Source organism: Ochlerotatus camptorhynchus, unplaced genomic scaffold, assembly GCF_037179485.1.
Source record: "Ochlerotatus camptorhynchus isolate MF236.1 unplaced genomic scaffold, CSIRO-AGI_Acam_v1.1 ptg000659l, whole genome shotgun sequence".
In the NCBI taxonomy this organism is placed as follows: domain Eukaryota; kingdom Metazoa; phylum Arthropoda; class Insecta; order Diptera; family Culicidae; genus Ochlerotatus; species Ochlerotatus camptorhynchus.
Genome location: NW_027041138.1, coordinates 303,016 through 369,927, shown reverse-complemented (window position 1 = coordinate 369,927; position 66,912 = coordinate 303,016). Strand labels below are relative to the sequence as shown.

The following is a 66,912-nucleotide window of genomic DNA, read 5'->3' as shown; positions in this document are numbered from 1 at the left end:
GGTCCCGAAATAACGTGCTCAACTTTTTGGCTCAGCTCTGGTACTCTCTTCGGTCCCCAGCTAATCGATTCACCCCTCGAAACATAGGAAAATCCAATAACCCCTCATTTTATCTGTCAAACTTTCATAGCGAATCAAAACAAACATTGTGTAGTAGTAGAATTTCGACTAGAATGGGGTACGTTAATCGATTTGCTTGGGACCAATAGGCTAGTCAAGTAGTGAGCCAATTTAAAATCGTTAGTTTCCACCGGTTGGTATTACTGTTGTGAAAGCAAAGTCGAGATCTATCTTTGAACCACTTTCATCAAACACTTTTTGAAAAACCCTGAATATTTTATATAATATGTCTATAGAGTAGCCCGATAATCTCCATGATGTGATCCTTGAGGTACTTGTTGAATACGTTTACTGTTGCCAGTTGGAGTATATGAGGTACCCGATTGGGACGCTGATGTCCACCGTGTCGAAGTTCTTGTCCTTGACGGAGGCTCGTAACGATACACAGAATGCACCCGGGAAGTTGTCCTTGGAGACGACACCCAACGTTTTTTTCCATCCTTGATTGCGTCCAGCAGCTTTTCAAAATTGACCTTGTCTTTATCGTTCTTATCCCGAACCAACAGCTTCACCTCACCGTCCTTCTCGATCTGCTTCAAGCAGTGGCGTCCCGTAACCTCATATTTACCCGTGCACCAACTTTCAAAACCAGATTTAGTGTCATATTCATACTCGAATCGGCTGAAAATACACTTAATCTTCTAGTTTACTCGATATCTATCTATTGCAAGCAATATTTTGATAATTTTTTATGTTTTGAGAGTTGGTGCACAGGTAGATATAGGTTAAGGAAACGCCACTGGCTTCAAGAAGTCGATCTTCATTTTGGGTCGTAATCGTATCGGTTAGCTCGTATTCCAGTTGGCGTAGAGACGTTTTATTTGTCGGTAGAAAGAATCCTTATCGAGCACGATATTCGACATTTTCGGGGCCGTTCAATTATCGCATCCAACGGTTTTCGATGCAGAGACACTTCTGGTTGCTCTCCGGCGGTTTTCCTTTGTTGTGTCCTGGTGGACGGTGGAGACCGCTCACGGTCCATCTCACCAGTATTCCTCCTTGGTTGACGCTAGACCGATGTTATCCTTGCGATTGCAAACCAAAACATTCAAGCTGTCAGAAATACCGGGTTGCCAAATATACCAGAATATTCGTATTTTACAAAAAATCGCAGGTTGTTCCATGACCGGCACAAGGTCTGGAACAACAAACAGCTTGCTGGTGTTAGAACTAGAAATAAAAATGTTGTAAACATTTACGAAAAATGAGCTTCGTTACGACGATATCGTTCTTAACTTAAAGCTCGCCCCGTAACGTGGGTAGATCACCTTTTGGTGGTATGTTACGGGATGTAAGATCTACCACCGATTCCTAGTCCTGACTACTTCAAACTTTCAGTAATCAAAGGAACACATCTTAGTCCTTTTTACTTTTTATGCCTTGTTGATAGTGACAAGAATCGGCTTTGTCCACCGAGGATGATCTTGAAACAAGGAAAAAATTAGTTAGTCTTCATCTATGTGAATTCTAATCTTCTATTCGTTGTTTCTAGTTTGAAGTGGTTAAGTCTAGGGTTCTGATGCATAGTCATTATCGGTGTCATTGCTTAATTGTGTTGCTAAGGAATCCAGTTTTGACTGACAACAGGGCGTGAACCGAATAATTCTTCATTTCTCAATAGTGATGGAGTAATACGAAATGCACCAAACTTAGGCACGGGATATACCAAATATATAAAATTACTGGTTGCAGTGGTTATATGTCCCGAACATGTCCACGCCTGCCCGATATCATGCGATCGACTCTCCAGAAATGAGAGAGCGAGATATATTTTATAGAAAATCGCCAGTCGGATCGGATGATATCGGGTAGGTGCGGATTAAGCTTAATTCAAAAACAGCTAGTTGAAGAGGTGAGCCTCCTTTAAACCACCGCCGGTTGTCAAGGTGATCCATTCATCATGGCGTCCGCTGTGAGGAAGTTTTTTTTTTGCATGACATCAGAAGAAAAAAATCCACCTTTTACCGCTGACGATGCCGCTCGTACCTTGAGCGATTCACTCATCACGACGTTCGATGCGAAAATGAGCGGAGGCGTGTAGTAAAATAGTAAAATTTACATTTATTTTCTGGTTTTTTATGTTTCAACATTTGGTTTAACATTTCAATTGGTTAGCCTTTGGCTCTTCATCTTTGTTCTAGTTAATTGGTTATTCTAATGTGATGATTGCGTGTAGCGCTAATTTACATGGTACCCTTTTCTGGGATTGCTTTCGTTTGAATTAAAAAAAAAATTATAACCTACCTACTTGAGCACAGGAACCTACCTAACTACTTAAACTAGGTTGCCAAATCACGAATGATCTGGTATTTTGATCGCAGACAGGCGACTCTGAACCTTTCCAGCGTGGAAGTCTTTCGCTCCTCGAGTGTTTGAAGACCGGCCAGGTGGTGAATCTCAGAATTACGAATTCGCAGTGGACTGTTAGGGATCATTCTGAGGATCTTGTTTTGGATCCCCTTAAGCTTTAGGTGGTGGCACTTAGCACAACTCTCCCAGATTGGCATACCATACTCAATAGCCGGCAGAATGATCTGCTTGTGGACAGCAAGCTTGTTTTTGAGGGACAGGGTGGACTTCCTGTTTATCAGAGGGTAGAGCGACCTGATGTTACACTTGGTGGATGTCTTTTCCACATGGGATCGGAATAGCAATTTGCTATCGAGTTTGAGACCAAGGTAAACTACTTCACTCGACCATTCAATGGGAGTGCTATCAAGATGGACCTTGACGTTAGCAGGTGGAACAAGCCGAGCCGAATTCGAGTGTGGAAACAGAATGGTTTGCGTTTTAGCTGCATTGATACAAATCTTCCAGCTCTTGAAATAGTCGGACAGAACATCCAGGCCTAATTGTAGTTTACTCGCCAAAGCACGGATCACTCGACCCTTATAGATGATGGAGGTGTCATCTGTGAACATTGACAGGATACCACCACCCAGTAGGGGAGGAACGTCTGACGTGAAAATGTTGAATAGGATAGGCCCAAGCAGGCTACCCTGAGGGACCCTTGCATCAACGTTGAACGTCTAAGAGGGGACACTGTTCAAGTAGACCTGGAATTGATCTGCCCGGTAAGTAGTTTTTGATGATCTTCACGAGGTAGATCGGAAAGTTGTATCGATGCAGCTTGTACACTAGACCATCATGCCAGACATTGTCGAACGCCTTCTCGACGTCCAACATTGCCATGGCAGATGTATTGGAAACGGACTTATTTCGCTTGATGATTTTAGTAGCCCGTGCGAGTTGGTGGATGGTAGAGTGGCCTTTCCTCAACCCGAATTGCTCTTTGAAAAAGATGTTATTGTCATTTGAAAACACCAGCACACGGCTGAGTATTAACTTTTCGAATAGCTTCGAGATGGAGGACAAGAGGCTGATGGGGTGATAGCTTTTGGCACTGGTAGGATCTTTGCCAGGCTTGTGTATTGGAATCACTTTGGCTAACTTCCAGCATGCAGGGAAGTAGCCAAGCTTCAAACATTTGTTGAAGATAAGATAAGATGGTTGAAGAAGTCAATACTCAAGTTTTTCAATCCGAGGCCTTCATGTTTTAGTGCTTCTAATAATAGCTGCTATCAACTCATCAGCCAATATTATACTATCACGCGGGTGTCAGTGACTCTAAACATTGTCTCCAGTACGCCAGGCCCATGGGGGCTCACCATAGTTTGGCCAAGATTATGTGAAATCACAAAATGTTGGCCAAGAGCATTGGCCTTTTCAACTGGGGTTATGAGTAGGAATGGGTCCAAGTTCTGGTCAACAGAGGAAAGCGGAGGGTTAGGTCTCGACGGAGACCGACTTAAACTTTACAAGTTCAAGCAGAATGATGAGCAACCAAGTGGTACTCGATTATGATGACTGGGCTAGGGAAAACGTTCCCGTGATAAAATTATAACGTTTTATTTGTACATTTATCAAAAGTTTTTGTTATGGAAAAATGGAAAATTATTCATTTCAGAACATACGTAGAGCTATTTCCTAACGATTGGTATATTTGAATTTTAATTTCTACTATAAATGACAAAGTAATAAGCGTTCAATACCTAACACCTTTTCGTGACGGTAGCAATTTTACATTTTTGACTTACCTGTACCTGTACCTTCTCGTAAGACGTATTGATGCTTTGTTCTATATAAAAATTAAATATGAATGATTTAATTTTAATTCAAGATTCCATAGTAATGAGTTTATAAAATATCGCTAAACTCGATTTTTTGCTCAAAAATTTACCAACTTGTTATGCATCAGATAAAATTCAAAACGAACTTTCATATTCTAGAGGAAATCAGGTAAAATAAACTTGATCGCTATCACACAAGCCAATCATCCCATTTTCCCTAGTGTATCTTAAATATTTCCCACTCATCCAAATGGATCTGTCTGTTTGCTACTTCTGTCATCAAACTATGAGTCAAAAAAAAATCCTCAAATTCCCATATACGGCCATGGCGATTCCAAGAGAAAGTCAATTAAGAGAACCGAGATTTTGTATTTGATATCTTTTCAATAACTTTATAAAACAAATGGAACTTGATTCTTAATGCGGAAAGCTTTGCAGTGGTAGTATAAAGCAATATGCACGGCTATTTTATAATAAGATGTTGTTATTTTTATTTAATATCATGTTTTGTGTGTAACCGTAATACTCCAAATAACGGGCGGTTCATCAATCCAGACATTTAATTTTTAATTAAGTATTCCGAGTACTCTTCAACATAATAAACATGTGTGATGAACGATTTAATGTTAAAATTGATGTGCTATTTTGAACATGGTAGATATTGATAATCAACTTTTAAATGTGTCCGAATTTCGATGCTTGCTTTGCGGTACTTGAGACGCTGAGATGACATGGACATTGCCGAAAGGATTTCAAGATTTAAAAATACGTTTTACAGTGTACCCCTTTCATGAATCAACATCTAGTTGACATCGACTCACTGAAAACTGTTTTTATACACACTTACTCAGTCTGTTTAATACTTGATGTCAACATCTCGGATCGAACTCATTGAACTTCCTTGAGACATTCCATCCTCAAGGACAAGGTCAGAAGAGCATTTTAATTATTCAAATGCTTGTTCCTCGAAATTCAATGCAGTTAAAAACCTAGGGGTAAACATAGAACGCACATTGTCTTCCTGACATCACCGTGGAACAAACTCATTAATCAAAATAATCCCTTTATTGTACCTCTGCACCCGTTCCAAAATGATGTAACGCTAAACAAACCGAATTTCCATACAATTTTTCCTACCCTCAGTCACCATTTTCGCCACCATATCGCATTATGATTGGCTTCAATTTGCCCCGCCTTTTTAATAACAGCGCGATAGGACGAAAAACATGATAATAAACAACCGCACGCTGCTGGCAGTACAGTCCTTTATCCAATTTTCCTCGGATGATGCTACGACGGAGGCGCACAACAATGTTGGCACCCTTCTCTCCGAACCATTGAATCGCAGCAACAGATCCTTGATTTAACCACACAAAAATTATCATAATCTCAATACATGCTGAGGCGGAGAGAGAAGGAGAGGTGTGACAAGCTGAGATAGAAAGAGCATACGCGATCATCATCATCACACCATCCTTGCAACATAATAACAATAGGAGCGCAAGCGCTAAATATAATTACGTTACCGAAGATTGTCGTGGATAAGTGGGAGGAAATATAATTCAATTAAATATGTGCAGTGGCACACTTGTTTCCTAGCTCTGTCTAGAATTCCCTCGGACTGAAGAAGAGTGGTTGTTGTTGTTGTTGTTGGATGATTACTTTTTAGATTTGTTTTGCTGTAGGATTTTAATTAATTGTTTTTTAACTTGGGAAAAGGAGACAATAGCAAAAATTTACCACCCCAATCCAAGCTAGAAGGCGGATAATAACGTGAAAATGAGCTACCGCACTCTCCGGGCTCATTCGATTCGCTCCCTCTCTTGAAAATACTGCAGACCGCCGCGTGCTGTACAGGGAACAGGATATTCAAACAGGGAGGCAATGTAGATTTGCATCAATTTTAAGGGATGTTTATGATAAAAATCTGCAGTCCTATTGTAGGCCTGGAGCAGGTCGGTTGTGCAATTCGAAGGGAAATAAAGCAAGTGCTCATAGTATAAATTGCTCATTGGTAGTGAAATTGAAAAGCTTGGAGATTGATTCCAACACGATGGCTGGACCGTTTCTGTCGCCACTGCCGGGTGACTTGCTAACGGAATACATGTTCGGTCGCAGACGTCAACGAAGGAATAGAACTACTTTCACGCCACAGCAACTGCAAGAGCTGGAGACTCTGTTCCAGAAGACGCACTATCCGGATGTATTTCTTCGAGAGGAGGTTGCCCTCAGGATTAGCCTCAGTGAAGCACGGGTGCAGGTGACGTGATGTGTTCTTTTTGTTTCTGGTTGATGTTCGTTGTTATTGGAATAAAATATGACTTTAAATATTGAATAATTCAATGAACTGTGATATAATTTAAGGCATGCAGAATTGTTTGAAAATGTATTGAAGTGTGTATTCAAAAGTCATGTGCTTTTCAACGTTAATGTACTCCGCTTAAGGTGAATATTTGCAGAGTCCTTTTTGCATGACACTTCGAAATTGCATATGTCAAAATAGCAAGGTCAAGGTGTTTGTGAATACACGTAGCAGACACTAAAATCAATTGTTTGCTGCGGAGAAGACGTTGTGGGTAAAGACATGCAACGTCGGCAAGCATGAGAGCTCTCAATTATCAAGTGTGGGATTTTTAACGGAACATTCCATGTAGAGCAGCCCGAACTGGAAAACGAACCCGCTGCTCTAAAATGGTGATCCTATAGTTATGGTTTCATTGTGGATATTAGTACGAGATTAATTAGGTCCCAATCTTAAGTCCGGAATCTCAAAATTTTCCTAAAATTGTGATCTCGAAAAGTCCGGCACCATGGTCATCGAATCTGATATCATTCTATGATTATTAAAAATCCAAGTGCTCTCCAAAAATCCGAGAGCTTAATTAGATTTAAAATTGACAGTTCAGAAGAGTTTACTTTAATACGGGATCATTAAAAAATATCCAAGGAGATGTCAACAAACTATGAGCAAATTTTATGATGGATTTTACGCACACTGAAAAAATTCTAAATTTTAACCATCGCGTAATATTTTCCCTCGTTTAACCTTCCTAATGTATTAGGAAAAATTTACACATTGTTTCGGCCAAAAATGACTGCCATGTGCTAGAAAGGTTAATTTTAAGCTATAGTCGGCATGAACAACGAAATTGTTTACACCCGTGTATGCAACATTGCTAGGTTTATGCGATATTTCAATTTAATTTATATTAAATAGCGAGTAAATTTACGCTAAATCTAGCGTTATACATCGCAGAAATTTACATTGAAATTACAAACTGTACAGGAGCCACCCCCTGCGTGGACAGTTATCCATACAAAATTAAATTTAACAATAAAACAATAATGTAAGCACTGTGAACATTCAACAAATCTCTCACTCTAAAATTATGTGGTTTTTAAACCGCATCCCGCATTTTTTTTTCTTTTTCAATTACAGAGTCTTGATGATTTTTCTTAGTTCGACGTCTTGAGATCTCGAAATAAAAATGTCTGACCCAAAATTTCAATTACTTTCCAATCCTCAGATATTGATGATGATGACAGTGGTCTACCAGCGGCGCTGGTGGTGTAGTGGAAAGCGTGATTACCTCTCACCCCACTAGGCCTGGGTTCAATCCCAGTCGGCTCCGCCGGGATGTTCTGAGGCATACCATCTCTGATCACGCCTTCCATCGGAAGGGAAGTAAAGCCTTTGGTGCCCGGTTCATGAGTTGATGGGTCGATAGATATGATCCAGGTGTGGGAGCTGCCTCCTTGGCGTCGGTAGCATTGGTGCTCTAGACGGAAAACAAGATCGACGGAAAACAAATCAAAGGAAACAAATAGTGGTTTACCACTCATTGTAGTACAGAAACTAGTCCGATAGCTGTGGGCTCTCCTCACTGTTGAACTTGATTAAACATAATAATCTCTGATTGTCATTAGCAAATCGCTGAATGAAGGGCCAACATCGAAGGGACGGATTGATAGACAATTCGCCTATTCATTTCCTTGGGACAGTTAAGAATCTCCTTCCAACAACTTGATCAGCCAATTGGTCAGAAAACGAGCCATCTAACAGGAAGATGCCCCAATGAATGGGGAGAAGAGCCTGCCCTTTATCTACGAAATGTTAGCAACAGGGAGTTGAAATCTTCACTCTCCCCATCCAAATCGCTTCAATTGATGGTCCCTCCTCATCCCGAATTTTCGATATATAGTAATATGCAGTGTTGGAAAAATATCAAATAATCGCTCTTCCGTTCACTATCAACCATCAAGCTGTCAAAGGCTTGAAAAGTCTATCTTCCATTTAATTCCACTTAATTTGGTATCCATGACGGATACGTATTTCGACTACAATTTGCAGTTTTCATCAGTGTCATTCCCACTAAAGAACTTATCAAAATCTAACCCCCTTAAGTACTCCTCTCCTAGGTTAAAAAAGTCAAGATCACAGGTATATAAATGAAACTACAAAGTGTTGAATCGGAACCTACCTAGCTAATAAAAACCAAAGATTTAAGCAAAGTAAAGGAGAAAAAGTTGGAGGGTGGTGTACCGCATTGTTGACGTAGGACTACGAAATTTTTGTTCGATTTTCTAGTTTGTTGTTTCGGATATTATTTTGTAATCAAGTGAATTTCATAACTCAACTTTTTTGAAGTGTTTATTCGCGTTTATACATATCACTTGCGCAGGAAATCAGTTTGGCACGGCATTTGTGACCAGCATACCTTCCGGTGGCATAAAACAGGTAAAAATTTGCCCAAATCTGCCAATAAATTTGTTTGTTTTGCATTTGCTTATAGCAAAATAGTGGACTTTTCGAGAACATTAACGCCAAAGAACTCACCAACACACTTTTTGTCACATGCCTCATGCATGTGATTTGGTTTACAGCACACTTCTTCCGATATTTTGATCACCTTATAGAAAAGGCGATGACAGTTGAATATCGGGAATTGGAATTCAAATTATTCTTAAAAATATATTTATATATTTGTTTACTGGTTCAAATTACAGCTGGGAAGATAAAATCATTATTGCAAATTGAAATTGTTGTAATGTTTTATCGAATAATTTACCACTTCAATGAGGACCGCTACTGTTCTCTGTTTTATCAAATTAAATAAAAAATATTCATTCTTTAGGACAAGAAAGAGATGTGGAGAAAAATGTTTATCTTTAACAATGTATGTTAATTGATATGTAGTATTGGCAAAAAATACAATTTTAGAGAGAAATAAATGTATCATATAATTTAATTCTTTTTAGACGAACTTTTCTTGAAACAATAAACATAGAAAATATATAAGATTCTATCAAATGTTTCTTCTCTAAACTGAGGGTTGACATAAAAATCACATAAAGATAATGCAAAATGCAAAGCAATGTTAGGATAAATTTTATCGTTCAATTTTCTAAATTGCACTGTGGGAGTCCCAATTAGTAGTTGGCGACGCATTATCTTTGACCGCTTTCTTGTTGGCTCGACACATTTGAACGTTTTCAGCAGCGGTCCGCGTCTGGTTCGCAGGTTTTCCTGCCTCCTGGTCTCTCACGCGCTTCCGATAATTGCGGAGATATTTAGCTGCCATGTATTGAGACATTTTGAAGATTTGCACAGAATTTCTCAATAAACACTTGTCTTGCTTCGAATATTGACTCTATCCAACGCGGAGTGTAAACACTGAAGCATTTACTGTACCAGTTGGAATTTAAAGAGAATGCTACAATGCATAATCACGATGCTCTTTGAATATGATGTCTGTGTTTGGGAAACAATCACAAACTGAAATTTTGATTGCCTTTCATTTTGAACACACCGGTAAAGTACACAGACTCCTCCCATCATGAGTAGTTTGCTATCAAGTTGCAACACTGGCTCCTCTCCTTTTGTACTCTCTGTACTCTGTATTATTCAACGGTTCGGACGATTTCGAAGATGTCGCGTAGTAGGAGAATGCATACGATGAGGGTTTCTCAGTTTATTAAAGTGAAACGGAATAAATTTAACCCACCAATAAGACTACAAATGCTTGGCACGACCAGTCATCGATGCTTGATGTTTGTCGTTGAACGGGTGAATCTAAACTAAGCCAAAAGCGTAGTTAGCAACCTGTTATATAGACAACCAGCTCTGCCGGTACCATATTTTCTCGCTTCCCATTGGCTACATACAGTCATGATGTCCTGATGTCCGTGATGCCGTCACCTATACTGAACACGCCAAGCGCAAAACCGTCACATGGATGTCGTCTACACTCTGAAGCGACAGGGACGCACTCTGTACGGTTTCGGAGGTTAAAACTTATCACCAACGTAACAAAACGGCCCTTTTCAGGGCCACCAAGTTCATTTTAGAAAAGTGTAACGAGGTAACTCTAAGACCACTGGGTCCCGAAGAAAATCATTATTATTTTTGGCTCACTCAGTACCAGAACAACGGTCCCAAGCAGTCCCAAGCTATTTCACTCACCCCTGCATGTTCTGCATGAATCCACACACCCCTGATGTTATCTGTCAAACTTTCATAGCGAATCAAAACAAACATAGTGTAGTAATAGAATTTCAACTAGAATAGGGTACGTTAATCGTTTGCTTGGGACCAATAGGCTACTAAAGTGGTGAGCCAATTTTAAATCGTTAGTTTCGTATTGATTGTTGAGTGTACTTTGTATGTTTGTACAAGGTATAAGCGTAATTACCTCGGTTCAATCCCAGTCGGCCCCGCCGGGATGTTCTGAGACATAACATCTCTGATCACGCCTTCCTTCGCATTGGTCCCCGTTTCTTGAGTTGTGATGGGTTGATAGGTAGGGTTCAGGTGTGGATGGCATTTGTGCTCAGTACGGAAAACAAGATCGACGGAAAACAAATCCAAGGAAAAAAACGGAGAGCATTTTGTGTGGTCGTTGGGAGCGTGTGGTTCTGAATTGGCAGCAAAATCTACCGCAATTGCATCCACCCTATTCGCAGACTTGTTTCAGCTAGGAACCATTCTCTGATGACTGTGTTGGGGAAGCAGCATATGCATTAACGTAATTGGTGGATTTGTTAGTTATTTCGAAACTTTTGGACAATTCTTGAAAATTTCCAATTTTTCAATAGTTTCAACTAGAACATTAACAGTCAAAAGCATTGTTATCGATGCGTAGAAATATTTCTGATCGATTGGTGATAAATTTTTTGAAATTGGTCCAGGGGAATCTAAGATATTAACGTTCAAAATCTTTCATAATTTCATTTTTTGGTTTTCATAAAATGTACCTCATCTTCCCGAAAGACGTAGTCCTACGTCAAAAATCTATACAACTCTCTAATAAGGAAAATCCCAAAGGCTTGGTAGCCATCTTAATGAAGTAATGAAATTGGGTTGTTAGCGGAATGCTTGAATAAAACAGCAAAAAAGGGTTATCTTCCATTTAATTCCACTTAATTAATGTGCAGTCTTCATCAGTGTCATTCCCACTAAAGAACTAGCCCCCTTATCGTAGGTAAAAAAAAGTCAAGATCACAGGTATAAAAATGAAACTTCAATGTGTTGAATCGGAACCTACCTAACTAATAACATAGCCAAAGATTTAAGTAAAGTAAAGGAGAAAAAATCTATACAACTCTCTAATAAGGAAAATCCCAAAGGCTTGGTAGCCATCATAATGAAGTAATGAAATTGGGTTGTTTCAGCAAAACATTTTACTGAAATGGGTTCAGCATAATAATATTTTACAAGAATTCAGAATTAGTATTTTTGGCATTGTCGACATCCAGCAAACAGATGAATGTCAGAGTAACACGCTGAGGACGACAGAGGATTTCTGCCTCTCAATGCTGCATCAGAACAGGAACTCGCTGTAGTGGAGTCCATACTGTCTGCTGGATTGAAGCAAATCAACGATCTGGTGAACACGAATGGTATGCTTCTTGACCTGGTCCTCGTCAGTGACTCCGATTGCATCGAGCTGTTTGAACCACCCTCTGCAATTATGAAAGTTGATTGTCACCGCAAGCCGTTGGTTCTAAAAGTTGACTCCCGTTCGGGAGATCATCCGAGAGATCATACTTAACCAACCCACCATTGCTGCCGCCGTCTCCGTATTCTACGACAACATCTATAAAGTAATCCAAGATACTGTTCCGGTGAAGACACGAAAATCTTGTTTGCAATTCCAACAACCTTGGTGGAATCCACAATTGCGTAATCTGCGTAACCGTCTGCGTAAAGCTCGAAAACGTTACTTTCGTTCCCGGACCGCACCAAACAAGTATACGGTGCAGCTAGTAGAAGCTGAGTATAATAGTTTGCAGGAAGCTCGCTTTCGTGAGTACGTCGACAACCTCCAGAGGGGTTTCAAGGAAAATCCATCGTCGTTTTGGTCTTTTATCAACTCTCGGAAAAGATCAGCTGGTATTCCCGTGGACGTCACCTACGGTAGTAGAAGCTCCACCACCGACACCGCTTCTGCTGACCTTTCCGCTGACTTTTTTCAAAGTGTTTTCGAACCCGATCAAACTCCTCCACCGCAGCAATACATTGATCAGCTACCAAGATACGACATTCACCTGCAGCAGCTCATCTTCAGTCAAGACGCTATTCTCAAAGCCCCTTTCTCAGTCGATCGATCGAAAGGTCCAGGCCCGGACCGTATTCCACCGTCTTTCGTCAAGAACTGTGCAGCATCGTTGGCCACTCCCGTTATGTCTATTTTCAATCAATCGCTTAAGGATGGCGTTTTTTCGGATGCCTGGAAGGTCGCCTCAATTACACCAATCTTCAAGTCCGGTAACATGCACAAAGTGGAAAATTACCGACCTATCTCGATCCTGAACTGCTTGGCCAAAGTTCTCGATAGTCTTCTGCATGAGAAGTTGTATCCAGCTGTTCAACCCATAATCTCAGAGTTTCAGCATGAAAAAGCATTCGACAGCCTCTAACTTGATGACTTACACGAACACTCTTATAGGTAGCATCGAGAAGCGTCAGCATCTAAGGCTTTTGACAAAGTCCCTCACGACCTAGCCATTATGAAGCTAAGCCGCCTTGGTCTTCCACCGTGGCTCGTTTGTTGGTTGAAATCATACTTATCACCCAGGAAGGCTTTCGTTAAGGTACGTGATTCCAGATCCGAGGTATTCCATATACCAGCGGGGGTTCCACAAGGGAGTCACCTAGGACCTCTCATTTTCGTTCTGTTTATTAACGACGTGTGTGATATGCTAAGTTCCTGTAAGTTGCTATATGCGGATGATCTTAAGCTGTACCGTGTGATCAAATCGATCGTGGATTGTTGCGCACTAGAAGCTGATAGAGCGATTGTCATCCTGGTGTCAGATGAATGGAATGCAAGCCAATGCTGCCAAATGCAAAGTTATTACCCTTACCCGCTCTCACTCTCCGATCATTTTTGATTACTCTATGAATCAATCGCCGCTGGAAAGGGTTAATGCCATTAAGGATCTTGGGCTCATCTTGGACAACAAATTAAGGTTTAACGAGCAGTTGCAAAGGCCAACTCCATACTAGGATTTTTGCGCTGCAATTCTGCACAATTCGACGACGTGTACGCCCTGAAAACGCAGTATTGCTCTATGGTCCGCAGTGTTCTTGGGCTCCATATCATGCTGTTCATGTACTGCGCATCGAGAGAGTCCAGAAATAGTTTATAAAGTTTGCATTACGACGTCTGCCATGGACAAATCCAGATAGCTCACCTCCGTACGAGCATAGATGTGCGCCTATTGGACTGCAAACACTAACAAATCGCCGAGTCTTTCTCCAGAGGATGTTCATATTTGACATGATTAGCAATCATATTGACTGCAGTTGTTTGCTCGGGAACATCAATTTTCACACTCCAGCTCGCCGTCTCCGCAACTATTACTTTCTGTGGACTCCCGGACATCGTACTGCTTACGGTTATAACAATCCTCTCGATAGATGTTGCAGACTGTTTAATGATGTGTGGGATATTTTTGATTTTAATATAAGTAGACCAGATTTTTAGAATAGGATTAAGTCATTTTAAACAGTCTGTATGGCTAACATTTCAAAGATGCTGGTTAAATAAATAAATAAATTTGCTGATAATCAGAAAACCGAACTTCCTGTCTACTTAAATGACAGTCGGGAAAAGCTTGCAAACACTATCTACTTCAAATTTAATTTTTCATTGACGTTTTTTCGGTGCCGTGCTTCCAGATATATTATTAGGTTCCGTGTATACATGGATCCAGCAATGAAAATTTAAGCGATAGACAACTGGGATGCCGAAAAATGGTTTTGTAAGTTGATTTTAGCTAAAAAATTATGTTTTTGCATGCGCTGAAGCATTTTTTTGCAAGCATATAATTGGAGGATAGCAGGAAAGTTGATTTTCTTGCACATGTGAAATTGCCCCACGGATAAAAAAGTACTGTGAAATTTACTAATTGCCAATGAATAAAATTATGATTAGCTGTAAGGTACTTTTAAACGTGTTTTTTTGTGTGATTAAGACTAAAAAAAATAATACAATAATTTGACAGCTGGTTCTGAACTATGAATCTGAAGAATCAGTAGAAATGGATACAAATTAATTTACTGTTATTTCAGTAACATTTCGTTGAAGTTTGCTGGAAAACCAGTTCAAGCTGTCATTTACATTTGTGTTGCTGCTTCAGCAATTCATAACAGATTTACTGAAAAATCAGTAAAAAGTTGGCATTTTGACAGAAGTTCGAATTACTGGAACTTTCAGCAACATTATTTTGCTGGAAGGTTTGCTGATCTTTCGTTAAGCCCAAAATCAGCAAATTTTTGCTGATTTCCAGTGATTTAAATTTGGTGTGTAGTCATCTTGCTAGAGCTAATCACAGACGGACATCGATTGTCATCCATTGACGGCAATCGAATGTGCAGGAAGGCAGCTTCCACATCTGCATACACACTTAGAAAAATTCATGTAAATTTAAGTGTTCTGAGACTGACATATGCATGCGTCAGTTTTGACATAAAATTGAGTGATAATAGACGCGAAATTTAGCTTAATCAAACGTACTTCGAGTACCGAACTTTTCAGTCTCGGGTTACGTCTCACCCATTATGTCAAAGATGGATTCCGTCACGTGCAAAATTAGGTATTTCTTAGTGTGTAGAATAACCGTAGTTAAGTGTTGTTGTATTCGCTGATTTGTCGCAGATCCCGCCTCTCAAACAAACAAAATTCAGGTCGCTCAGAATAGAGTGCTGATCCTTGATCGTCCCTTCGACACAAGAATTTCAGACCTCCACCAAGAGACGAGCGTCTAAAAATTAGATTTGAAAAATTTATGACATCAGACTAGGTTTGTGAAGCAGTGTAACACATCAGAACATGCTTTGATAAGCAATTTGTATATCTGGATCAACAATAGAAAAGGGCCCATCAGCATTTGTAAACAACCCGTTCTAAAGCCCTTTCCTCAGAAAACGAAGGCCGCCCACGCAAACCAACATCATCATTGGATAGGAGAAAGTTTCCGCTATACGATGATGGTGTTGGTGTGCGTGGGTGGCGTTTGGTTTGTGAGGAAAGCGCTTTAGAACTGTTTGTTTACAAATTCTGATGGGCCCTTTTCTATTGTTAATCCAGATATAGTAGGTTAGTTGAAGTGGGGCCTTCCTTAGCCCAGTCGGTAAAGGCACAGCTACAAAGCAAGACCATGCTGGAGGTGACTGGGTTCGATTCCCGGTCCGGTCTAGAAATTTTCCGGGTTGGAAAATTTCTCGGCTTCACTGGGCATAGAAGTAGGATTGGACTTGCCACACAATTATACCAATGCAAAAATGGTACAGGCATCGAAAGCTCTCAATTAATAACTGTGGAAGTGCATCCAGAACACTAGTTGAGAGCACGCAATAAGCTTGTAAATAGCAGTTATTAGAAGTCTCTTTTTTCCAATTTCAAATAAAGCAAGACGGATAACTGTATCAAAATACAAAACATACTGAATGTTATGAATGAATATTTTCGTATAAAAACCATCACGTAACGATTTTCTTACCACAGTGCATTTGTGGAAACAAACTTTGTTCGCAAATTTAGTTAACATGAAAATTGCAAAATTATTTAAAATCCTTCCGATGACCGCATAACATAATGTGTACATGCGGTAAATCATTGCAGATTTATTGGACATTACATAATCAGTTTTACCGAACATTCAAAATGTGTTTTTTGAGTTTGATTTTTTTTTTGTAAGATTTCCCTTTAAGATGATTTTGATAAGAAACGGAAGCTTCGCAATTCTAACGCTGAACACTCATTACAGGTTTGGTTCCAAAACCGCCGTGCAAAGTGGAGAAAGCAAGCTAGACTACAGCTATTGCAGGACGCATGGCGAATGCGCTGCTTGGGCATCAGTTCCCCACAATTAATAGTTGGTAAGTGCTTACTGTCCCGCCGCATCTTCACGTTCACTTGCACGCTGTAATCATTGCAGATCCGCAAAATCCTGCATCAGCCAACAACAATAACCCTCCCGGCAAGAAAGTCGATGGTTCGGGATCTCCTCCCAAGGAACCGGAGTTTACCTTGATGCATCCGGCGTTTCAAGGTCCGAACGGAACATCCAACAGCTCGATTGACACCACAGCCAAACGAAGCGATTCTAGTCATCCACTGTACCCATCTAGTCAAACCATTCCAGCGGGAATACAAAGTTCCCCTCCAACTCGCGACGATCGCCAGATGTACTCTCTGGGCCATGCTGCCGCTGGTGTTTCGAATCACCCCGAAGACTCCAACAGCAGCGATCTATCGGACGGATCGGAAGAGATTGATCTCACTACCAACGGTGGCTGTATTGACTATTCCAATAGCGGAGCAAATAGAAACTAAATTTAATTCATACTGTACATAGATTTTCTGGAAGCCAAAGCACTCATGTGAACTCAAACTAGTCATAGTCTTGGAGACATTCTATTTAAACAGATTTAAATACAAGCTCTCGTTCGTCATTTCTCCAAACTACACAGATGGCTGGATGTGTGGTGTATTTTATTTTTGTTTTACAAATCGTATTCCATCTGCTTTCTCCAGTTAATCGCTCTGATTGGATGAAATACTCCCTCTCCCTCGGCGTTACGCCCCCGCACTGGCCTAATTATTCTGCCCCATTTCAAGGATGAATGTGAAAGCGCGGTTATGATGATAAATCGCACAGTGAATGAATAATTTTTAGGAACGTGGTCAAAATTTGGCGGTACGATTATCGGATTCAGATTTCCTTAGTCAATTGAAGCTGATCAAGTTCGATAGAAGCTCGCATTCAAAACAGCTATTGGTAATAATTACAACTGAGGAATGCCTATTTTGGTCGATCGCATATGGCACATTTGTGCTGACGAGTGATGATGACAACATCGTCAACTACAATAATCGCTTGGAGGGACGCCCGTTGTGATGAATGTGTAAAACTATCGCCGTTTTTTTTTTCGCGTAACCAGCTGGTGCAGTAGAATTTTCTCACCCAGCACGAGTTTGCAAACGATAGCGCGTTTGTGTACTCGGTGGTGGTCGGTTGATTATATTTCAGTCAGTTTAATTCTACGCTACAATGCGGACAGACACTCCGAAAACGCGTTCCCCACTGCTGCTGCTGATGTCAGCCACAATTTTGGTGATTGTCACTAGTTTAGCAAAGCTTACTTACGGTGATAGTGCTTCCTTGTACAAGTATCGATGCGCGAATGGCAAATGTTCCAGACAGCACAAGGATTCGTTAAATTCCAGCGAATCGTATTTGGATAGCCTGAATGAGTGCCGGTTGGTATGTGGCGAGTATAGAGCACTGTGGCCCATTCCAGCCGTTATACTGAACCTGGGACAGGAAACAAGAGAATTCGTTCCCAGTGATATCGAGTTCGACTTCCACGCTAGTCCTGGCGATATTGAAGTGCAAAAGTTTCTGAATGAAACGAGCAAAATTTTTCTGAAAAATTTATACAAAGAATGTGGTAGACACTGCAATCGTACAACCAACACTAGAATATATTTTGCAATTAACGTTGAAACGGGAGAAACCAGTCTGACATGGTCAACGGATGAATCGTACGATCTCTTCGTTGATGATCATGATGGATTGCTTGAAATATCCATAGTGGCGAGAACAATTTTCGGCGCTCGGCACGGAATTGAATCGGTGAGTCAACTTACAGCTGTGAGGAATTATCCCGAAGGGGACTGCTTACTGCTCTTGACCGCGGTAAATGTCAAAGACTACCCGTACTATCCGCATCGGGGTTTCCTGTTGGACACGGCGAGAAATTTCATATCAACCAGAGCTATCAAACGTCAGCTAGATGGAATGGCATCGACCAAGTTGAATGTGTTACATTGGCACATCACAGATTCGCAGAGCTTCCCACTGCAGTTGGTCAATCTGCCACAAGTAACAGAGTTCGGTGCCTACTCCGAGAAGCAGATCTACTCCCAAAAGGATGTGCAGGATATCTTCGAGTATGCAAAGTATCGAGGGATTCGAGTGATTTTGGAATTTGACGCACCCGCCCATGCCGGTAAGGAATGACGGATATTTTTTTTTTATGTTTGTCTATGAAAGTGAAGTGTCGGGTTATAAGATAGTTGATTGGTACGCACTAGCGTGCACAGGAATCTTGTTAAGGAGGGGCAATTTTTTTCTTTCTTTGGTGAATTTAATCTAGGGATGGGGAGTACTCCAAAGTACGTCGTAGATGATGCTGTCCTCCTCCCACTTTTTCCCAACTGTTCAATTTAGCTAATTTTATTTATTTTTTGCTCCGGTGGTGGTTCATCTTCTTCAATGCAAACTGCTTTCAGACAGTCAATGAAAATTGGCAATTTAATCCCATTGACGATGTCGATGATGATCGGTTCGTCAAATGGTTGCGATAGTAGGGCTTTATCCGAAATTATACACTTGCTGCGATGTTGTTGCCTTGGTGGTTGAATTCAGCTGAAGTCACGTCAGATGGTGGTGATAGCATCGACAAACCGAGATGAATGACCAATAAGAATCGCATTTTCCTTTCGCACGCACACTGCGTTGACAAGTACGAGGTTCAAATAGTGCACATGGCAGTGAACAAACAGCATATTGCTCGTGATCAATCCAATCTTGATCAGTGATATTGAGTGCTTGGCACTGATGAAGTCTGCAAGTAGTAGACGAAATACGCGCATCTGTCAAAAAATAAGCAATTATAACGGAATTAAAAGGAAATAAACCAACACACTCAAAGCTGTTCATTGAAATTTTCAGAGATGATTCTTAGACGATTTTTTAGTAAGACAACAATCGATCAAGGTTCAATGGCAAACTAATACCCACTTTTCAATTAGGGAATCCAAAAGCTTTTTTTAGAACTCTATGAGCTCTTTTGAAATTCTTCTCATAAGTCCTCTGGAATTATTTTTAAAACTCTCCTTGACTTTTACTCAGAACATCTTGGAACTGAAATTCCCTTAGAGTTTCAGAAGAATTTCCCCAGTATTATCCAGAAATTTCTCCCGGTATGAGCTAGAAATTATCGGTACTCCCTTGAAATTTTCCTCAAAATCCTTTTGGAATTTCACTCAAAATTTAATTTTCTCGGTATTCTTTTCGGAATTAGCTTGGAACTATAACAGGATTCACTAGAAATTATTTGCAGAATTTTCTTGGAATACTCCCCAGAAATTCTTTAGGGCTGTCCTCAGAATTCAATTTCCTGGAGGATCTTCACGGATTTTTTTAGAACTCTCCTAAGAGCTCTTTTGAAATTCTTCTCAGAAGTCCACTGGAATTATATTTAGAACTCTTTATGTTTTTTTTTTTCTCAGAACACCTTGGAACCGAATGCGCTAGAAAATTTCCTCGGAATTCGATTGAAATTTTGCTTAAAATCCCTTTGGAATTCCACTCAAAATTTGATTTTCTCGGTATTCTTTTCGAAATTATCTTGAAACTATCTGCAGGATGCACTAGAAATTATCCGCATAATTTTCTTTGAATTCTCTCCAGAAATATTTGGAACTGTCCTAGGAATTCAATATCATTGAGGTTCTTCTCGGAATATTTTAGAACTTTTTTTTTTCTCAGAACACCTTTGAACTGAAATAAAGTTGCAGAGGAATTTCCTCTGTATTCTCCAGAATTTTTTTTCCAAAATGAGCTTGAAATTATTCTCAGAATTCCCCAACATCGCTTTGGAATTTCATTCAAAATTTGATTCTCCCGGTATTCTCTTCGAAATTATCTTGGAACTATCTGAAGGATTCACTAGAAACTATTCGCAGAATTTTCGTTTCCAGAAATCATTTCTTTTGGAACTTGTCTTCAGAATTCAATGCCCTTGAGGTTCTTTTCGGAAGTCAAGTTTAAGTTGTACGTCCATTCACCAAAACGTTGTAGTTTTTCTACCAGAAATGTTCAATAAAGCTTGCCCCTCCATTCACCAGAACTGTGCAATTTTTACATCAGGAATCTTCAATTCAGCTAGCGTCTCCATGCAGCAGATTGTTGCAAATCTTGCACCAGAAATTTTCAATATAACTTGCCCCAGAAAATTTTACACCAGAAAATTTCAATTGACCAGAACGATGCAAATTTTCCACCGTTAATGTTCAAGAAAAAATGTTCTCCAATCTTCTGATTGGTGCAGATATCCTTTTTCCATTTTCCACCAGACATGTTCAATATAGCTTGCTTCTCCTATCATCAGAATGTTGCAGGTTTTCCACCAAATAAAGCTTGTCCCTATTTTCAGATTATTCAGCATAAATTTTCAGTAAAGCAGCTTCCCTCCAATCATCAGATTGGTGCAAATTTTACACCAGAAATTATTATTAAAGTTTGTTCCTCTATTGAGCAAAAGGATGCAAATTTGAGACCAAACATTTTCCAAAAAGCTTGCCCATCCGTTCACCAGAACGGTGCAGATTTTCCTCCAGAAGTTTTCAATACAGCTTAATTTAAATAAAACTAGTGCCTTCATTTACCAGACCAGTGCAAGTTTTCCACCAGAAATTTTCTGTTTATTTCATTTATCAGAGCGATACAAATGTTGCACCAGAAATTTTCAATAAAGCATGTTCCTCCATTCACCAGAACGGTGCACCAAAAATTGTCAGAGAAGTTTGTTTCGCCATGCACCTTTGTGGTGCAATTTACAGGCGTTGCCTCTTCATGCAAATTATCCCCCATAAATTTTCAATGAAGCTTGCATTTATCAGAACGATGCAAATTATGCACTAGAAACATGAAAAAACCTTGCTTCTACATTCATCACAGTGTTGCGAACGTTCCTCCAGAAAATTTTCAGTTAAATGTGCACCTACAAATTTTTTGCGTGGTTGAATTTTTCCACCAGAATTATTCATTGATGATATTTTTACACCAGAACTATTAAATAAAAAGCTTTTTCTATGATTTACCACCACGAAGGTTAATTTTTTTAACCTTGAATTTACCCTCTTCTTTTAACTCTCCATGAACCACCTTTAAAAAAAATTTACTCCAGAAAGTTTTTGTATGCGCCACTGGGGTGCAATTTTTTGACCAAAAAATTTCATTGAAGTTTGTCCCTTCATGCACCTTTGTGGTGCAATTTTCAGCCACCATCTCAAAGGAATTGACACAATAAAAGATTTTCAGTGCCCTTATAGTATGAAATCAAGACCAACAATTGAAAAGGCCTCAACTCCATTTTGTAAACAAACCTTGTAAGGGCATTTTGTCGCAAACCAAAGTCCGCCAAGGCAAACCAACAAAATGAACAGGTAGGGGAAATTCTCATCTACCCGATTGTGTTTTAGGTTTGCGAATGTAGATTTCGGTTCGCGAGAAAATGGCCTTACAAGGTTTGTTTACAAAATGGAGTTGTGGCCTTTTCAATTATTGGTCTTGAAATGAAGTTATTTACCTTCAAATCAAGTTATCAAGAAATCAAGTTGTTTTATATCATAATTTGGAAATGTGGAAATAAACATCTTATTTATCAAAGGAGGGGCAATTTCCCCACCTTGCCCTACCCTGTGCCGGTCAGTGTAGGGTACGTGTCCTACATTATTAAGTCACTTGTGCTTAGTTTTGATTTACTACTGTTCAATGGACGCCATGCGCTTATCTAAAACCTATATGTTATTATAAGAGTGTTTGTCATCTCACTTCAGCTTCAAGAAGGCCTTCGTGTTATTTTTACACTCAAGTCAATGATCTTAAAACTGATATAAATTGGAATAGAACTGACATGCAGCGATTAAAAAATTACCCCCACAACTATATCAAATGTTATGCTGAAATTTTAATAATTGGCAGGATTGTTCTGGTAGCAGCTAAATGAAGGCAACATTATGTTGGAGCATATTTCATCCAAAATGTCAAACAGTATTGTGTGTGTGAACTCTCTCTACAATGATCGCATTCATGATCATTGTAGACAGCTTTAGTTCGGGAATTAGAAGGTGATAGCTCTATTGCAGATACAGCATCCCATTTCAGAATGTCTGGAGAGTCACGCCCATTTCGAGGCTACTTTCACTTACAATAAGCCCCGCATGTATGTAATACCTCTATCAATTACATATTCTTTTCAAACCTAGCGCGTATTTAGTTTAATTTTGATGTTTAATTTATAAATAATAAGAGGCTCGGTCTCACCATGTTCTGCTGGTCTGCCGCCATTGATTGCTTCTTTTGGAATCCCTTGTATTTTTTCTCTAACGCTTCGTATTTCATTCCGCACTTCACCGGCAATTTCCTTCCGTAGATCGTCCTTGGTCGGTTCTGACATGATTCCGCCTTTTCCGGGTTTTTCTTGTTTTCCTAGGGAGATAAATCCACACTAATCTCCGTACCTGGTTCGATGTTGACTCCTTCCTCGCTGGTTGGTGTGGTCGATCTCATGTCCACCATCTGTTACTGTATTGCCATGGTCATCTGACATAAGGCTCGCGTCTTAAGTCGCTGGTCCACCGAGCACTCGGAATGAGTCATTGAATCAATGTAGTATGAGATTGTGTTAAATGCAAAGTGCGAAAAGAGAATGAGTGGAAAACGAAAGGGATTAGTTCCAAGAAATGATAGTTTCATCAGATTCCCCAACTAACCATACTAAATGGTTACTTGGCTACTCATATGGCCGACAGAATGGTTTATCTGTTGCGAAGTGACCAGAAGGTCCCGAAGAAACTTGGCTCAGCTCTGGTACTCTCTTCGGTCCCAAGCTAATCGATGCACCCTCTCAAAACATAGGAAAATCCAGGAACCCCTCATTTCATCTGTCAAACTATCATAGCGAATCAAAACAAACATGGTGTAGAACTAGAATTTCGATTAGAATGGAGTACGTTAATCGATTTGCTTGGGACTGATAGGCTAGTCCACACTCATAAAATAAATCACATAACCAGTGGAAAATATCCATGTGACTTTCACATAACTTTCATGTGATCCCATAATTAGAAATTGCGCCACTAAATCATATGAATTTTATGTGTCCAATGAAATCTATATGATTTCTCATATAGAATTTCTAATGCTATGTGATATTCAGGTAAAAATCATTGTTTTTGTTTTTGGAAAAATACTATGCGCGTTCCTAATAGAAACTAAGTGAAAACTTTTTTCAGTGCAGTGTGAGCCAATTTAAAATCGTTAGTTTCCACCTGTTGATAGTAGAAATACTCAGAGGGAGAGATGAGCGGAGAAAACAAAATACAATTCGGCAGCAGAGATTTGTACCTAAATTATCTTGCAACCCTTGCTAGAAGCTAGCATTTCACATGACTATTATTTGTGATTCGATTTACGTGCAAAATAATAATTGATTGCATCGCAAGATTTTGCACAATTCTTAGTTAGTTTCCTGGATCCCTGGGCACTGCGGTATCCCAGGAAACAGCGAAGCCGACAGCCTGGCAGGGTCTGGACCAGCTGGCCCCCGTTACACCGACGAAGTGCCACTACAGGACATAAAGCGATGGATAGTCAGCGAAATGTGGGAAGCCTGGGAAGCTGAGTGGTGCCAATCCCAATCCCTCTTCATCCGAAGAATCAAAGGAACGACGAGCAAGTGGACGGATATGTCAAACCTACGGGCCCAGAAGGAGGTTTCTCGTCTTAGAACAGGCCATACAAGGATCTCACATAGTTTTGGTGGGGCGCAGTTCCACAGAATGTGCTACGTTTGCGGAACCACTGCATCGGTGGAACACATCCTATGCCTGTGTCCGCAATACCAACAACTAAGGGAGCAGTACGCACTTCCCAACAGCATTAGGGACATACTGGGCGACGAACCTTCCACTTTAGCGACAGTTATTTATTTCCTCATGGACGCTGGGTTATACAACAACATTTAGGTCCTTTTAATTTTCTTTTGGCTGACGGTACATCTCTACCGAACGGGGGATTACCCCTCCTACGGTGGAGCTCCGATCTCTTTCAAAACCCTACCTAACTTTGATGTACCAGATTGTTTTTTTTTTCTTCTCGTTGCCTGTATTGTTAGTCTTTTTACTGGAATCTGTTTTAATTGCTTCTATTTGAGTACATGTGAATAGTAGGCCAACTCCGTAACAAAATTTGCTGGCAAAATCCCCCTCTGGGGCCTCCTATTTTATAGAGATGAACTAGCCAACGGCTAAAAATCTCTCTAATAAAGTTAAAAAAAAACAATTCTTAGTGCCATTAATTAACCAACTAAGATCAATTAATCAATAGAGTTAGAATCTTGCTTTTGATTTCAAAAACTAGTTGAATTTGAGAAACACACGAAACATAAAGGTGATTGAAACTCTGTTCGATTGCAATACTCTCAAATTTAATCTAGTAAGAATAAGAAAACCTCGGAAAAATTCTAATTAGAATGTTCGATTGGGTCTGATTTTGACAGTTCATTTGGCTCAAATCATTCCCTCCGCTTATCTCTCCCTCTGAGTATTTCTAGTTGATAGTACTGTTAGCAGCACTTTTTCTAGAGCCTAAAAAATAGTAATCCTTCAAGATATTTAAACTTCCTCGAAAGTCTAGATTTTTTTGAAGTTTTCGGTGCTTCCCTGAACTTATTGGAACTGCCGTAACCTGCATTGAAGTTCTCTAAACGTTCCTGATCTTTTTAGAGGTCCTCTTAATTTTCCTAAAGTTAATTGCACTGCCTTGGCGTTCTTTGATCTATCTTTAACTTCCTTGAAGTTCTCTGGACGCGTCTGAAGTTTTCGTTCCTTATTGACTGAAATTTTCTGAATATTCCATAATTTCACGGTGCTTCTTGGAAGTTTCTAAAATTATTTGATGAATCTGCTCTGAAATTCTCGGAATATTCCTGAAAATAATAAAACTGCCTTAATATCTCTAAACTTTTACGAAGTTGGACTACTCTGAAGATTAACATTACTGTGGTTTTCCCTGAGCTTCTCGGAACTTGGATGTTTTCGTAGTTCTTCTGAAGCTCTTGGTTTTCTTAGCTTCTCTGCAGTTCTCTGGAATTCTTTGAAATTCCCGGAACTTCATGAAGTTTCTTGAATTTGCAGATTTTTTAACTTTCCTGAAAGTCTGGTCTTTCCTGAATTTATTAGGACTGCACATAAAATCTCTGAGCATCCCTGAAGATCTCCAGACGTAGGGTTACCATATCAAATAATCGGAAAGGAGGACTTTTCGCTTCAAAATCATAGAAAAAGGAGGACCAATTATATAGTAAAGGAGGACAAGATAAAAAACACATTTTCTGCTCCACAAACTTTATTGTATCACATTTTTACAGTAAAATTACACATTTTAACAAATCACTTGTTTAATCATACTTTTCCGAGCTTCCAATTGCATCAAGCAATTTGCCATTCTTAATCAATTCGCTATAGAAAGCAGAACATGTTACATGTTTCATGTTGTATTTCACTTGTAAGAGTGATTTAATTGAAGTAATGTTCAACCTGTTTCGTTCTTTCGTCCACTGTGCGTTCATCAAAGAAAAAACCCTTTCAACGTTTGCGTTATGTGCGGGGATGCAAAAATAATACTGGCATATTACTTCTAGTTCTGAGAAAGTGCTACGATCAGGACAAGCTTTAAAAAATTTTGTCCATTGCTCATGGAGCATAAGCTCTGTAAAAAAATCTGAACCGATATCAAAACTGTCTAGAAATGAAGTAAGATTGCAAAACTGATCATATAGTTTAACATCATCAATTTGAATACCGTTTTTGGTGAGATAGTTTATACAGGGAATAAGATCATCGTAATGAATGGATTTGTAATTTCTTACAATCATCCAACGGAACATATTAAATTCTGCAAGTGGTTGAATCCATTTTTCCATATAATTTAAGCAAGCTTCGTAAACCTGTTGAAACTCATTTCCCATTTTCTGCTTCTCTGTTTCAGATACCTTCAGTTCATTGAAAAGCTGTTTAATTTTCAATGGAATAAACTTGTCTTTGATGCGATTGCGCAGTAAACGTAAAATATTTTCAATAATAGAAATAACCTCAAGCACCGAATTTCCCCCTCTTTCGATCGATGCCAAACTTGTTTGGAAAACAGACATTAGAGAGTGCGCGAACCACAAGTAAATTTCAGAGCTTGCATTTTCAAAAAACGATTTAATTAGTTGTGGTGGCTGAGTTTGGGACATAAAGTAGTCTTTGAGAGCTGAATAAAGCTTAAGAATTCTTTCCACTGCTGGAAATAGACTCAACCATCGAGTTTTGCTATGACTCAGTAAAGGTTGGTAATTAAGTTCCACGTAATCGCAAAACTCTTTGAGTGCCTGAGTCCTTACCGTGTAAATCGAAAAAAAGTTAAAAATCTTCAATGTTATAGACTCCACATCCACACTCATAAGGTCAATGCCATGATGAAGACTGTTGTGAACTATGTGTGCAGGGCAACCGACACCAACTAAATTTGGGTTTTGCAAACTTTCCATCAGCAAAGTGAAAACGTTTCGACCAGGATTTCGATTGATGCCACCAAAATTTACATTTGCGTTATCCCCTGTAAATGCAATGCATTTTTCAGCCAGTCCATGGGTCTTTAAGCACGTGATTAAATACTCAGCAATTGTTTTAGAAGTCTCATTTGGTAGGCTGTTTACATCAATCAATTTAGTTTCGATTCCAAGACTCACCCAATTGTAGAACTGAATGATGACAGGAAATATCTTCTCAGCATTGTGGTTGCTTGCATCTGTAGCGACAGAGATGAAACGAATGTCCTTTAATGCCTCCAAAGTTTTCTGCATAGTATAGGGTGCGATGACACGGTTCACGATGGCTTCGGTTTTCGTTCGGGCACATTTAAGATTTTCAGCAATTTTTGAATCGTTGAATAGCTGTCGCAGCAGGCCTGCAGTACAATCCATTGACTTGAACGATTGATGGTGCTGAACTGTGTGGAATGCCAAAGTTCCAGCAACTGCATTTGCTTTTTTTACGGCTGATGATGCAACCTTTTCGAAAAAAGAAGTAACTTTTGATGTCGAGGCAGATGCACCAATCATTTGTTTGTGTTTATCCGATCGAATATGACGTTCTAATGCCACTGCGCCCTTATTGCCAACGTCGACGTGGCAATCGCAAATTATGCATTTCGCGTCATACTCGCCTCGACCTTTAGAAAAGCATGTGAACTTCTCCTGCAATACGTTGGAAAATTTGCACTTTCGCTTCGTGCTCATCGTACTGAAAAAAAAGGACATCGAAGTGAACACTGAAAGTTGTTTATCTTAAGTATGTGTTTTGTTTACCTTTGGTGGCTCTTATTTTTATGATAGTATAACAAAACACAAGATGAAGGTGGTCGGCACAACAGGACCTAGAAAATTAAAAATTTCTTCATTATTTGCATACAGCTTTGCTCTTTCAACATTTGCTTTTTACCTGATAAATATGAAACGAAATATGCAGTTAACGTACGAAAACATTCACTCCGTGGCTGTATGACGTTTTGACTTTGCTTTGAAGGGACGGAAGAAAAAATCGTCGCTGGTGAATCACACAATCGCATCAATGCTTGATGTACTCTTTACTCATACGGTAGAGGATTTGTCTTATCTCTTCACTCCATCGAAGAGGTAAACATGGTAAGGCTAACGAAAGGTGGTGAATATTGGCAAACGTCAAAAAATGCTCATTGTACCCGTTAGTGAAATGCATTTGATGATGTGGCATGAAACCAGTGTTGTCAATTTAACTTTTAAAATTTTGTTTGAAACAGTGATACAAACAAAGCTTCATCGTAAAAGGAGGACATTTTGAGGTGAAGGGAGGACAAAAAACTAAAGGATGAAAAGGAGGACATGTCCTCCTTTAGGATACCATATGGTAACCCTATCCAGACGTAGCTTCTCTGAGGTTCTTAAAACATCTTTGAAATTTCTCCGATTTTCCTCAAGTTATCTGGATTTCTCTCAAGTTTTATAAAGATTCCTGAAGTTATCTGAATATCCTTGAAGAGCTTAGATTATCCGCAGTTTCTCTTTTCCAGTCTTGAAACTCTCGAAGCATTTTTGACGTGCCCGACATTTTTCAAAAGTTCTCGGAACTATCCTAATCTAATCTATTCTAATCTAACACCAACACAGCCAATTCTTAAAAGCATCCTGGAAAATGATATGCATATATACCTACATCATTTTTCTTGTCTATTTGATATATGTTTCACATCGAAGATGCGTCACACATATCAAAACGGCCAAGTACTGGACGTTCCGATTTTGGTAATTATATGATTGGTTGGTCGTTGGAAGCATCAAAGCTAGAAAGGTTAAGTGATGCTCCATTTCTTCTGACGGTTGGGGCCCCCAGTCTCTTCAGTCGATGTTGTACACATAAGGAATACTTCCTTGAATCCTGACGCTCTGCCGTAGGAAGACAGCATTCGGTAGACTGCTGCTGCAGATGGCCAACACGTTCACATCGGTCAGCCGTTCGGCCGGAAGCGACTGCAGCAGATATACGTTATTGTTCTTGTCCACGCCAAGCACTCGTTTTCGAAACTATCCTTATCCCTTATTATCATCCCTCAGTCTGCTAATGAAACATCGCTGGTATTTTTATCATTCCTCAGAACTTCTTCTGATGCTATTCCTGGAATTTGTCTGAAATGAATGAAACTGCCGAGCAATTGTGGAAACAACAAATGAATTTTTGAATCTGCCTACTCCTATGAAACTTCGCGTAATTGTTTGTTATGGACAATCATTCACATTTTTGCTAAACTTCGGTCAATTTAACAAGATCCAAATTTTTAAAATGGCATCCTTGAAGTGTTTAAAAAAATTTAGCAGTACAAAAACGGAATGTGTCAATGAAATAGTGCCTGAGGCAAAGATATAGAGAAAAATAATGTCAAATAAGTAAACATTCAAAGAAAATGTTAACTCAAATATCTCCAAGCGCCCTAGCATGATTTTTGGAATTTGAATTAAAAAAAAAAACTTTAATAAATGCAAGCGTTTGGTATGTTCAAAACCATGGACACTTGAAAACTGTCAAAAATCGTAAAACTAGATCTTTTGGGCACACTTTTTAACTATTTTTTTTTTTAGGAATTTCTCGGAACTTCTGTGAAGCTTAAAATGTTTTGTTAAGTTCACTAAACATACCTGATGCTCTCTGGACCATCATTAATTTTTGGAACTTTTTTAAATTGTACTTCAAGTGTTTACTTATATATGTTTTCCACTTTGATGGTGTTATCGAGAATTTCATAAATCACGACAAACTAATTTTGATGGTGGTGATGATATTATGTTGCTTAAGAAAGGTTATTTTGATATTTAAACCCTACATTCTAAGCAAGATTAAAAATTCTACAATCAATTGACCATATGAACAAAAGGTGTTTACTCTATTTCCTCCGAGGAGGACTACTCTATCTATGCTGCAGTGTGTTGTGCTGTGGCTAGCTGCTCGCACACTGAGTAGATAGAAAGAAGATTGATGACGATTTTGAATATTTCCTGCAAAAAGATGATGCGCGATGCATGTAGATGCGAGAAATGCAAAAAGATTTTTCGATAGTGTGAGCCCCCCTCAATTTCCTCTGCATTTCTTACAGTGCGAGTAAAGTAACGCTTTTTATTCATATGACCTAATCACACCATTAGATCATCTTAATAAGACGATTCCATTTCCATTGTATTAGGATTATCTAAAATTTCTGTTGGGATTATACGGAATCTTTCTTGAGATTATTTATAATCTATGTCTTAGTTAATGTCGTGACTGGACCGAGGTTTCCAGCCTCAGTCACGGTTTCACAAATCTGCTATTCCCTCTGTTGGTTCGCTAGTGCCGCTATCCCTTCTGCTGATGGTCCTTTGCTGGTCGTCCGCTCTCCACAGTCCGTCATAAGAATGCCGTCAACAAGTAGTAGTAGTAGTAAAATTATGTTTATTTCTGTTGATTATGGTAGTACATTGATTTATCATTTTAATTGATTAGCCTACCTGGCTCTTCATCTTTGTTTAATTTGATATTCTAATTTAATATTTGCGGTTTTTCAACTAGTTTACAGAATATCCATTTGGGGATGTGATCACGTATGATCTGATGATTTGATCTCAGACAGGTGTCTCTGAACCTTTCCAGGATGAATACTCTCCGTTCTTCTAATGTCTGAATTCCAGCTAGGAGGTGGAATGTTTAGGACCATCCTAAGGATCTTGTTCTGGATCCTTTGGAGTTTAAGGTGATGGCATTTTGCGCAGCTCTCCCAGATTGGCATACCGTATTCGATTACAGGAAGGATGATTTGTTTGTAGACAGCTTATTTTTCAGGGACAGGGCTGACTTCATGTTGATAAGTGGATACAACGAGCTTATCAAGATGTTGCACTTGGTTTTCGTTTTGTCAACGTGCTCCCTGAAAAGAAGCTTGCTGTCTAGTGTTAGCCCGAAATACACGACCTCTTTGGACCATTCCACCACTGTGCCGTTCATGCAGATCTTGTTATTCTCCGACGGAACAAGTCTGGGAGATTTAGAGTGTGGAAAGATAATGACCTGGGTCTTTGCCGCGTTGATACGGATCTTCCAGCTGTTGAAGTATTCAGACAGGACGTCTAGGCCTCTATGAAGTTTAGCAGTCAGAGCTCCGATGACCCTACCCTTGTAGACGTGGATGTGTCATCTGCGAACAGAGACAACGATCAGGGAGAGCCGGCATATCGGAGGTGAACAGGTTGAATAGGATGGGGCCAAGGATGCTTCCTTGTGGAACCCCGGCACCGATGTTGAAAGCATCCGATGTGATGCCATTCAGAGAGACTCGGAACGTCCTGTCCGATAGATAGTTGTTTATTATTTTCACTAGGAAGATTGGAAGACCGTACTGCTGCAATTTGAACACCAGGCCATCATGCCAGACATTGTCGAACGCTTTTTCAACGTCCAACAACGCCATGGCAGATGTTTTCGAAACAGACTTGTTCCATCTGAGAATGTTTGTTACTCGAGTCAGCTGGTGGACGGTCGAACGACCTTTCCGAAAACCAAACTGTTCCTCGAGTAACAAGTTGTTTTCATCGGCAGATGTTAGGAGCCGGTAGTACAGTGCTCTTTCGAACAGTTTTAATAACCCTGAAAGAAGGCTGATTGATCGATAACTTGAAGGAGAGGACGGATCCTTCCCAGGTTTCCGGATGGGTATGACTTTAGCTGACTTCCAACACGAGGGGAAGTAGCCAAGTCTGAGGCACTGATTAAAAATCAGTGCCAGATGGTTGTAGAATCTGGAACTCAAGTGTTTGAGTTCCAGATTCAGGATGTTGTCGAAACCTGGGGCCTTCAAGTTTTTAGATGATTTGTTATAGGCCAACAGTTCGTCAGCCGTAATCTCGGATTCCTCTGGAAAAATGTTAGGAATCTGAAGAACATTGGTTGCATTTTCAGCAACCTCAGATTCATGAGGGCTGGCGATGTTTTGTCCGAGATTATGGGAGCTGACGAAGTGTTGACCTATCGCCGCAACCTTCTCTTCAGGAGTTATCAAATGAACCACTGGGTCGCCGGGACCATCCAGCGGGGTCAGTGGGCAATGGGCCTAGGCTTGTTTTTAAGAATTTTCGTAAGTTTCCAGAAAGGCTTAGCACAATTTGGGAGAGAGCGGATCTTACTAGCAAAATCGTTATTTCTGAGATCCACCATCCTGGCCTGAATGATCTTTGTTAATCGATTACAATTGGTCTTCAAGTTAGGCAGGCCAGTACGCTGGTACTGCCTGTAGGGCTCCATACCAAATAAACACACCTTATATATTAACAACCTTGCCTTTAAATATAACATACCTGATGATTGAGAGAACCTTGGTTAAAAAAAGAGCGGGAGGATGACAGCTGGGGAGTTTTGGGGAGAACGGTAAAAAAGGGTAGAGAAAGGAGGACTCGGATGGAACAGGACGCGCATTCGATAGTCGGAGCTAACTAATCCCAATAGAACTCAATACCGGTGCCGGACGGAACCTAGGACAGAACTGAAGGAACATCCTTAAGGAAGTGTGCGGATCTAGGCAGAGCCTCTACACTGCCTACGAATGGTGTTACGGAGTCTAATGAGATCTTTGGTAGGACTGTCAAGGTTCAGAGTGTTACTCACCTGTCTGGATACTGGCGCGTGTTGTTCCCTGGCCCAGGAAATCGCCTCCTCGATGGTTTGTAGACACCGGTCAACATCTTCGGACGTCCCCGGTTGGACATCGTAGTCGATGATTGTGTCGACGCAGGTTTGATATTGCGCCCAGTTGACTCTATGGTAGTTGCGCCGGTAAGCTTCGAATCGGTTTACCGAGGATCCAACTTCGGCCACCACCGGGTAGTGGTCCGAGCTCAGCTCCTGGAATGCCACAAGTTGCGAGACGTTGTGTCCCATGTTGCTTACGAAGATGTCGATGGTCGCATGGACCCCAGACCGACTCAACCGGGTGGGAGAGTCCGGGGCCAATATGGTATAGTGGCTCTCTTGCAGGTCTTCATTGAGGATGATGCCGTTTCTATTGCTCCGACCGTTGCCCCAAGCTTGGTGTTTTGCGTTCAGATCGCCAGCGATGATAAAGTTCCCGCTCCTCCGGGTGAGTTTGATGATGTCTTTCCGGAGGGCCACTGACGACCCGTCCCTGATGTTGGTTTGCTTGGGGCAGTAGGCCGCGATGATGGTGATTTGGCCAAGTGATGTGCTCACCTCCACTCCGATGGCTTCAATTGTTTTCAGCTGGAAGTTTGGTAGCAGCCGGCAACTGATGTTCCGTCTTGCAGTGATGGCCACTCCTCCACCTCCAGAGCAGGTGCGATCAAGTCTGACGAGCCGAAAGTCGGGAAGGAATATGTTCAGTTCGGGCTTCAAATGCGTCTCGGTGATGATAGCAATGTCGACCTCCTTGGTGTTGAGGAAATCGAGTAGCTCTCTATGCTTGTTCGTCAGTGAGCAAGCGTTCCAATTTGCAATTTTTATAACTTCACGGTCCATACTTGGTGACGAGTGACAAGGCAGCATGAAACTGTTCAGATCGAGTCTTGCAGGTACGCATGATGATGAAGACCTCGGCCACGAGCGTCACAAGTTCCTCCGAGGTGAACGGAGAATCGTCGACAGATTCACCTGAGACAGCACCAGCGTATGATAAACCAGGGGCGGTGGATGAACCTGGAATTGGCTGGGCCGCAGCAACAGCGAGACGATGCTGAACTGTCCGACTGTTGGGAACCATTTGGATACTCACAGGATTGGCTTGTTGGTTGTTGAGCGGAAGCGAGGCTAGGTTCGGAACATATCGACGGGGCTGGGGAGCTGGGTACTGGACTTCCGTGAGTACAGGAGGCGAACGATGATTACGAAGGCGACCGAGCTGGTTGTTGATTGTGGCCTTCCGACGGATATTAATGAACTCCACTCGCTTGGGACATCCGCGATTAAAGGCTTGGTTGTTTCCACCGCAGTTGACACACGTTGGCTCGATGTCATCGGCTTGCTCACAGGACGCAGTTGAGTGAGTTCCAGCACACTTGCCGCAGTTTGTCTTCATGTGGCAGTTTTTGGTGCCATGGCCATATGAGAGGCAGTTCATACACTGCGTTACATCACGATGTTGGGGGTTTGTAATGCTCCCAACTGATGATGACCTGAAACAGGTCCCGGATTTTGGATCTCAGAGCCGCAATACTGGTGGATCCCTTCGTGAAATGCACCAGGAACAACTGATCACGGAAGCTGGTGTTTTGGTTGGGACGCCGGTTCATCTGGAACACGGCCTCAGGTTGGAGCCCAAGCCGCTCTAGCTCGGACTTTACCGCAGCAGCCTCAAACGACGGTAATTCACGCAAAACCACCTTCAGTGGCTTGCTCGATGGCAGATCATGCGTGAAGAAGTCCACGTTGTTGTTCTTCAGGAAACTTCCTATTTGTTTGTACTTCTCCAGGCTGGAGCACATGATTTTGGTACCGATGCTGCAAAGTTTGAAGAGAGGCAGCAGCTTGTGTTTTGCCAGTTCGGCACCTAGCTTGGCAACATCCTTCACCGGCGTGAAAAGCGGGGGAATCCGCTCTCGTCTTGCAATGGTAACGGCGTCACCATCGCCATTTTCTTCCGGGAGTACTGCATACTGGTTGGCTTGCAGTACTCGTTTTCCGGCGTCATCCTGCGACGCGCTGGGCTTGATTAGCATCTTCTTTGAAGGGCCCGCTGCTGGCTCATTGGCACGTTTACGCACCATTTGTTTCGTGTTTGCAAGTTCAAGTAAACTTGCCAGAACGCGAGAAGGTGGCGACACTTCCACGGCGCAACGCGACAGCACAAAATCGAATCGAGCTCGACAGTCGAGCAAAGAATGCCGCCATCAACGAGCTTAGGAACCTTATATTTATAACTCTAACTGTATCAAAATTCCCGAACCAATCAGATCCCGTTTACATACGGTCTATCACACTTCACGCTCACTTGATTCTACTCATTTCTATTCCACACTAACTCTATCTACTACAGTGAGATTCTCCGATGTTATTCTATTTTCTAGATTGCTCATTTATTCTCCATAAATACTTTGGGAATTCACTACACTCCTTCTGAGAGTACTTTGAACTTTTAAATGCCATGATTTTCCTTAATTTCTCTGCGGATTCTCCAAAATTCCAAATAAGATTTATATTTTCAATGCCTCAATTTTAACTTTAAAATCATATGAAGTAATATGCGTTAAGCTAACAAATTACAGAGTTGAAGATGCAAAGAACCAGCAGCAAATTTTATAATTTATCGTATTGAGGTTAGGTCCGCAAAGCGCAATTAACAATTATAAATTCAACTGACCCGATTGCGTTATTCCTACTTCCAGGAAATGGCTGGCAGTGGGCCCCAGCCGCCGGGCTTGGCAACTTAGCAGTCTGCATCAATCAACAACCGTGGCGGAAGCTCTGTATCGAGCCTCCCTGCGGTCAACTGAATCCCGCCAATCCCAATCTCTATCCAACGCTGCAAAAACTATACGCTGATTTCTCTCACCTCATTCCACCTCGAGAAATTCTTCATATGGGTGGCGATGAAGTGTTCTTTGGTTGCTGGAACGCTACCGAGGAGATTGTAGAATATTTGAAGGGCCAGAATAGGAGCCGAGGGCAGGATGATTTCCTAGAGCTGTGGGGGGAATTCCAGCAAAATGTTCTTCAACTATGGGATCGTCAGCGACGGGGAATGGAAGATTTACAGCCCACAGTCATATGGTCAAGTCATCTAACCGACCCAGCAGTCATTGAGAAGTTCTTACCAAAAGAACGATATATAGTACAAACATGGGTTGAGTCTGATATGGATCTGCCACTTGAACTGTTGCGGAAAGGCTATCGACTGATCGTTTCCACCAAGAACGCTTGGTACTTTGACCATGGATTTTGGGGCAGTACCAACTATTACAATTGGAGAAAAGTCTACAACAACAAACTACTGAAGAGTGTTAAAGTCCTCGGAGGTGAGGCCTGCATTTGGACAGAGTTTATCGATGAGAACTCACTAGGTAATTCACGAATCCATCTGCGGTTCAGCGCAAATCACTATCAATTTCAATCATTACAGACTCACGAGCATGGCCACGGTTGGCGGCGGTAGGAGAGCGCCTGTGGGCCAACCCAGAGCAGGATGCATCCAAAGCGGAAGGTCGATTCTATCGGCATCGAGACCGTTTGATATCCCGTGGATTAAGTCCGGAAGCCGTAACGCCTCAATGGTGTGAGCAGAACGAAGGACAATGTCAATAAAATTCCAGTTAGAATCGGAAGCTTTCGCAATAATTTCGAAAACATGGTTTCCTATTGGAATTGTATGAAAGTGAGTGCCTGAGGAAACGCAAAAAATAGCGTTTTCTGACAGTAGTTGACTAGTGTCACCATCGGCGAGCGGCTGAGTGGTGATGTTTTTATTTTCTTTTACTTAACAGATGTAGCTCCATTTTACTTGTTGAATAATAAAATTTCAATGCAACAAAACAGTGATTAAAGTGTTTAAATTCAGAGTGACGAAAGTTTAAGGATGGATAAATATGCCATCAGTAATCTAGTGGGTGAAGGTTCCTTTGGAAAAGTATACAAAGCTATTGATAAGCAAACCAAAACAACTGTAGCCTTGAAAATAATCAGCAAGGTAAGACTTTCATACGGACAATGGCGACGATAAACATAAACAAATAATTCCGTTGCAGAGAGGAAGATCGGGTCGGGAGCTGAAAGGTCTACGCGGAGAATGTGAAATTCAACGAAATTTACAACACCCGAACATTATTCGAATGTTGGACTCATTCGAAACGGAAAATGAAATAATCGCCGTCACTGAGTTTGCCAAAACCGACCTACACAGCCTGCTCCGCGATGGATCTCTGGGCGAGCCGAAAACACAGAGGATCACGTACGATCTGGTATCGGCTCTCTATTATCTTCACTCACATCGTATTCTGCATAGGGATTTGAAACCACAGAATATTCTAATGGACAGAAACATGACGGCAAAATTGTGTGACTTTGGATTCGCTCGAAACATGACAATGGGAACTCATGTCCTGACATCAATCAAAGGAACGCCTCTTTACATGGCTCCAGAGCTGTTGGAAGCAAAACCTTACGATCATCATGCAGATTTGTGGTCATTGGGTTGTATCATTTATGAAATGCTCGCCGGAGAGCCACCCTTCAGTTCCACATCCATGATCCATTTGGTAAAACTTATTCGCAACCAGTACATTAAATGGCCAAGTTTTCTGACTTCCAATTGCATTTCGTTCGTGCAAGGACTGCTGGAGCGAGATACTAGCCATCGGATGTCGTGGACAAAGATCATCAACCATCCATTCGTAAAGGGGCACATTGTAATATTAAAGGAAGACATCCCAGAATCACCTTTCACGAACCCCCTGACTGCTTCACAGAACAATGAAAAGCGGAAGCAGACAAATCGAATTATGTACGGAGAAAACTACGAATACCTACAGTATGGGTCGAAACGCACGCCAAAAGCCACGAAAGGATCCAATGAAGACGATCTGGCATCATCGAGAGATAGTATGAACGTAATATTGCAAAGTGACATTGAATATGTGGAAACGGATGCAGAGGAGGCAGCAACGACATCCATACTCAGGAACAGTTTGCTCGAAAGTTATAAGCTTCAAACAAAAGAGAATGATGGACTTAGACCAATCAACCCAGAAGATTTCACCGTCGAATATCACCACCCTTTGGGTGAAAATGCCGAAATCGTTCAAGACAATCCAAATCTCGTGATGAACAATTTCAACGATAACTTTCCTCTGCTGGACAAAAAAGGACAGACAATTATTTCCACAGATGAGTTAGCAAACAGACTGAATAATATTGACCTGCAGAATCAATCGCTGAAATTCAAATCGCAGGAGCTTGAACGACGGAAGCTCAGTCAGAACATTGACAATTTCTCCATCCGGTTAGAGCTGGATAAGAATGCTCAAGGCATCACCAAAAAGTCCACGGATGAACCACTTGAAACGGAAAAGAAACCGGAAAAAATCACCCCCACTCTATTGCCCGGTTGGGATTCTTGCGATGAGTCCCAAAATCCTCCGATTGAGAACGAAGAGTGGTTAGTGTTCCTGCAGAAATCTATGCAAGAAATTCTGGATGGCGAATTGGATTCGCTGAAACAACAAAATTTTGTCAGCATAATCGTTGCCCCACTCAGAAACTGTCGAGCCAGCGCCAAAGTGATTGAAAACGTTGCCCACCTGTTGAGTTTACCCCTTGCAATTGATGCGCCTCCTGCCATAATGCATGACATATTAAGCGTCTACGCAGAGCTGAAATTAGTTCCTAATCTGGTGTACGCCTCCAAGTTGCTGTGCAATAAGAAACTGAGCACGTCGAACAGCGAAAGCCATTCGTCGCCCATTCCGTTGACCACATCGAACACTTCGATTCGGCAGCTTTCCTCCCTGGATTGCGATGAAGTCAAGACTCTGACGGCCGTGTATGATTTGATTTGCTATCTGGTTCACTCGGGGGAGAACTTTTTGAAACAGTTTTGCGATGCCATTGAAATCCTCGGAGTGAAGGAGCTGTTTGTGAACTTTATCAATGCCATCCGAACGAATGAGGACTACGTACGGCTGAGCTGTGCGATCCTAGCCGTACTGAATTGTGCCTTGCGTGAACTGCCGGAGAACGCGGAGATCATCGAGCAGATTGTTTTTCACGAGAATGTCAACCTGATACAGATGCTGAGGCACAGGGATTCAATGTTGAGGTAAGGTGGCTTGACTGTATGTTGGGAGTAAACATTTATCAGTGTTTTATTTGTTCGCAGACATAGGACGTGCATGCTGTTGAGGATATTGGCGCGGTTCAGTTGTTTGGCGCTGCAAAAACATTGGAACAGTGAAATCAAAGAATCGTTGGAATCTCTTCTTGACGATCAGGATGTAGATATTAATGCGGTAAGGATTCTTCTACGCTATGATTGTTGATGGTTTCAGTCTAATGTTTAAAAACAATATCATTGCAGGAGGCGAAATGTGCATTGGATGAGTTCAAATATCTTTCCTTCATAACTGCAGATACTGCTGAGACATGTTGAGTAAACTTGGTAAAATGTCTACTGCTTCAGCTTACTTAGATATATCACAACTTCACCCTCTTAAACCTTATTAAGTCTCAAAAGGATCCCATTTTGAATATGTGTTAGTCTCGCTTATTTAGCATTTCCTGATAAGGGGCTGCTCTTCATAAACTACATAGAATGTTTTGAGAGGTTTTAGACCCATCCTACATTTTTTGAATGTGCTGAAAGTCCTTAACGTACGAAAATAATAAGAAAAATACGCGAAATATCAACTATTTCGTTAATATTTTCCTTTGGGCTGACATATACTACCCCAGCAAAGCTGGATATCAAATTGAAATTGAAATTTGCTGTTGTGATGGAACTTATTTTGAATACCCAAGTTGGTTAACTCTAAAATGTTCTTAACGTGTCTGAAATTCTACGCTAATCTGGGAATTTCCCTGGATTTGCTTAAAATTTCCCGCAAATTTTCTGAATTCCATGGAACATTCCTGGAGAATTTTTGCTGGAGCTTATTCGTGGAGTTCTCCGGTCTTTCCTTTACTGTCTATCGTACTGACCGTTCTCGAGAAACGAGCCCCAAAAATTCTGGTGGTGGAGTTCTACTTGCTGTTCGATCAGTCTTTCAATCTCGACAGCTCAATCCACCTAGGTGTACTGGTGTCGAACAACTGCGGGTGTCCATCTCTCTACAATCAAAAGTAGTTTTCGTCTGTGTGCTGTATCTGCCCCGGACCGCCTTGGAGATTCCGAGTTGATTGATCAACACTTAAACTCTCTCTTTTGGATCATATCCAAGATGAATGCTAATGACGACATCCTCGTAATTGGTGATTTCAATCTATCGTCTATCAAATGGTCCTGGAATGACGCCGGGTTCCTCCATCCTCAATCCAGCTGCTCAAACATTGCACCTTTGGCAGCAGCTCTTCTTGGCAGCTACAGTACTGCTGATCTCCTGCAACTAAATAGTGTTTTCAATGAGAATGATAGATTGCTTGATTTATGGTTTCTTAGTCGTGAGGTTACTTCTAGTTGCTCGATTTATGACGCACTAGTTAAGCGTTGTAGGCATTATCCACCTCTGCAGATATCATTAAAATTGAACCAGGCAACTCTTTTCGTAACACTATGGATAGCATTTCATATGACTACTGGAAGGCTGACTTCGATGGAATGACTGCCTTTTTCGAGAGCGTAAACTGGGATGAAGAACTGCGTGATCATGACGTAAATATTTCCTCGACTATTTTTACGAATATTGTTGTTTATGCAATCGATCAGTTCGTACCGAAGAAAACTCCAATCATACCAACTCACCCTCCATGGTCAAACCCTCGTTTGAAACGTCTTAAATCATCTAAACGGGCTTCCTTGAAAAAGTTTTGCAAACTGCGAACTGACGTGTCGAGAAATAAATACATACGCATTAACAAGCAGTACAAGCAGCTCAACAAGCAACTCTACCTATAACACCAGCGTCAACTACAAAATAAGCTCAAAACTAATCCTAAAAGCTTCTGGAATCACGTGAAAGATCAACGAAAGGAATCGGGTCTGCCCTCTACGATGTTCAGCGGGGATTGAGAAATGTCTAATGTGGATGGATCTATTCAGATCACATTTCTGCAGTGTTTTCGTCAACGAGGAGCTCTCTGACGAACACGTTTCAGATGCAGCAAGTGAGGCTCCCATACGTTCAGTCGTTGAATCTCATCCACCTTTATCGAGAGATGACGTTCAAACAGCAGGCCTTCGCTTAAAAAATTCTTCCACTATTGGCCCGGATGGAATTCCATATGTGGTGATTAAAAACTGTATACGAGCCTTGAGTGCACCACTAGCATTTATATTCAACCTCTCGTTGAATTCTGGAGTCTTCCCTGATGGCTGGAAGAATTCTTTTGTTCCTGTCTTCAAGAAAAGCGATAAATAGTCATTAATCAACTGCGGTTCTGTGCGCAGTTTCAAAACTTTTTGAGCTGATAGTTTTGGATTATTTTAAACACCCTTGCTCCAGTTACGTTGCCTCCGAACAACATGGATTTATGCAGAAGAGATCCACTGTATCAAATCTCGTGCAATACACATCTTTTATAATTCGCGAGCTTGAAAAAGGCGAACAAGTTGATGCTATCTACACAGATCTCTCTGCTGCGTTTGATAAAATGAACCACAAGATTGCTGTTGCCAAATTAGAGCGATTAGGCTTCCATGGTCCCCTTCTTAATTGGCTTCGTTCTTACCTCACCGGTCGTCAAATGTCAGTGAAAATATCTGACCGTATTTCTCAGTCGTTTCCGGTTTCTTATGGTGTACCCCAAGGTAGTCATATTGGGCCGTTCGTATTTCTGCTGTATTTGAATGACATTCACTATTCAATCAGGTGTCCGAAGCTATCTTATGCGGATGATTTTAAACTGTATTTTGTCATAAAGGATCGTAGGGATTCAGTTTTCCTTCAACAACAGCTGGACGTTTTTGCTACTTGGTGTCACAAGAATAGGATGGTATTGAATGCTTCCAAATGTTCCATCATCACTTTCTGCAGAAAAAAAAAATCACCCACCTGCTTTACATACAGCCTTCATGGTCAGACACTGAATCGGGAGACTACAGTCAAAGACTTAGGAGTCATGTTAGATTGTCAACTAACCTTCAAGGAGCATGTGTCATATGTCGCCAGTAAAGCATCTTCTCAGCTTGGCTTTATTTTTCGCTTTGCTAAAGATTTCAGAGACACTTCGTGCTTGAAAACGCTTTATTGTTCACTAGTCCGTTCGACACTGGAATACTGTTCAGTAGTTTGGGCGCCGTTTTACAACAATGCCACGAATCGACTTGAGTCTATTCAGAGCAGATTTGTTCGCTATGCTCTTCGTTGGCTACCCTGGAGAGACCCTGTAAACCTCCCTAATTATGAAAGTCGTTGTAACTTGCTGAGCCTACAACTTCTCAGTGCTCGCCGTGACGTCGCTAAGGCTGTCTTCATCGCCGATCTCCTGCGTTCGGACATTGACTGTTGTCCACTTTTGCAACAGCTCAACATTAATATAAGACGAGTCAATTTGCGAACCCACTCTTTCTTTACGATCCCGACTTCTCGCACAAACTATGGTGCAAACGAACCAATTACTAGCATGTGTAAAATTTTCAATAAATGTTATAACTTTTTTGACTTTAATGCTTCCCGTGCTAGCCTTAAGTATTTATTCTATAATGTTTTATCATCCTGATTAAGTAAAGATAAATGTTTCCTGATTAAGTTTAAGTATATATGTAGCTGTAGGATTTAATGTTATCTGTTGATACGAAAAGAAGAGGTTTTCCGCTTACTTGAGAAGGGGCAAGTTTGGTCCTTCTGAAGTGGGCTTTTCCCTCTCAAATAAATAAATAAATAAATAAATAAATAAAAGGTAGTTGTAGCCGTAGTTTGTTCTGTGGTATGGGAGCTGAGTTCCAAAACCGTCGGTGAGGAATGCTTAGCGAAATCTGTGCGGCTCGACTGTTCAGGGCAGTCGATAGATCCTCCAATGAAATCGAAGACAAAAGCCGCTGCATCGTTACTGGTCTGACAAAATAGTGGCTCCAATCCTATGAGATTGCATCGGTTTCTGCAAGTTGTCTCAGTGCAAAACCTAAGAACCTTTTCTGAACCCGTTCTATTGTGAGAACATGAGCTACATAATAAGAAGCCCAAATCAGAGCAGTATACTCCAGAATACTACGAACCTACGATCTCTGAACTTCCCTGAAGCTTTGAAGACTTTTTGAAATGTCTTTACTTTCCTGAAATTTCTGAAACTGTTTTAAGTTCCCTCAATTTTTTGGAATCTAAATGAAATAATTAACATAGGTCTGTGATTTTCAGCAAAGTTTTCTTATAGATCACCATGTTCCACTTGCCTTCTAGAGTGTGGCTTGTGCAGTTGAGACTTGGCCTTCATAAGACCCCTTTCTGTCCTGAGAAAAATCATAAAAATCAAAGATTTTCTCTGAAGTTCTCGAAATTTTGCTGAAGTTCATGGAAGTGCCCTTAAATTATCGTCACTAATTCAAAACTTTTCCAATGGTCTAGATTGTCATGATGTCATTAGAACAGTCTGAATGATTTCTGAATTTCCTTACAGTTCTCAGTATTTTTATAAGTTGCTTCAATTTAACTGAATTTAATTGAATTGCCTTTTATTATCCATAATTTTCCTAAAGTTTTGAAAACATCATGAACGCTCACGGAACTTTGCTTTAAATCACTAATTTTCCCTGAACTTCTCTGGACATCCCTGAAGTTTACCATGCTTCTCTGAAGTTTCTCAATATTCATAATTCCATGACACTTATGATTTTTTCGGTTCATTTATAGCATTCTAGGAATATCCCATAATTGCTTTTTGTAAGCCTATGCAATTTTCATTCATTTAATGGGCTTGCTCTTAAAGGTTTCTACGATAGTGAAACAAGTCTGGTTAGGACTAGTAGTACAAATAGAGGCCCTTATTACGGGTGTCACTTCACGGTGAATACGAAGTGCAACGACATGCTGTCGTTCACGGTGAAGTGATTTCCGAGCAAATCAAATGAGAATCACTTCACCGTAAGTGAAAAGTTGTCGTTTCAATTCGTATTCACCGTGAAGTGATACCCGTAATAAGGTCCAGAATGAATATTTATTCCGTACAAATTCAAGGCTTAATATAACAACATCCCCTCCTTAACCATGCATTTGTAGAACTCCCAAGTTCTTTACAGCTGCAGAACATCTACCTTCTGAAGTTCGAATTTCACATGCTGTAACGAGATCGCCTTCTTCTGCTGCTCCCATACGAAGTGGTGTCTGAGATCAATATGTTTACTTCGAGGCGAATAACCAATCTCTTTCTATGCCAAACAAATCGCACTTCAATTGCGCTTGACAGAACCATGTACTCCGTCTCAGTAGTTGATAACGTCACAGTGGGTTGTCGCCTACAACTCCACGTCACTGATCCTCCACCGTACTGAAATGTGTATTCCGTGATCGAACGAGGATTCTCAGGGTTGTTGCCCCAATCTGCATCGCTGAATCTCTCCAATGCCGGTTCAATCTGCTTCCGGAAGGTCAACCTCATTAATTTGGTCCCTTTAAGATATCCCAGGATCCTTTTAGCCGCTGTCCAGTTCACTTCACTAGGGTCGCTGCTGAAACTGCTCACCACATTCACGGCATAAGCATAACTGCAATCCTCCTACAAAATTTCAGATTAGCTGCTTTTGCTGCTCTGTTTCTGGTCCAACTGCTTTCGTCAAACGTTGATGCGGGTCGCTGGGTGTTGACACAGTCTTGCAATCAGTCATGTTTATTCGCTCCAGTAGTTCCTCCACATTCCTCTGCTGATCAATTTTTACAGTGTTATTACCTCTGGTGATTCGCATCCCGAGCACCTGCTTAGCTTTACCAAGGCCTTCATGTGGTAGGTCGACATTAGTTGCTTCTTCGTGGCATCAATTAAACTTTGATCCGTTGAGAAAAGCAGGAAGTCGTCCACATAGACGGCGACTATTAGCATTCTACCAACTTCCATCTTGTAATATACGCATGGATCGAAGCTGGATCGCTTTAGACCCATCCACTTGAGCTCCGCAAACCTGCCTCGGGGCCTTACTGCCCACTACCTTTCCTTTGGAGGAACGCTGTTACCGCATCCATCTGATGTAGGTATATGCATGTCCTGTTTTGCCGCCAATGCTAACAGGAACCGAATACTTGCGTATCTTACTACCGGTGAATACGTTTCGTTGAAATCGACTCCCCTGACTTGCGAAAAACCTTCGATTACGAGTCTCGCTTTATGTCTTTCCACAAATCTGTAAGGGTTGTGCTTCCGCTTGAAGGTTCACTTGCACTTCAAAGTCTTGTTGGTCTTGAATGCCTGTATCTCAGCTTCCACAGCCTCACTGATAGCGGCTCGATTGCTCGTTGATGATCATCAATCACCTGAGATTCAACAAACGTTTCAGGAAGTACACTGTATGCCATATCGAAGTTTAGATACTTGCCTGGGGTTCGGCGCTCCCGCTCGCTGCGCATTTCGTTGCTCTTCTTGTTGCGAGGGAAGCGCGGGTAAGTCCATCCGAATTTTCATAATCGGTGTCATCATCAACTTCATCTCCAAGGACAGTACGCTCACCCAGCGACAAGTTTCTTTTTGATCATTGGTGAAGACAACTGGTTCAACAATTTCGTCATTCAATAATACCATGGACTCTTCATTCACATTCGACTTCTGTTCAACATTATCCTCACTCGTTTCGCTTAGGAAGATGACATCATGACTCGAAGCCCCCCCCCCTCCCTTCGAATGATCTGAGTATCCAACAAAGATGCCAGGCTCGGATTTTGGGTCCCACTTCAATCGCTTCGCCTTTGGTACATGGCACATCACCTTCGTTCCAAACACTCGCAGTTCGGAAAGATTTGGCCGCACACCGCTGTATCGCTCCTTCGCTGTATCGTGTTACTTGCAAACCTTTTGTTGGTGAACGATTAATCAGGAACACCGCAGTTGTATGGGACTGTAACTACAAGATGAATAGCGAAGAAACTTCTCCATTTCAGCGCCAACATATTCCATGCCGGTCTGGTTTTCCACCAACGCTTTGAAGTCTTTGAAACACTGCAGCACATCCTTCTTTGACTTCAGGAAATACACGAAAATCTTTCGACTAGCATCGTCACTTGCTTCCTTCGATCGACATATTTTCCTTTGGACCGCACATATCACTGTGGATTAACTCGAGCACTTCTCCTTTACGTGTTGCGTTCTTCTTGAAAGGGTGAGGGAAATGCTTTCCCTGCAGACAAGCAACACAAGATGATACTTCTGCATCAACGAAGTTGATCCCATCGGCTATGGATCGTAGCTTCTACAGGCTGTGCACATTCAAATGCCACACAACAATGTTTTTGTCTTCCTTGACCACGCACCAAAGTTGCTCATCCACCAAACACAGCTTATAGAGGCCACCACTTTCTTTTCCAATGGCCACAACAACGTTGGAAGCCGACCGCACCTCATATGCATTCTTGGAAATAGTGACGAAATAACCATTGCTGCAAATTTTACTGACGGAAATCAAATTGGAAAACAGTCCCTTCCTCAAGGTGATCGCTGTTTGCGATACCATGACTTGACACTGTTCCCTGAGCGCCGTGACTATCTCGGTCGCCTCCGTCACTTCGTCCAGGTCCTTGACCTGCATGGTGATCGTCGAGCCTAGCGACTTCACCTGCACCCCATTACCAACGACCTCCATTGCCAGTTTCTGGTAGGTTGGTCCCTGGTCTTTAGCGCCACGCTTGAGCACCAGGAGCATCTCGCCAGTACGAGTGCGCCTGATGCTCTGCACGTTGCTGCCCATCTCAGCAAGACGCTTGTCCGTTCTCATCTTCTTCAAGACTTCCGCGTATTTCGACGCTTCCGTCTTAAAGATGAGAGCCCTTCATCTTGTTCCTGTTCCGGGCAGAGCTGCTTTTGGGGGCAGTTTTGTCCGGGGATTTCGGGGGCTTCGGGGGTTTCGGAGAAGCGCCCTTCTTACCGCCCTGCTTACCACCCTGTTTGGAGCCACTATTTTTCTCAACTGATTTTCCATTCACTATTTCAGACTTCTTCTGCGGATCGTCCACTGTTGCAGTGGACTGATGGGCCACCGCCACGCACTCCACCTGGGCAGAGACTTTCCGTCTCTTAGGGCGTTTCGCGCCCTTTGCTGGCGAGGGTGAGGGCCGATCGCGCTTCTGTCCCTGCGTAACGGCAAAGTGGAGGGCCTCGCTGGCCATCGTGTTGTTGCCCACGAAGTTGAAGGCGTCCGTCTGGGTAGACTTCGGCTCCTTCTGTTCCGCCCTCTCAACGACCTCTAGTCGCTTCCTAAGCCGCTCGTGGTCGTCCTGAGCCTCGTTCACGGTTGCGCGGAGCTGTCGCAAGGCCTGCTTTGGTCCTTCGCGATGTTGTTCCGCGTACTCAACTCAATGATGGCGTCGAGCTGTCCCGCGATTGCAAGCAACCTAGGGAGGGGCCCAAAGCTATTCTGTGTTGGGGTGATCACCCTTCGCGAATGAATTCGCGGTCGCCTCCTCGACGACTTGTTCTCTGGGGGTTTGGGGTTTTGAGCTATTTTGATGATGATCCATCATCCCGACTATTGGGTCCTCCTTAGACCGCTATCCTACCGTGCAAATGGAATAGTCGCTGATTGATCCCCATGGGTGCCTATGCGAGCAGTGAGGTCCATGACAAGGGTTGACATAGGCCTTCATGGGGCGTTATGTTCAGAGCCGGATCGCGTAAGACGGGAATAACTCAACCGAACCTATTCCCACCGCAGTCTCCCAAGTGGGTGGCACGGAAGAAACGTATTCTAAGGTCTGCCAGGGTTTTATGGGACGAAGACGGACAAGGCATTAGCTCAAACGTCGGTTTGGTCGGTTCCACCCGACTGTACTAAGAGGATGAAATACCTTGGCCGCCAGCCCGTAGCGTGGTTCATGAGAAGTTTCCGCTCTGTTTCCTACATACTGCCAGTGTGTCAGTAAACATACTTGCGATCTTACTGACATCGATCGCAAGGCGCCGTCCGACGTGTCCCCTCGTTTGTTGTTCGATTAGCCTACTGGATCAGTACCGCAGCACTGGTGGTCCATCGTTTCCAGGGTGCACCCCTTATCTTTATCTCTATCTCTATCTTTATGTATATCTATATCTATCTCTATCTTACGCACTTCAAATCGGCCATTCACGAGCTGGTTCGTGTTTGACAGAAAAGTGGTTCGTTTTCGCACCCATATTGTCTCCCCTTCCTCTTAGGTAACTTCATATTATATGACAATTTGTAACCATGGGTGCCAAACAGAGCCAATGAGTGTGCCCAACTGTGTTTTTGGCACACTGTGCGGAGTGACCATATGAGACTTCAAAAGATTTATGTACACTTTCTCATAACGTAATTTGTTTTAAAATGGTTTGATAAACTGTATATTAAACATTTATCGCAGACTTGAAAAAAATCGGGTGCTACTGCATTTACAGTATAATTGAAGATCATCAAAAAGATGCACATTGCGAAATAGAAACATAACCTCCCACTGGCAACACAGTATTTGCTCGACTATGGTATATCCTCAATGATCTCTTTTACTCAGAGAGAATGGCAATGGATTCTCTAAAGGATTTTCCCGAATTTTGAAATTCATGTACATTTCAAGGCATTTTTTGCAATCTTGAAGTCAAATTTTTCAAAAATACCAAACTTTTGTTAGATGGATTTCTCGTTCCTTTTTCTCTAAAAAATAAAAACTGAGAGAAAGGCATACAGTTACTAAAATATGGTGTCAGAAATGGAGGCAAAGATTTTTTTTAATTGGAAAGTCCCAGGACCATTTCCCAGAATATTCTTTGGCACAATTAAAAAAGATTGTTAGTTGGATTTTTCGATCATCTTTACCATATTCGAGATAATTGAGTTTAAGGGTTCTCCTATTTTTTTCCCTGAAGAACATGGAACTATCCTGAATTTATCTAATGCTTATATATTTTTTAAACTCCTACAAATGTCTGGACTTTTCTGCAGTTACGGGATCTGACCTTAAGATCTCTGAAATTCACCAAAGATTAGAATCTGCATCTACATGTCACACCGGTTCCAAAAATACTCATATTGTGTGGTATTTGACAAGTTTAATTGTTTGCCTAATCGTGCGGGAGTCCTTCATTTACGCGAAATCCGCGTCGCGGATCGCTGTTTTCCAACGCTTAACCCGCTTAATATGACTGCCGATAGATAAAAAAAAGATATCATCAAGATGAATCGTATCATACGTATATATTCCAAGCGCTGCTATCTCACACTGGAAAGGAAAATAATTTGTGTGTGCGAAATGCTTCCGTGCGGTAGCCGATAGGTAATCCGTCTGAATTTACAGCTCCCGCAGTTGGCAATCAACTTGACCAGAGCAGAAGGAATGAATTTAAAAATCGGCATCTGCAAAGCAACTGCACAAAGCACAATGCAGCGTAGAAAGGAAATCTGACTGTTTTTAGATCCCATTCAGTGCGACTGTTTTTTCATCAGGTTCAGTGAATGCCGATCACTGCGAATGATGAATGCGAAAAATGTACAAGTTCATGCAGTCACAGGCAGAATGCGTTCCCTCTTCAAGCCCTGGATTAGATCTATTTTTTCTGAGGTACTTGGAACTACTTAAAATTGTTTGCAGTTTTTTCTCAAATTGTCTCCTCATCTCTGAAAAGCGAGGAATGGCGCTATAGCCATAAGTCATAAAAGGCTCATGCCCCAACCGTCAGAAGAAAATTGAGCATCACCTTTCTAGCTTTGATGCTTCCAACGATGTTTTTTGAATCATCTTGCCCCTTAAATACTGCACAGTAGGCCTGGCCGTTTTGACGCATCTTCGATGTGAAACATAAATCAAATAGGCAAGATAAATGATGCAGGTATATATATTATTTTCCAGGATACTTTCAAGAACTGGCTGTGTTGGTGTTAGCTAAGATTAGATTAGAAATTGTATCTTCATCTCTGAAATTCTTTTGACTTACATTAAATTCTCTGAATATTCGTGAAATTTCAAGAATTTCTTAAAAGTTCCTGCAGCCTTTGCAAAGCTCATGGAATCACTTGGAAGTTCATAAGGCTTCCATGAAGTTCACCATATTTTCAGAATGTTTTGAGAGCTTCCCTTAAGTTCCCACTGCTTGATTATTAATCTTCACTAAAATTTTTAGCATTTGCTTTCATTCCTCAGTTTTTTAGCAGTTCCTAAAATTGATGTGATGTTAATGGGACTTCACTGATAAACTCTAATCTTTCTAAAGTTTAATGCAACCTTGAAATATATAAAAAAAAATATTCTATAGTTATGGCACTTAGAAAAAGTTCAATTTCTTGAACTTGTACCTGAAATACGAAGCTTTAAGACATTTAATATTTTGAGATCTTCGACTGCCTAAAAACAAGTGAACGTTAAACTTCAACACTTAATGGATTTGATTGTAAATCTGTTTCTTTAGAACTGATTGTAATGTCTTAAAAACGATTACATGAATTGCCGTTGATGTTGATTTTTAACGCATTTAAAAATAGCATTCTTATTATAAGTCTCCGTTAAAGATCTGGAGTACTCAGGAAATTTGATTCAGCCCAATGAGGAGACACTCTGTGTGAAGTTATGGACAGTATTATGCATAGAATATGTTCCAGAAAAATTTTTATTAAATTTATTCCTTAAGCTTGATTGCATTGTTTTGGCCGATGTAAACCAGGATATGAATACCACACATCAGCGCAATCGATAATTTATTGGAGTAGTCAATGACTAGCGACCACCCACACCCACAACTTTGAATCAAAAGCGCTGCTCGTTATACAACCAAATGAGCTGATACTTTCAGAAAGTGGTTTTCTCACCTATAAACACAAATTTGATTTTTTGCCTGTCTATTGGGGGGCGGCCCTGGCGTAGTGGCTATGATCCATACCATACGAGATCAAATCTAAATCATGTAAAGATTATTTAAGCTTCTCGATAATTGATAGCTATAATTGTGAAGCCATTTTGGGTTGAAACTTTTCTTTAACTCTTTATTCATTGATCAATGCACCGTGGGACTCCTCTCCTCGTTTGCATATGAAATTTCGAAAGCAATAAAAAACAATTCACACCAAACTGCAAGTTGAACAGACCGGAAACGCTCACTCCTCTGCCAGTCACCCATCTGTTCTTAAGCCACAAAACAAGGTCACTAGTTCACTACCCGACCCACCTCACACACGTTTCGTTGGCATCCCCGACATATGTTTCGTTTGCACTGGGCAATTAGTTCTTTGACCGGTTCCACCTAGCGACGCTGCTGCAGACAGGCCCGATCGCTTGCATCTCCATCATCTTTCATGTAAAGTGCAGCGAAAATTTTGACCGGTTCTTTCGAATGTTCTGTCCCTGCAGGCAAAACGTCGACCCTTTTTCACTGCACGTCCCCGCATGCAACTTTAATGAAAGGCTTCAAGCATTGACCTCGTCTCAGAATGTTCACGGAAATGGGCTTTGCGCTCCCTTCTTTTTATGCGTACATCTCGTCCATCCATGCGACTGTTGGACAATCAGCTGTGAGAAAGCTGACAACCATGAATGCGAATGCCCCATTTTCTCGTCCCCGTCTTCGTTCGGCACGATCGATTTCCAATAATGATTAATTAATTATAACAAGTCTGCAGTGACTGAATGCAATCTGTCCCGTGTCTCATCAAATGGCGAAAGTTGTGCGACATCTGCAGCCATCCCATTTCCAGAACCGCTGGGCGACCCCGAATTGAAGCAGGTTTCTAATTTACTAATTACAGAAAAGGCTCAATCATCTCATTAGGTGCAAAGAAACTGGCCACGATCGGAATCAAATACGCACGACCAAGCTGGGTTCACTCGTTTAAGGAAATTCAAGCACTTTGCGGACACAGTCTACTTCAAGGTCAATGACCGCTTTCTCACAACACAACACAGATCTCGCACCTACGGAGACCTGGGCTCAAAACTGGATTGATAATCACATTTAAACGGAAGTAAATAAAGTATCACTCCATGGTGGCTGGTTTTATGTTGTGTTGATTTTTTCTCCCTCCGTAGGTGCGCGTCGTGTGGATTTACGGTGGGTTTGTAACGGGAGAAATTAAGCCTCAAAGCTTGATTGCGTATCCTTCCGAAATCAGGAATTGGTATTACTTCATTCATAAGCGGTACAGGTTATCAATAGACAACACAGTCAGTGGGTGGATTGTGAAGCCGATTTGAGCCCCGGAGCCAATGAATCATGTTACGTGCACATTTACATACTTTACCTTGAACGCTCAACTTGGTCGTTCAACAAGTTGGTTCAAACCCTGCACGCCTACCAACGGTCTCCCTCTAGCTTTGTTCGCCAATCAATTTTCTTCTGGTGGCGCGGTTGGCTTCATGTTGTGCCGTGAAGAAGTGCATTGCATGACAGCAGCTGAGAGCAGAAAATAAAAATATGCATCTATTGCAGTTCTGCTAGCGTCCGGGAGGGGTGATTTGCTGCCCGGCTATGTATCATGCGACTACGGAAAAGAAAATATTCGATTTCCTACCCCTCGCGAAGTGGTTACCTGATCCGTTTGCAATCGATCGTGCCTGGCAGGGAACCGATGATGTTGAGCCGGTTTGACCGTAGGGAAACCGCTCTGGAAGCATAACTTAGTGCGAGCTGCTGCACAACTCTCATGGGTGGGCGGATAGGGTGGTTATGCCGTGTGTGTTTAAGTATGGCTCTTAACATGATTTTTATGAAGAGCTTTGAGTGTGTTGATTTATTTCCTTTAAATTCCGTTATTATTGCTTATCTTTTGACAGATACGCGTATTTTGTCTACTACTTGCAGACTTTATCAGTGCCAGGTAGTGGTGTTGAGTACTTGGCACTGATAAAGTCTGCAAGTAGTAGACGAAAACGCGTATATGTCAAAAGATAAGCAATAATAACGGAATTTAAAGGAAATAAACCAACACACTCAAAGCTCTTCATAAAGGAAGGAATCCCAAAGGGGTTCGCCAAATTTAATAAGAATGACTTTTGGTTTATTTTTCCTACCAATTAATGCTAGATTTATTCAAGATTGTCATGGTCACATCTTGCTGGACTTTATTAAACCTTCGTCTGTGCCAAACAAAGTGGAAGGGTCTGTGCCTAGGAGCACGAACGGAAGCTTGACGTAGGACCGCTAGGGGACGGAACAAATGTGTAGAGCAGTTAGTTTTTTTAATTGATCGATCGTCTATTATCTTAACTCTTTGGCCCTGAAAAGAGCCGTTTTGTTGCCAAAGTTGGTGATGATTTAACCTCCCAAGCCGTACAGAGTGCTTCTCTGTCGCTTCAAAGCGTAGACGATATCGATGGCCGCTTACGCTTGGCGTGTTCAGTGTAGGTGACAGCATCACGGATCTCATTTTCCAGGAACACCTTCAGCACACCTCGTAGATCAGACCGGAGATACGTTTGACACCGCCACGGCGAACCAGACGACGGATGGCGGTTATCACGAAGAACCTTGCGATGACGCTTGGCGCCTTCTTTACCAAGACCTTTTCCTCCTTTGCCACGACCAGTCATTGTTGCTTGTTAGGTAGAAGAGTGGACTACCTAACCTGCCACCACCTTCGTACTGCTGCTATTGATACTTCTGCTGCCTGCTCACCATGCCTACCGAAGCGGAAATGAGTTGAGGCTAGACAACAGCGCTCAGGTTGAAGCAGAATGACCAAATGGTACTCGATTTTGACGACTGGGTTTGAGAAGAACGTTTATTTCATGAAGAAACAGTGATAAAATTATCACTTTTTATTTGTACATTGGACAATGCTTGACATTACCACTTTTTAAATAGTTTCTTGTTGAAAACCATCAGTCGGAAGCATTGCTTTTGATGCGTCGAAATATTTCTGATCGATTGTGTTACATTTGTTTCAAAGTAGTCAGCAAGTGAACAACGCTGACGGCGGTTCTGATAGGGAAACGTCAACAGTAAATGTAGTGGTAGAGATATGAGGATATGTACATAAGTAAACAAAGAACAGAATCTGATGATTGTACATTATCGTTATTGTTTACAACCCTATAAATAGCCTCGGCAATAAACATCGTGGATTGTAGTTATAATCAGTGAGTAACTAAATAACAAGTGTCTTATTAGTGAAACGACAACTGACAACGAGGAGAAAACCGGGAAGATAGTAGTGATTTTTTGCGTGCTTTTATCCGAGTTTTTATCAGCGGCATAGTGGTTGGCATTTCCGTCAGTAAAGTGGAGCAAAATTTGGACGATTTGTGTTGCGCGCAGGATCAAAACGGATCCGCGAAAAAAAGATTGATTTTTTTTTATTCGTGCCGGTCGTAAAGCGACGCAGATAGTTTAGTGAGACGTTAGTACGAAAAATAGTGGATTGTTGAGAAAAATTTAATTCGTTGAGTTTGGAAGAAGTGAATTCAAAGAGGAAGAAGCCGGTGGTTGGACTGGCCACAGGAAGCGAATTGTTTACAGGCAGGTGGCAACGGGTTGCATCGGACGGATTCTACTGTGAGGTACAAAGATCGCCGTGGGGTCAATCCTCGTCTCGGCCCAAAAGGGGCAGGTGAAGATTCCGAGCCAGACTGGACGAAGGCGTAATTTGACGCTCCAGTTACGAAAGGATGATTGCGAACATGGCCATTCAAGCTCGTTGCCAGGTTCAGTGGAGAAGGGCGGACTCCAAGGACGCGGAACGAAGAGACGTTTCGAGGATTTGGAAGACAGCGAAGAAGAATTTCTGGGGTTTACAGTTAGTCCAGAACCACCCTTGCCAGCAAGCAGCGAGCTGCATCCAAGAGTGTTGCAATCCATCCAGCGACCAGTTCAGAATTCAGCTTCATCGTGTTCGCCAAAGTTAAGAAGATCGGCTAGAAAAAAAAAACAAAGAATGTCGATGATAAATATGTTTACTTCCAATGAATTTTCATGTGTGAATTTGAAACTTTCGAAATGAATAATGATTATGAATTTCAGTTTATTGTCTGGTCAAAATTTAGATATTATAAAGAGTTTGAATTAAATATGATTTTCAACTTAAAGGTGAAGGTATTGTTACATTTGTTTCAGTGTAGTCAGCAAGTGAACAACGCCGACGGCGGTTCTGATAGGGAAACGTCAACAGTAAATGTAGTGGTAGAGATATGAGGATATGTACATAAGTAAACAAAGAACAGAATCTGATGATTGTACATTATCGTTATTGTTTACAACCCTATAAATAGCCTCGGCAATAAACATCGTGGATTGTAGTTATAATCAGTGAGTAACTAAATAACAAGTGTCTTATTAGTGAACACAACAGATTGGTGATAAAGTAATTGAAATTGGTCCAGGGGCAGCCGAGCTATTAACATTCAAAATGTTTCATAATTTTGTTACATGTTCCATTTTCGATTTTCGCAAATTGTACCCCCATATAGAAATCACAGACGTAGTCCTACGACAAAAAACGATGTCTGTGCCATCAATTTAACCCCATATTCAAAATATTCTATATCTCAGCGAAGGTTCAACGGATCTATGAAATTTCAAATTTTATGTAAAGAAAATTTAATTGATTATCAGATTTTTTGAGGGCGGATGTATCGGGGAGGTTAGAGATGTTTATATTACAAAATCCCAACTATATAGGATGTTGCTTGCTTCTGCAAAGATACTCAGATTTCAAAATTTTAGATAGTTCATCACAAAATTCACTCACTAGGTGGTGCTAAAATGAAATTTATCAAGTTGCGCCTTGTTAAATACACATTACAAAACGCTAACTACAGATCCTGCTCATATGGATGATTTCCATCTTCAGCAAAGTTGTGCAGATTGACAAGACCTATCCTGGGTAAAGTTGTTCAAATAGATAAAACGTATTCTAAGGTAAAGAGTTTAGTTCAGAATTTACTCATCAGGCAGCACTTGTGTCACATTCAGTTTGAATTGTTTGTACTTACTTAATATATCGGCTCATCCAACCATGTGAGTTTGTGCGGCCCACGCAATGCTTTCAGTCTGTCAAAACATTTCAAAGATGCTTAATGTGGTATATAATTTCATAATAGTCATTATCCCTAGAATTAACTTTGAATTTTCCTGTTGATGGTCTAGGAAAACACATCACTATTCCTTGTACTCTATTTAAATCCGGATTTCAACCTCTTGAAAATATGCGTGAAATTCTTTATTCATTTCAATGAGCCTTTTTTTAAAAGTATCCCTGGAATGATTCCGGAAGTTTTTTGGTCTCTTGGAAACTTCCTCTAGATAAACATGAAGCTATACTTCTAATTAGAATTCACATTAGAAATCCTTTGAAACTATTATCAAATTGAGATTCCCTTGGATTTCATATCAGAATTCATTTGGAACTCTTTTCAGAATTTCCTTGGATTTTTGGTCAGAATTTCCCTGGAATTCTATTCATAACTTTTGTGTATTCCATTGACAGATATTTTTGTTTACTAATTATTAAATTTAAATAAATTTTATAAAATTAACGCTTTAAGAAGGTAGAAGGTTGTGCAGAGTATTCTTTGACACGCTCTGTAATTCACCCAGAAACACAACTTGCATCTAATAATGGATCATATCATTCGAGCTATGTGCAATGACATTTCCGACCATTCGAAGCACGACGAAAAGTATTGTACATAGGTAGTACATAGTAATAAGATTTTTTCTTCTAGAACGTCGAGATAAGTGGGTAACTGTCACTTTTGACCTGCATCGTCAATATCTCCCTAATAACAATTGAATCATACACATTAATATTACCAATAGATGGGGGATTATCTTATCTGTCCGATGGTGTTATTACTTAGCTTGTTAGAATGATCGATTGCAAGAAATCGGCGTTGGAAGTCAAAAGTGGCAGTAACGTTATATCGAGGTATACCTGTACCTGATTATCTTCAAAACTCTGGTAGAAGGGTGCTCCAAATCTGCTCCACTATGTCAAAAAATAAAATCAACTCTAAACTGACATTTCCTTAATTGAATTGAAGTCAACGATGGCCGTTTTCACGTTCATACGTTATACACATACACATTCAGAGTCACTAAAATTATCTTATCTTCTCATCAGCGAATCCAAACACATAAAGCAACCAACGATACAGACAAAACATAGCTCGATCCGAGTGGTAGAAGGATAATGATATATTGGTTGCCTGCTTTTGCAATACACACTGATGTGGACATAGCTTGATATGAATCGAGAAAAAACATAACAAAAAAATTCCCACTAACCCACGTGTATCATCTTCGGCTTTACTTCGTGAAGCAGCTTGCCAACAATTTGCTCGTTTCCTTCTACCACCCTGAGTGAGTTGTGTCGCATGGGCTGCTTGTCATGAAAAAGAAGGAAGAAGACTATATCATTGATCGCTTGTCATTTTGTCATTTGGAGATGTTTTTGATTCCTTGCTTCTCATTGAAACGAATGTTCCATATTGCATTCGCATGCTCATATACTGCGATATTTGAGAATTATAACAAATTATGTTTGAGGTAGAGTAGACGGCAAAGGCGCGAGTATCTTCTCTATTCAAGATTCTCAGACAGCTGGGTTCAAATCCCCGAAGGTAGCGCTTTTGACTTTTTTAATCTGGCAATAACACATTTTAGGCCCATTGTTACATCCTTGATTCCTTTGCAGTTTCGCCTCCCGGACGGAAGGTGCTTGTCGAATGTTATAGTCGTCGTTGTGCGTTGAGGTTGTGTTTCAGAAATGCAATCGAAGTGTGCGGTGGTCGCCATTAGACGCGTTTGTTTTCGGTCGCTGTAGTTGTCAGTTCTGATCTCGGCGCTGGTCGCGAGTTGATTCGGCTGGCCTGCTGAAGCCGTTGTGTCCCGAGTGGTTGGTGATGGAAAGTGAACGCAGTCCTTTTTTTTCTCTGCTGAGGTCCCTCTAAATAGAGCAGCTAGAGTGTTCCGTGGGGGACTCCCTTAGCTCAGTCGGTAAAGGCGCAGCTACAAAGCAAGACCATGCTGGAGGTGGCTGGGTTCAATTCCTGGTCCGGTCTAGGAATTTTTCGGGTTGGAAAATTTCTCGAAAATTCCCTGGGCATAGAAGTATGATTGGACTTGCCACACAATTATACCAATGCAAAAATGGTACAGGCATCGAAAGCTCTCAATTAATAACTGTGGAAGTGCATCTAGAACACTAAGTTGAGAGCACGCAATAAGCTAATATGCGATATGCAATAAGCTTGAAATGCGAATAAGAAGAAGAAGAAGAGTGTTCCGTGGTTGATGGAGGTTTACGCTGTTGTGTGAGGAACGAAAGGCGAGAGTGCTGTTTTTAACACCGGTTGAAGAAGTAGCGGCAGCAAATCTATTGGAGCTCTTTGAAATCATCGTGATGTCATGGATTCCATCGGGTGAGGTCTTTCCTTTATTTTTCTTTTAACTTTATTCCATTATTATATGAAACATTAAATGCTGAGGACGGTCCACAAGTGCACCCGATTGAAGCGAAATGTATGGGGAGAGTGGAAATGCCAACTCCCTGTCTTTAACATTTCGTGAAAAGAGGCCGGGCTCTTCTTCCTACTCATTGGGACAGCCTCCTGTTGGATGGCCTGTTTTTTGACCGGTTGTATGATCCTGTTGTTGGAAGGAGATTCTAATTTATACAATGGCAGGTTGAGGACAATTAGAGGTTATTAAACTTGGTCAAGTCGAACAGCGAGGATAGTCCACAGTCTACCGAAAGTTGTCTTGCTACAGTGAGTGGTAGTTCCATATCATCCAAGGGGTCGGTTACTCCGCACAGTGTACCAAAAACAAGCTTGGGCACACCTGGACACAGTCATTGTCCCTGTTTGGCACCCATGGTTACAATTTTTCTGATCTTTAAAGTTACTGGCAACACTGAACTTTTTCTGCACCTGCGCAGTGTGCATGTATCAAAATTTGTTATTGATGTTGCCACAATATATAATCAATCAAGTCTCGCCATGGATTCTCCTAAATCGAATTGTCAGCTAACATCCTGATGCCTGTCCAAAGAACTGAATAAATCAGGGCAATCGCTTGCATAGCAACACTCCGTTATCAAGAACAGATGACAGCTATCGTGACCGGACCGAGGTTTCCGGCCACGGCTACACGAACTAGCGATGAAGCTCCCAGGGCTGCGGCTGCTTTCAATGCTGCTGCTGGTCCGTCTCCTAGAACATCCTTTTGACGAATTTTAGAGGAGACGGACCAGCAGTAGCAACCAAAGCAGCAGTAGCATTGGAAGCAGCCGCAGTCGTGGGAGCTACATCGCCAATTTGTGTAGCCGTGGCTCTAGCAATACACTATTTAGGTTATGTCTTGATGGACGTTGGACTGTGCCTTAAATTTAGCTTTGATAATGTTTTCTCCCTTCAATAAGTGGATGTTATTCAAGATCGATCTTCCGTCGTGTATGTAGTCTCGAATCGAATTGGAATGGACATGACATTGGGGGGGGGGGGGTGTATGTGTGGCCTTGGATGGTGCTGACAATGACGATGATAATCGTCGATGGTGGGGTTAGAGCTGACGAACGAGTTACGTCGTTGCTTTTGCTTTCCTACTAAGGACATGGACTGCATCTTACATTGGTTCATCGTTTCTGGATTTGAGACAGCCGCCCATCACCGAAATAGGCGTCAAACCACCGGACGCTGCTGCCACGACGAAGGCTGTCGCGGCCGCTGCCAACATTGTTCTTGTTACTACACGCACCGCTCATCGTCTTGGACGAGGAGAAACACGACTTCATAATGAACGGGAATTGTAAGCCTTTGTGATCGATCGCGCTGTGGTTGCACTTCATGATGGCGTTCACCACCAGGACTACACTCGGGAACTCAACCAATCCGAAGGAGGAATGTTCCGATTTCAGCGGGAACATTCGCACTTGCGACGGGTGGTAGTCTTTGTGGTGATGCAGTGAGCAGCAGATCCTCGGATATAACGGGAATGCGATTCTTGCTGGCCTGGGTCAACGATAGGAAGCGATTGTTCTTGGAGGCGCTGTACACAGCAAAAAATAAATTTTAATATTACATCCAAGAGGGTGCACTTCAATCATGTCGAAACTCTCATGTAATTTTTATGGCCACAAAAATAAACAAATGCAGTAAAAGCAGCGTAATGTCAGTTCATGCACTGTATTAATGATAATTTTGACCCTTTTGGCAAGTTATATTACACCATATTTTTGACACGATTGAAGTGCATCCACTTTGATGTGATATCAAAATTAATTTTTTGCTGTGTAGTCCTTGAAGCTGATCGAATTGTCCGGCAGGGTGTAGGGGTTGGTGGACTCTGACAAGTAGTTCTGCTTGGAAAATGCAATCTGAATTTTGCTACCATCATTTCCGATTGGACTGTTGTTCAAATGCTGGATGCTGCGTTCGACTGGTTCGCCTGCGATTGCGTCTCCCATCTGGACCATGGCGGTACCCTCTTTATCTTGACAACATTTCCTTACAGGCAGAGCAGATTGAAAAGCTTATCGGTGTTGGCTGTGTTGTTATCGAGTCTGTAGACCATCATCAGTGCGACCTGTTGCTGTGCCGGTTGAATGAAGTTGGCTGGTCCATTTCGGATCAGCGGTGCGTCCTTCACACTTAATTTTTTCCGCTGAGATTCCAACAGCTGAGCAGTTATGCAATTTATTTTGCTGAGATTCAGTAAAACAATTGCCGAGACTCAGCTAACAAATATCATTTTGCTGAGATATCAGCTAACAAACAGATATTTTGCAGATATATCAGCAAAAGTAAATGCCGAGATAATCGGCTGTTGGAGATTTTACCAAGCTAGATTAAGTGTGTTCATCAGTCCGACGTGTGTTCTGGTTGGTGTTGATTTCCAGTTTTCCGATGGATGAAACTCGGGCGGTGAAAAATTCGGTGCAATTCCGTTTCCTCCGCCGGCTCCCAGAAGAGCTGGTTTAGGACCATGGTTGATTGACGGTCGTTGTACGGGGTCGGCTTTCTGCCGAAGATGGTAGGATCGTGGCTCGTCCGTTGCAGGCATCCTTGGAGACGGCTTCTCTCAATGTGTAGTCTCAGCTGGAGTCCGTGTAGTTTTTGTAAACATTGGAAAACAAAACAAAAACAACAGTGTTATATCTTACCTTTTATAATAACTGATGAATACTCAATGCCCTTATATTTCACTCTATTTATTTACTTAAAACCGCACGTCTTAAACATCTGCTTCGCAGCGTCGCTCACCATCTACTGGCCCCTGACTCACAGCAGGCAATCTCGCTGTGGTCTCACTCGCCTACTCTACCTCTCCCCGTCTCTTTCCCGAATCCTTCGTATCGTTATACTCTTGAGCTCATCTCTAAATCTCTACAAACAGCTGTTAAAATACCGGGTTGCCAAACAAGGCATTATTCACAAGCAAACAAAAGTCAGTTCAATGACTTCTCGGCACTGTGGGTACAGCTGTGGCACACTGAGACACACTGAGAAAAAAGTGGGCGCAAAATAAGTGTGTAGAGTGACCACCCCTTAATATCATCTTATCATCATATCTCATCCCAGCAGGCCTGGGTTCAATCCCAGTCAGCGCCGCCGGGATGATCTGAGGCATAACATCTCTGATCATTAAAGGGAAGTAAAGCCGTTGGTCCCCGGTTCATAAGTTGATGGGTTGATAGGTCCAGGAGAAGGTGCTGCCTCCCTGGCGTCGGTAGCATTGGTGCTCAGCACGAAAAACAAGATCGACTGGAAAACAAATCATGGAAAAAAGTTACATCCTTGATACTTTAATTGAATAATTAAATTTAATTAAAATTAAAATAAATAAAAACTAATTGGATTATAAACATTTAAAAACAATATCAAAAAGATTATCAACTTCTTTGGCAAATGAAATAAAAAACGTAAAATTTCTCAAATAAAATAACAAAATTAGAATTCAAGCTTCAGGTTAAAAATGAGTAACAATTTGAAAGAGATTTCTTATACCTAAACTACACAGTTAAAATTATTTTGAAATTTTAATTTAATTTTATATAAATTTTACATTAAATCACTTCAGTTTTTAAATTTACATGGCCTGATAATTGAAGCATGTTATATTAGTTCAATTTAAATTTACATGCACTGCTTCAGATGATTTCTTGGATTATGTTTACATCCTAATTTAATTTCACGCGTTACGAGACTCTCTTCTCTAATCACTTGATTATCATAGTATGCAAGGAATGGATACTGTAATAATAAAAGATATAAGATTTACGAAGCCTCCCTTAGTTAAGTCGGTAAAAGCGCAGCTACAAAGCAAGTCCATGCTGGAGGTGGCTGGGTTCAATTCCCGGTCCGGTCTAGGAATTTTTCGGGTTCTAAAATTTCTCGACTACCCTGGGGGGCAATAAAGTATGATTGGACTTGCCACACAATTATACTAAATGCAAAAATGGTACACTCATCGAAAGCACCCAATTGACAAACTGTGGACCTGTGGGCTTCAGCAAATGATGAAAGCATACAGTGAATTTTATAAATTATGAAGGTCTAGGAAAGAGAACTAGTGCTTCTGATAGTTTTGGTGAAGCACTTGAAATGTTGATGTACTTCGCGAATGCATGAGGTTAGATTAATTTATTTAAACACGCTGGTAGGGTTTGTCGAAAGTTTTTGTATAAATGCAGCTACAATGCTTCAAGTTGTTTGCATTTCACGAGACTGTATTGAAGTATTGAAAATGCTATAATTTTAAAATAATATATGAATACATATAATTGAATGGTTTTGGTAAACGAATGATCCAAATCAAATTCATTCTAGTGATGAAAAAATAAAGAACACGGATGCATTATATATGGGCTGATTAAAGGAAGTAGTCTTAAAAAACAATCCTTACATTTTACAGCCTACCCTATCACCACTGAACTATTTGTGTTTACTACGTGCCATGTGCTGCTTTTACGATAGGAAAAACAACATCAATGATAGTTGTTTTTCTCTCTGTTTTCCTTCCCTTCCACAGACAAGCGCACCACTACGCCACACAAGATGCATTTTTCTCTGGTCTAGGTTCGCAATATAGCCAATGGACGACAGCAACCTTACAAGTGAGACACGGAGTCGCCCTGCAGTGTGTGTTCAGTTATTCCAGAAACGTGCCTCCAATTGCGCTTCCCACTGCACTGCTCCCTTCCTCCGCTTCTTCCATGTAGTTACAATTTACAGCCATCCGCCAAACGAGTAAAAAATAACATAATAGTGAATAACGACCTTTCACATAATTATAATAACTTAATATTATCTATTACACCTCCACTACGGCCTGAGGCGGAGTGTTACATCTTTGCAAGCTTTGAGGGAAGCTTGCAGTAGTCAACCGGTGGTGCGGAAAAGAAGACCACCGTCAGACTACACGTCTCTTCCATCTTTCTGCTGTTAATAGGGAACATACTATTTCCTCGAACAATGCAGCAAAAGAAGGGCAATGCCGTGACCGTACAGCTGAGTCCATCCATCACTTGGTCCCCTGTACGCTCCGGGTGCTCCAACGCGGAACTTGGTCGTTGTAGTCCATCAGAGCACAAAAGAGAGATTGTAGACAAAGAACTATTTAAGCCAGACCAGCAACCAACTGACGATGAGATGATGATGATGATGGGATGAAGAAGTGCGCGGTTTCATCTTTCTTGCTTTCTTGGTGTCAGTCGGTCAGCTCAAATCTGGAATCTAGAGCAAGTTTAATCCGGGGTCGATGAACTCAGACACGGTGTGACAATGGGTGTTTTTTTTATTTGGGATTTGCTTTGACAAACTAGCTTTCGTTGAGCTATTCATTTTTTATCTAATGTTCAGAATAATTGTGATCACATAATTTACCGACGTAAACTTGGCGTTACATACAAGATCATCATTCAAATTATTCACCTAACACTCTGTTGACCGAACACCGCATCTGGTGCCCATGATTCTTGTACAATTTGCGCCAACACGTTCCGGCCCCCAACGATCTCTGATTCCCGCTTTGGCTTACCCTCCCCTTTCTCACCCGTTGTTCCTCCGGGTGGGGATAGTCTATGTAAGCAGTCGAATAGCTATTACCATCCACTTTGCCCTACACTATGAATCTACTACTCTGCCTCGCTACATCCATTTGCGTCTCTCCCGGCGGGTTTCAGCCACTCTTTCCGGCGATATTAAGTGATTGATTTTGTAACCTCTTGGAAAGTTGAATAAGACTTGTGTGGGCGCCCTCCTAACTGTATGTGTACCAGCCCCCAGCCTTGCCCCTCACTCGGGTTTGAATTTCTTCTCGCCACGGGATGAGGCGAAGAAAGAAAGAAAGGTACCCACATCTGGACTCGCAGACGTAGGTACATTGGTGTGTAGGGCAGCACGGGCCCGGGCATGGTTCTGTAAGTCGTGATGATCTAGTTTTGGCCCGGTTCTTCTTCTTACCCATTTGAGCTGCGTTGTAGTTGGCACATTCAATGCCTCTTCTCTTTTCGCAACAAATGTCATGAACTTGTTTGTTCTTCCTACAGCAGTGAGCAACGGTGTGACGGAGTGCTGCAGAGCAATTGTAATTGTAATTGTAGCTATGTCATGAGGAAACAACAAATCTCGGCTGAGAGGAAGACTGGCGAGTCTAGGTGAGAACTAGGAACTAGCTCGAAAAACAAACAATGTTCGTTCATATATTAAGAAGGGAAAGGACAAGAAGCCTCTGTTTATGGGAATGATTGAATACAATTCTGAGCAGTTTCACGAATCTATTTTTATTTGTCCCTTTGGAATTTGAAATGAAACTTCGCATAATTGTTTACCAATTATGAACCAAGTTTGTGCTAGAATTCAGCCTAATTTTTCAAAACGACGTGCTCGATATTTTCCATTAAATTATAGCACGAAAACGGCTCGTCTAATCAAGGTGACGTTTGAGTAAAAGTCGTGAGAAATTAAAATACCTTTGTAGAAAGAAAAATCATAAATTTTCGTAAAAAGTTAAAAAAAAACTGTTAAAAACTTCAATAACAACAAAAGTGCATTCCTATAATTTTGGAGCTTGTTTCTTAATTTTGACGGTAATCAAAAATTCTAACTATTCTAAAATGGATACAACCGTAGAACTTTCTAAAATTTTATCATTGATGCTCTAGTAGTGTGAGTGTACATCATGCACTACAGCAACTACCGTAAATATAGCTGCTATAGTTCATTATTATTAGGGTGTGACAGCGATGGTGAGTTCACTATGTTATATCTTCATTTTATTTCAGTAACCTTATCTTCCAGCAGATTATAAAAAAAAATCTACATTCTACTGACTGAGTGTACCTGTGGCTTACTAACATAATTCCTAAATTTTCGACACATTTATGACACAGTTCGAAAAAGTAGTGTAAATTTCTGTTCAATATGATGCACATAAATGGAACGTCACATATCATATACGTTTACATTATATATCATGTAAAGTTCTGACACATTTCATGCAATGTAGCAAATATTGTATGCAAAAGCCCATCTTTGTAAACAACATTGTTTGCAAGTTTCTCGGTTGCGTGAAATGAAATGCAAGTCTACGTGAATGAATGTTTACATCACAATTAAAAATCAGAATTTTTATCTGTGTATCCCTACCAGTTGCAAGGACGTGGCCAGGACAATCCATAACTGTTGGAGAGGGGTATGTCTTTATCTGGGAGATAGTAATTATTTCCTATTTACTATCTGTGCAGTGATGGATATCCGTCTTGCTCCTATTAATTTTGAATTCGTACCACCTACGATATTGCGGGCTACAAAATGGTGAGTGACAATCTGGAAGGAGCGATATACCTAGCTTCAGTCCTCACAAGTTCCTACCTCACGCCACGAGTCATATGATCACAAAAGACTGCCAGCTGAAACATGGACACAGCTGGTTGGCGTAGCCTGGGCAATGTTGTCAATCCGACAATAGCAGAGTGAGGAGGTGCGACGCGAACACTAGCGCGGTAACCATAGCACGGTGATAGAGGAAATGCTTCGCCAACCCGAGCGTCTGTTCACCATGGAGGTGTGGCTCAAACAGCGTCTGACTGGCATCCAGCGGCTGAATAAGAAATGCTCTTCCCCGGAAGCTACACCTAACATGGCAGCCCCATCACGGCGGATAGGAGACCTTAGGCCAACCACCTACTGTCTCTGAAACCTTTACAATTGTTACAGAAACCAACCGAGAAAGACATCGAACTGATATGACGGCAACGACTTTTAGCGCAAAACAACGGACACGAATTGGATCATGGAATGTATTGACGTTAGCCCAGCAGGGTAAACTGGCACAACTCGCCAACGAGGCGCGACGCATGAAGCTAGAAATCCTGGGACTGAGTGAAGTTCGTTGGCCAAACTTTGGAGAACACAAACTGCCGTCGGGACAGGTACTACTATACTCTGGTATTCGAGGTGAAAACGGTCCCCGCCATCGTGGAGTTGGTCTCCTACTTAGCGTCCAGGCAAGTGCTCCGCTCATCAAGTGGGAGCCTGTTAATGAGAGGATAATCGTTGCCAGATTTAGAACACGGGTTCGTAACCTTACCATAATCCAATGTTATGCGCCAACCGATGCTGCCGAGCTACAGGACAAGGAGAATTTTTACAGTCAACTGAATGCCGTCGTGGATAAGGTTCCAAAGGGTGACATCAAGATCTACACTGGCGACTTCAATGCGAAGATCAGCTCCGACAACACAACATGAGCGAGAACGGTGAGCTGTTTGCAGAATTTTGTGGCAATAAAGACATGGTGCATCAGCCGAAAGTGGAGACGGAGCCTTCTTGATGTCCGGAATAAACGCAGCGCAGACATCGCGTCTGACCTTCTAATCGGTGAAATCCACCTACGCATGGCGCGGATCCAGCGACGGGAGGAGAGACTCGGGCAGCGGTTCAACACACGCCGACTTGAAGATCCAGCGGTAAAAAGGTCTTTTGTTGAAGAACAATGGACGGCCATCAAGAATGCCTTTATAGAAACAAGCGAGAACAACT

The 66,912-nt window shown here is 41.4% G+C and overlaps 3 protein-coding genes across 3 annotated transcripts; all 3 read left to right on the top strand.

Annotated features, from left to right (window-relative positions):
• The first annotated feature begins 6,202 nt into the window (after window positions 1-6,202).
• LOC135714532 (cone-rod homeobox protein) lies at window positions 6,203-17,206 on the top strand. The gene is made up of 3 exons (XM_065237915.1): window positions 6,203-6,510; window positions 16,524-16,635; window positions 16,695-17,206. The coding sequence occupies exons 1-3, from the start codon at window positions 6,304-6,306 to the stop codon at window positions 17,090-17,092; spliced, it is 717 nt and encodes a 238-aa protein (XP_065093987.1). The 5' UTR covers window positions 6,203-6,303; the 3' UTR covers window positions 17,093-17,206.
• A 610-nt stretch (window positions 17,207-17,816) lies between these two features.
• Hexo2 (Hexosaminidase 2) lies at window positions 17,817-36,503 on the top strand. Its single transcript, XM_065237912.1, has 3 exons — window positions 17,817-18,771; window positions 35,545-36,219; window positions 36,279-36,503. Exons 1-3 carry the CDS (start codon window positions 17,856-17,858, stop codon window positions 36,458-36,460), a joined length of 1,773 nt encoding a protein of 590 aa, XP_065093984.1. The 5' UTR covers window positions 17,817-17,855; the 3' UTR covers window positions 36,461-36,503.
• Window positions 36,504-36,620: 117 nt separating this feature from the next.
• fu (STKc_STK36 domain-containing protein fused) lies at window positions 36,621-39,324 on the top strand. Its single transcript, XM_065237911.1, has 4 exons — window positions 36,621-36,842; window positions 36,901-38,969; window positions 39,030-39,159; window positions 39,228-39,324. Exons 1-4 carry the CDS (start codon window positions 36,732-36,734, stop codon window positions 39,297-39,299), a joined length of 2,382 nt encoding a protein of 793 aa, XP_065093983.1. The 5' UTR covers window positions 36,621-36,731; the 3' UTR covers window positions 39,300-39,324.
• The last annotated feature ends 27,588 nt before the right edge of the window (window positions 39,325-66,912 follow it).

Coding starts and splice junctions, on each gene's coding strand:
- Hexo2 (XM_065237912.1), top strand. CDS start 17,856: ATGTCAGCCACAATTTTGGTGATTGTCACTAGTTTAGCAAAGCTTACT. Junction 18,772..35,544: donor TGACGCACCCGCCCATGCCG/GTAAGGAATGAC, acceptor TCCTACTTCCAG/GAAATGGCTGGCAGTGGGCC. Junction 36,220..36,278: donor TATCGATGAGAACTCACTAG/GTAATTCACGAA, acceptor CAATCATTACAG/ACTCACGAGCATGGCCACGG.
- fu (XM_065237911.1), top strand. CDS start 36,732: ATGGATAAATATGCCATCAGTAATCTAGTGGGTGAAGGTTCCTTTGGA. Junction 38,970..39,029: donor CACAGGGATTCAATGTTGAG/GTAAGGTGGCTT, acceptor ATTTGTTCGCAG/ACATAGGACGTGCATGCTGT. Junction 39,160..39,227: donor AGGATGTAGATATTAATGCG/GTAAGGATTCTT, acceptor ATATCATTGCAG/GAGGCGAAATGTGCATTGGA.
- LOC135714532 (XM_065237915.1), top strand. CDS start 6,304: ATGGCTGGACCGTTTCTGTCGCCACTGCCGGGTGACTTGCTAACGGAA. Junction 6,511..16,523: donor TCAGTGAAGCACGGGTGCAG/GTGACGTGATGT, acceptor CACTCATTACAG/GTTTGGTTCCAAAACCGCCG. Junction 16,636..16,694: donor TTCCCCACAATTAATAGTTG/GTAAGTGCTTAC, acceptor TAATCATTGCAG/ATCCGCAAAATCCTGCATCA.